Source organism: Trifolium pratense, linkage group LG4 (genome assembly GCF_020283565.1).
Source record: "Trifolium pratense cultivar HEN17-A07 linkage group LG4, ARS_RC_1.1, whole genome shotgun sequence".
In the NCBI taxonomy this organism is placed as follows: Eukaryota; Viridiplantae; Streptophyta; class Magnoliopsida; order Fabales; family Fabaceae; genus Trifolium; species Trifolium pratense.
Window position 1 is genome coordinate 53,738,181 of NC_060062.1, and position 72,089 is coordinate 53,810,269.

The window sequence follows — 72,089 nt, forward strand, 5'->3', positions numbered from 1 at the left end:
AATAATTTTAAAAGTCGGTGTGTTATAGGACAGTTCATATATCAATTCAAAATTTTATATTGAATAAAATTAAAAATTGGTGTAAGATCTGAACTATCTGATCTTAATCAAATAATTCTAAATCACTGTTTGCATATACTGTATATAGAATTCAATTTCCTCAACTTATTTGGATCTTGCAACAAACCACATGTTCTGTTTTGACTTTTGAGACTGTGTTTAATTATTTATATATTGCATATAAAAGTTGGATAAATTATATAATTGTTTAGTTACCTAATTGGTAGAGATATTATATGCATTTTGTATTTAGGGTCGAAATTCGAATCCGAAATTTTCACTTATTAATCTCAAGAAATGGTGAATTTTTAACTATTAAACTACTTGACCAAAAATGACAAAAAACAGTGCATTTTTAGAATCATCGGATGGATATAATAGAAGTGATTTGATTTGCACAACGTCTGAAAATTAAAGTTAGAATCTTAAATTTAGAATCTCAACGAAAAAGAACCCTTCATATTTGATGTATGACGCATCTCAAATATTATTACTTCCAATTTAAATGATATAAAAATTGCGTCTAAAAATACTGCGCCTAAAAAAATACACGTAAGTTTTGTCTTTTTTTATTATATGTGTTGTAGATGATATATTAGCAATGTCTAGTTTAAGTTACAATATTAATTTGTTAGATTGAACATATTAATTAATATATCTATGAGTTTCAAGTAGTAATAATTTATTTTTTTATTGAGTAAAGAAAAAGTAATTTTTTTTTTTAAAAAAATTTAGACCAATCTAATCGAATTGTCATGCATTGAATATTGGTATCATCTTTTATATTATAAGCTTGTATACACAAGCAAACCCTAAACCCTAATTTGTTTTCTCTGTTTTCCCTCCATTTTATATTGCAATTTTTATTAAAAAATGATAAAATTTTGTCTTGACTAAAATTCGAACCCACAACCCTTCAATGCAAGACAATACTTCTAGAAAAGGATTAAAAATATTGATCATCGATGATGACGGTGAAGATACGACTAAAACTTCGAATGTGGTCTATAAGGAAGTTTTCCATAATATAACATAATTTTCTTTGTATGAATATTTATCAAAAATTATTGTTGAACTATCGTTTAATGTTATTCAACTTTTTTCATATACCTTATATTATTGGAATTATCATATCTTATTTAATCATTATATATCTTACAGCTAATCAGATCCGTGCACCGCACGAGTCGATGTTCTAGTTTATATTATAAGCTTGTATACACAAGCAAACCCTAAACCCTAATTTGTTTTCTCTGTTTTCCCTCCATTTTATCTTGCAATATTTCCAACCACTATGGCAAGTATACCAATTATGATTAAAATTATGTGCAATAATTGATAAGCACCATCAATTTTAAAAGTATATCATATCAAAATTATTGTTGACTATATTATTCATCACGAAATATTTTTATGTCTTTCCTGATCAATGATTTTTTTTTTCTACTGGATCTTAAATTTAGAGAATAATTATCATGTGAGATTTGGAAATTTATTATTACGTGTGATTTGGAAAGTTATTATCAAACTCAATTCTGCTAAATCAATTTTTTTTTTGCAATACAACCAAACACAACCATAATCATGTTACTAATCACATTCATTATTTTGATTTTAACATTGCAGATTTAATATTAACCGATGATCAATTGATACAATATGCACTAGCAGATATTGAGATGATGTTACGTAGTTGTGGGAAGAGTTTAAAAGATTATCTTCCAATGCTTAGAGCAGACACATCATTAGTTCCTGATATACAAAATAGTTTAATACACAACGAATTGAATTATAACAAGCAATCATTAGCTGAGGAACATGTTAGATTGATGTCAACTATGACTTCAGAGCAACGTAAAGTATATGACACAATCATGACAAGAGTTAACGAAAACAAACCTGGTGTGTTTTTTCTTTATGGTTTTGGCGGTACATGGAAGACATTTATCTGGAGGGTCATGTCAACCGCATTACGCTCAAAAGGTGATATAGTTTTAACAGGTGCCTCAAGTGGGATCGCTGCATTGTTTATACCTGGCGGTAGAACAACAGATTCAAGGTTTTGTATTCCTCTAAATGTTGACGAGTTTTCAATATGTACCATAGTTCCTAAAAACCCTTTGGCGCTATTAATACAAAACGCAAAACTCATTATATGGGATGAAGCACCAATGATGCACAAACATTGTTTCGAAGTTGTTGATCGAACTTTAAAAGATATTTTCAACTCCGTTGAAGAAAAAAATAAACACATTCCCTTCGGTGGAAAAGTTGTTGTTTTTGGCGGAGATTTTAGACAAATTCTACCAGTAATACCCAAAGGTATAAGGTCAGAAGTTGTTCATGCTACTATTAATTCTTCGGCTCTTTGGAATTTTTGTGAAGTTTTAACATTGAGTAAAAACATGAGGCTTCTCGGTGGTGCTTCGAGTACAGACGTTGAACAAAGAAAATTGTTTTCTGAATGGGTTTTGAGTGTTGGCGATGGAGAAATTGGAGATGACAACGACAATGATTTAGAACTTGACATTCCATCAGATTTATTCATTCCAAATTCAGGTGATCCTCTTACTTCTAGCGTTGAAAGCACCTATCCCCAACTTTTACAAAACATGAACGATATAACGTATTTCCAGAATAGAGCTATACTAGCTCCTAAAAATTCAATAGTCGACACAATAAATGATTATATGTTGGAGAAAAAACATATTTGAGTTATGAAACTCCACTCACACAAAATGTAGATGGTCAAACAGTGGATGATGTTCATACTCCCGAATTTTTGAACACGATTTCTACGTCGGGACTTCCAAATCACAAGTTGAGACTTAAAGTTAGAGTTCCAGTTATGCTATTAAGGAATTTGAATAAAAAATTAGGATTATGCAATGGAACAAGACTTATTATTACGAGATTGAGAAAATGTGCTCTTGAAGAAAAAATTATTCCAGGAAGTAATATTGGTGATCAGGTTTTCATACCTAGATTTTCTCTGACACCATCTGACGTGAGAATTCCTTTTAAATTTCAACGAAGACAATTCCCTATAATGATTTCTTTTGCGATGACTATTAATAAGAGTCGGGGACAATCTTTAAAGCATGTTGGGATATATCTTCCGTCGCCAGTGTTTTCACATGGTCAGTTGTATGTTGTAATTTCAAAAGTTACTTCTAGAAAATGATTAAAAATATTGATCATCGATGACGACGGTGAAGATACAACTAAGACTTCGAATGTGGTCTATAAGGAAGTCTTCCGTAATATAACATAATTTTCCTTGTATAATACTTATCCAAATTATTGTTGAACTATCGTTTAATGTTACTCAACTTTTTTCATATACCTTACATTATTGGAATTATCATATCTTACTTAATCATTATATATCTTACAGCTAACCAGACCTGTGCAGCATAGAGCTGTCAAAATGGGTTAGTCCGAATGGGCCTGTCCGCCAAGCCCGATTTTTTCCTGGGCTTTGAAAATCCTAGCCCGAATTGTTTCCAGGCTTTTTAGCCCGGCCCAACAAAGCCCGATTAAAATATGGGCTAGCCCGAATGGGTCGCGGGCGACCTGCAAGCCCGAAAAAATTAAAATTAAAAAAATAAAATAAAATATAAATATAAATAATTTGTTTTGGATGATTTGAAATTAGTTTGTAATATAAATTATAAAACACCGTCCGCTACTTAAGTAGCAGATGAGTAAAAATAGGGTACCCAAGAAACTCATAGGTAGTAGATGAGTAAAAATAGGGTACCCAAGAAACTCTTAGGTAGCGGATGAGTAAAAATAGGATGCGCGAGAAACTCGTACATAGCGGATGAATAAAAATAGGGCGCGCGAGAAACTCGTACGTAACAAATGAGTAAAAATAGGGAGCGCGAGAAAGTCGTAGGTAGCGGATGAGTGAAAATATGACGCACGAGAAACTCGTAAGTAGCGGATGCGTAAAAATAGGGCGCGAGAAACTCGTAGGTAGCGGATGAGTAAAAAATAGGACGCGCGAGAATTATTAATGTTATTTACATAGTTGAGTTTGAGCACTAGAAGTAAAAAAAAAAAAATTAAAAAAACTGGCCGGCCCGAAAGCCCGACTACCCGTACCGTGAAGGAAAATTGCATTTAAAACAGAGTAAAACGCAGCGGAAATTTAAGAATTTTCCTTCGGTGGATCCTTGCGAATGGACATGATCAGGGTTTCGATTATTACCTTTGAAGAACAATTCCTCGATTCTGAATTGATCACAAGAACCGCACGATCGCAGCACCTCTAGCCGGTCCACACGAACAGTTTCCGTTCACCTCTTAGTGCTAGCTTCAAGACGACGGTAGAGGGAGATTTAGTGCGGTTAGGGTTTAGAGAATTCTAGGATTACTCTAAAACTCAGATTATGTGTGTAACACTTGACTGAATTACATAAGGCTCTATTTATAGAGCTTATTATGTTGTCTTCAGGCCAAAGTGGTTATTGGACTTCATAAGCCCAATAACCTACTGTAACTAATCGCACCCCACTAATAAGTCATACTTATTTCTCCCGTCATTAACTGTCCTTATGTGTGTGACCCTGTAGGTTCCTATGACGTTGGCAATAATATTAATCTCAATATTATAAACAGTGAGCGGTATCTAGCAACACATCACTGCTACCCAAGTCACAAGAATGTCACGTGATCTGACAAACCTTTCGTGATAAAACTCGTGTGTATAATTACCCTTTTACCCTTATGTCTATATTGAACACAAGGCATAGTACGTCACCCTTGTTAAGTTCAATATTGGGCCCATAGACATATCTCCCGTTATGTAGGAGGGGTAAATTCCATCTAGGTCACTCATGTCCCTCAGCATGATTCGTGGAATACCCATCAACCAACCTTATAGTCATCCTGTTACGGATAACTTTGAATGGCGACAAAGTACTACACTCCTACACCTAGGGAACATAGTGGTTTCAGGTCGAAGGGTGGAATACACCACTTATCACTATGAGAATATCTTATGACATTTCATAACATACTATGTAGTATTCTCATGGTGGGTCAATCCGATATAAATATTACTCTTAATATTTATATCTATGTGAAGACTTGATAACTCTTTATCTATGATCCGTGAGATGTGATCATCAGTCTACCAACATAATAGTCTCTACGTTTTGATGTTATCCCAATTCACATTAAAGCTCGACTACGGATGTTTTAAGAATAGTGTTCTCATGTGTAATGGATTCTCACGATTAAGTCACACTTAACGTTCCATTCAATGAACTTACTATTCTAGGGACTCTATTATTTAACACATAAACATAATAAAGAAAAGCCTTTATTTAATAAGTAAATTATCCAATACAAGTATCATGCAATTATAAATAATTGGCCTCTAGGGCTTACACCAACAATCTCCCACTAGCACTAGAGCCAATCAGGCATACTCCTAATACCTATGCCCCTAGTGTGGCCCTCATGCTTCGGCTGAGCAAGAGGCTTTGTAAGTGGATCAGCAGCATTGTCAAGTGTTGGTACTCTGCATATTTTCACATCTCCTCTATCAATTATCTCTCGAATAAGATGATAGCGCCTGAGTATGTGTTTGGACTTTTGGTGAGATCTAGGCTCCTTAGCTTGTGCGATTGCACCATTGTTGTCACAAAATAATTCAATGGGATCCACAATGCTAGGGAATATGCCAAGTTCAGTAATGAACTTCTTTATCCAAACAGCTTCCTTTGCTGCATTTGATGCAGCGATGTACTCAGCTTCGGTTGTAGAATCAGCAACTGTATCTTGCTTTGAACTCTTCCAGCTCACAGCGCCACCATTTATGCAAAACACATAGCCTGATTGCGACCTAAAGTCATCCCTATCTGTTTGGAAGCTAGCATCAGTGTAACCAATTACATTTAGCTCTTCTTGGCCTCCATATATTAGGAATGAGTCTTTAGTCCTCCTTAAGTATTTAAGGATGTTCTTGACAGCCACCCAGTGAGCCTCACCAGGATCAGACTGATAACGGCTTGTTGCGCTTAAGGCATATGAAACATCTGGTCGAGTACATATCATGGCATACATGATAGATCCTATAGCCGATGCATAAGGGATCTTGCTCATGCGGTCCCTCTCTTCCTTAGATGAAGGAGACTGTGTCTTTGAAAGACACAGGCCATGTTGCATAGGAATGAATCCTTTCTTGGAATCATGCATATTAAAGCGTCTTAACACTTTATCTATGTATGTACTCTGGCTTAGGCCAAGCAGTTTTTGTGATCTATCTCTATAGATTCTTATTCCTAATATATAGGCTGCTTCACCCAGATCTTTCATAGAAAAGCAATTCCCTAACCAAGTTTTAATTTGTTGCAAGGTAGGGATGTCGTTTCCTATTAGTAATATGTCATCTACATATAATACTAGGAATGCGACTATGCTCCCACTAACCTTCTTGTAAACACAAGGCTCATCTTTATTTTGAATGAATCCGTACTGTTTTACAGTTTCATCAAAACGAAGATTCCAACTTCTGGAAGCTTGCTTCAATCCGTAGATTGATCGCTGTAATTTGCATATCCTTTTGGCTTCTCCTGGAATGCAAAAGCCTTCAGGTTGTGTCATATACACATCCTCAAGGAGACTCCCATTGAGGAAGGCAGTTTTTACATCCATCTGCCAGATTTCATAATCATAGTATGCAGCGATGGCAAGTAAGATCCGAATGGATTTGATCATCGCAACTGGTGAAAAAGTTTCATCATAGTCTACCCCATGAATTTGTTTGAAACCTTTAGCAACCAATCGCGCTTTGTAGGTCTGTACCTTTCCATCCATGTCAGTCTTCTTCTTGAAGACCCACTTGCATCCTATGGGTTTAATCCCATCAGGAGCTTCCACCAAGTTCCAAACTTGATTTGTGTACATGGAATCCATTTCAGATTTCATGGCTTCAAGCCACTTCTCAGATTCAGGACCAGTAATGGCCTCTTGGTAAGTCACAGGCTCATCTTGATCCATGAGTAATACATCACCTTGTTCCGATATGAAATATCCATATCTTTCAGGTTCTTGACGTATCCTGTTGGACCTACGTGGTTCTTGTGTTACATGAGCAGGGTTCTCTGTCACAACATCTTGTGCATCCTGCTCTTGTTCCTCCATTGGTGTGTCACTACTTTGTGGATCGTGAATTTCTTCAAGATCTACTTTCCTCCCACTGATTCCTTTGGAAATAAAATCCTTTTCTAGGAATACTCCTGTTCGAGCGACAAACACTTTGCCCTCAGAAGGATTGTAGAAGTGATATCCTTTTGTCTCTTTTGGATATCCCACAAAGAAGCACTTGTCAGATTTAGGTTCAAGTTTAGTAGAAATTTGACGTTTTACATAAACTTCGCAACCCCAAATCTTTAAGTAAGACATATGTGGTTTCTTGCCACTCCATATCTCATATGGTGTCTTTTCAACCGTTTTAGAAGGAACACGGTTAAGTGTATAAGCTGCTGTTAATAGAGCATGTCCCCAAAAGGAGTTTGGAAGATCAGCGTGACTCATCATAGACCGCACCATGTCCAACAAGGTTCGGTTTCTTCTCTCAGACACACCATTCCATTGCGGTGTTCCAGGAGGAGTGAGTTGGGATAAGATCCCACACTCTTTTAGATAGTCATCAAATTCTAGGCTTAAATACTCACCTCCTCGATCTGATCGAAGGATTTTGATTTTCTTTCCTAGTTGGTTTTGTACTTCATTTTTAAATTCTTTGAACTTTTCAAAGGATTCCGACTTATGCTTCATTAGGTATACATACCCATATCTGCTGTAGTCATCAGTGAATGTGATGAAGTACTGAAAACCTCCTCTAGCATGTGTGTTCAATGGTCCACATACATCAGTATGTATGAGAGCCAAGTGATCATTTGCCCTTTCACCTTTACCAGTGAATGGGGTCTTTGTCATTTTTCCCAATAAGCAAGATCTGCATGTTTCAAAAGATTCATAATCAAATGAATCCAAGAGCCCATCTTTATGGAGCTTGGAAATGCGTTTCTCATTTATATGGCCCAAACGACAGTGCCAAAGGTATGTAGGATTTAACTCATTAGGTTTAATCCTTTTCGTATCAATGTTATAAATTGGCATTTCAAGATCAAGAATATATAATCCATTACTCATTTGAGCTGTGGCATAAAAGATATCATTTAAATAAATGGAGCAACAATTGTTCTTTATTATAAATGAAAAGCCAAGTTTATCCAAACAAGAAACAGAAATAATATTCCTGCTAATGGCAGGTACATAAAAGCAGTTCTCTAACTGTATTATTAAACCAGAAGGTAAAGTCAAATTAAAAACTCCTACAGCTAATGCGGCAACTCTTGCTCCATTTCCCACTCGTAGGTCGACTTCACCTTTAGCCAATCCTCTACTCCTTTGCAGCCCCTGCACATTAGTACAAATGTGAGAACCACATCCGGTATCTAATACCCATGTAGAAGAAGTAGATAAATTAATTTCAATAACAAAGATACCTGCTGAATTGGAGCTCTCTACTCCATTCTTTTTATCTTCCAGGTATTTTGGGCAGTTCCTCTTCCAATGTCCAGTCTTGTTACAGTGGAAGCACCTACCCTCCTTTGCAACTCCCCCAGTGGGCTTCAAAGCTTTAGGGGTAGGTTTGGGTTTGGCAACTTCCTTGCCCTTCCCTTTACCTCCCTTCCCTTTGTTGCCCTTCCCTTTGTTTCCATTGCCAATCATAAGAACATGGTTGGATTTCCCTTTTGTTTTCATGTTCTGCTCAGCCTGCCTCAACATGCCCAGCAGTTGTGGCAAAGTCTTTTCCATGTCCGACATGGTGAAGTTCAGAACAAACTGATTAAAACTCTCCGGCAACGATTGCAGGATCAGATCAGTTGCAAGCTCATTTCCAAGTGGAAATCCCAATTTTTCTAAGTTCCCCACGTACCCAATCATCTTGAGCACATGTGGACTTACTAGAGATCCCTCAGATAGCTTAGCTGAAAACAGGGCTTTGGAAACCTCAAACCTTTCAATCCTGGCTTGCTCTTGGTAGAGCGTCTTCAAGTGTTCGATCATATCGAACGCATTCATGTCCTCATGTTGCTTCTGAAGCTCAGAGGTCATGGTAGCCAGCATTAGGCACTTTGCATCCATGGCATCATCAAGACGCTTCTGATAAGCATCCCTTTGAGCCTTAGGGGCATTAGCCGCAGGTTCATCCTCAGGGTTAGGTTGGGGTTCCTCAATAGCATACAGCTTTTTCTCGTGCATGAGGACTATCCTCAAGTTACGATGCCAATCAAGAAAATTTGTCCCAGACAATTTCTCTTTGTCAAGAATGCTTCGCAAAATGTTGTTCGAAGTATTGGTGTTTGACATGGTGATCTACAATTGTAAAAGTGAAAATATAAGTATTTGAACAATTTTAATACACATTTAATTAGGCCTTTAATTAAACATGTGCTCCCACTATTTTACTCAAAACAAATGACCCTCGGCATTTGATTCGGAAAATCCCGTTGGAAGATTTTCTAGTGAGAATGAGATCCATATTTCACTTCGTTTTAAGTCAGCGTTGGGCTGATTACACAAAACTTAGTTATTTAGGTAGGAAACTCCTTTCCAATTGTATCTCATACAACTCTCATATCCTTTCTATTGGGCGAATAACACTTATTCTAATCCATCACATGGAATAACCCAATACTTGCTTCTAAAGTTATATAATCTTATTATATTCTCTTTAGTTAAGTTAGACCCATTAAATAGCGATCGGATAAATAAATTACCTCACCGCAACTTATCAATATTGACAATGCACTTCGCGTTGGCAAAACCTACATTTGTCGATATTGATCTTGAAGGGCGCTATTCGTTGGAAAGCAATAAAACTTAATATTAATTCCTTTGAGGGCTTTTATAATTAATTTGATCTCACCTTACCACGGCTTACATACAATGACGTCACTCCATACATAACATGCATCAACATACATAATATAATAAAATGATATGGTTATGGCCCCTAGCGTGATTGTTCCCTCAAGCCAATGAGAGAACCTATGCTATATTTAACAAAAACCTATACTTCTCCAAGATAGATCTTCATTGCTGTCCTTCCTGTCCTATTTGCTAATCTTATATTACATCACTACAAGAAACTCGTGTTCATACGAGGGAGTGAGATGAGAAAAGAAATTACATCAAGAAAATATAAGAAAGGCACGACACGCAGGCCGTATTTAAATCCCAAATAAAACGAAAAGAAGAACTAAGGCCATAACCATTCATCATGCAACTTTAATAATAATAAACACACAATTTTATTATTATTACATTAGTCCAATTAATAAAACACCATGATTGATCACCTTACGCAGAGTTAGCCGGGGGTTCAATTAATAAGCTTGTATACACAAGCAAACCCTAAACCCTAATTTGTTTTCTCTGTTTTCCCTCCATTTTATCTTGCAATATTTCCAACCACTATGGCAAGTATACCAATTATGATTAAAATTATGTGCAATAATTGATAAGCACCATCAATTTTAAAAGTATATCATATCAAAATTATTGTTGACTATATTATTCATCACGAAATATTTTTATGTCTTTCCTGATCAATGATTTTTTTTTTCTACTGGATCTTAAATTTAGAGAATAATTATCATGTGAGATTTGGAAATTTATTATTACGTGTGATTTGGAAAGTTATTATCAAACTCAATTCTGCTAAATCAATTTTTTTTTTGCAATACAACCAAACACAACCATAATCATGTTACTAATCACATTCATTATTTTGATTTTAACATTGCAGATTTAATATTAACCGATGATCAATTGATACAATATGCACTAGCAGATATTGAGATGATGTTACGTAGTTGTGGGAAGAGTTTAAAAGATTATCTTCCAATGCTTAGAGCAGACACATCATTAGTTCCTGATATACAAAATAGTTTAATACACAACGAATTGAATTATAACAAGCAATCATTAGCTGAGGAACATGTTAGATTGATGTCAACTATGACTTCAGAGCAACGTAAAGTATATGACACAATCATGACAAGAGTTAACGAAAACAAACCTGGTGTGTTTTTTCTTTATGGTTTTGGCGGTACATGGAAGACATTTATCTGGAGGGTCATGTCAACCGCATTACGCTCAAAAGGTGATATAGTTTTAACAGGTGCCTCAAGTGGGATCGCTGCATTGTTTATACCTGGCGGTAGAACAACAGATTCAAGGTTTTGTATTCCTCTAAATGTTGACGAGTTTTCAATATGTACCATAGTTCCTAAAAACCCTTTGGCGCTATTAATACAAAACGCAAAACTCATTATATGGGATGAAGCACCAATGATGCACAAACATTGTTTCGAAGTTGTTGATCGAACTTTAAAAGATATTTTCAACTCCGTTGAAGAAAAAAATAAACACATTCCCTTCGGTGGAAAAGTTGTTGTTTTTGGCGGAGATTTTAGACAAATTCTACCAGTAATACCCAAAGGTATAAGGTCAGAAGTTGTTCATGCTACTATTAATTCTTCGGCTCTTTGGAATTTTTGTGAAGTTTTAACATTGAGTAAAAACATGAGGCTTCTCGGTGGTGCTTCGAGTACAGACGTTGAACAAAGAAAATTGTTTTCTGAATGGGTTTTGAGTGTTGGCGATGGAGAAATTGGAGATGACAACGACAATGATTTAGAACTTGACATTCCATCAGATTTATTCATTCCAAATTCAGGTGATCCTCTTACTTCTAGCGTTGAAAGCACCTATCCCCAACTTTTACAAAACATGAACGATATAACGTATTTCCAGAATAGAGCTATACTAGCTCCTAAAAATTCAATAGTCGACACAATAAATGATTATATGTTGGAGAAAAAACATATTTGAGTTATGAAACTCCACTCACACAAAATGTAGATGGTCAAACAGTGGATGATGTTCATACTCCCGAATTTTTGAACACGATTTCTACGTCGGGACTTCCAAATCACAAGTTGAGACTTAAAGTTAGAGTTCCAGTTATGCTATTAAGGAATTTGAATAAAAAATTAGGATTATGCAATGGAACAAGACTTATTATTACGAGATTGAGAAAATGTGCTCTTGAAGAAAAAATTATTCCAGGAAGTAATATTGGTGATCAGGTTTTCATACCTAGATTTTCTCTGACACCATCTGACGTGAGAATTCCTTTTAAATTTCAACGAAGACAATTCCCTATAATGATTTCTTTTGCGATGACTATTAATAAGAGTCGGGGACAATCTTTAAAGCATGTTGGGATATATCTTCCGTCGCCAGTGTTTTCACATGGTCAGTTGTATGTTGTAATTTCAAAAGTTACTTCTAGAAAATGATTAAAAATATTGATCATCGATGACGACGGTGAAGATACAACTAAGACTTCGAATGTGGTCTATAAGGAAGTCTTCCGTAATATAACATAATTTTCCTTGTATAATACTTATCCAAATTATTGTTGAACTATCGTTTAATGTTACTCAACTTTTTTCATATACCTTACATTATTGGAATTATCATATCTTACTTAATCATTATATATCTTACAGCTAACCAGACCTGTGCAGCATAGAGCTGTCAAAATGGGTTAGTCCGAATGGGCCTGTCCGCCAAGCCCGATTTTTTCCTGGGCTTTGAAAATCCTAGCCCGAATTGTTTCCAGGCTTTTTAGCCCGGCCCAACAAAGCCCGATTAAAATATGGGCTAGCCCGAATGGGTCGCGGGCGACCTGCAAGCCCGAAAAAATTAAAATTAAAAAAATAAAATAAAATATAAATATAAATAATTTGTTTTGGATGATTTGAAATTAGTTTGTAATATAAATTATAAAACACCGTCCGCTACTTAAGTAGCAGATGAGTAAAAATAGGGTACCCAAGAAACTCATAGGTAGTAGATGAGTAAAAATAGGGTACCCAAGAAACTCTTAGGTAGCGGATGAGTAAAAATAGGATGCGCGAGAAACTCGTACATAGCGGATGAATAAAAATAGGGCGCGCGAGAAACTCGTACGTAACAAATGAGTAAAAATAGGGAGCGCGAGAAAGTCGTAGGTAGCGGATGAGTGAAAATATGACGCACGAGAAACTCGTAAGTAGCGGATGCGTAAAAATAGGGCGCGAGAAACTCGTAGGTAGCGGATGAGTAAAAAATAGGACGCGCGAGAATTATTAATGCTATTTACATAGTTGAGTTTGAGCACTAGAAGTAAAAAAAAAAAAATTAAAAAAACTGGCCGGCCCGAAAGCCCGACTACCCGTACCGTGAAGGAAAATTGCATTTAAAACAGAGTAAAACGCAGCGGAAATTTAAGAATTTTCCTTCGGTGGATCCTTGCGAATGGACATGATCAGGGTTTCGATTATTACCTTTGAAGAACAATTCCTCGATTCTGAATTGATCACAAGAACCGCACGATCGCAGCACCTCTAGCCGGTCCACACGAACAGTTTCCGTTCACCTCTTAGTGCTAGCTTCAAGACGACGGTAGAGGGAGATTTAGTGCGGTTAGGGTTTAGAGAATTCTAGGATTACTCTAAAACTCAGATTATGTGTGTAACACTTGACTGAATTACATAAGGCTCTATTTATAGAGCTTATTATGTTGTCTTCAGGCCAAAGTGGTTATTGGACTTCATAAGCCCAATAACCTACTGTAACTAATCGCACCCCACTAATAAGTCATACTTATTTCTCCCGTCATTAACTGTCCTTATGTGTGTGACCCTGTAGGTTCCTATGACGTTGGCAATAATATTAATCTCAATATTATAAACAGTGAGCGGTATCTAGCAACACATCACTGCTACCCAAGTCACAAGAATGTCACGTGATCTGACAAACCTTTCGTGATAAAACTCGTGTGTATAATTACCCTTTTACCCTTATGTCTATATTGAACACAAGGCATAGTACGTCACCCTTGTTAAGTTCAATATTGGGCCCATAGACATATCTCCCGTTATGTAGGAGGGGTAAATTCCATCTAGGTCACTCATGTCCCTCAGCATGATTCGTGGAATACCCATCAACCAACCTTATAGTCATCCTGTTACGGATAACTTTGAATGGCGACAAAGTACTACACTCCTACACCTAGGGAACATAGTGGTTTCAGGTCGAAGGGTGGAATACACCACTTATCACTATGAGAATATCTTATGACATTTCATAACATACTATGTAGTATTCTCATGGTGGGTCAATCCGATATAAATATTACTCTTAATATTTATATCTATGTGAAGACTTGATAACTCTTTATCTATGATCCGTGAGATGTGATCATCAGTCTACCAACATAATAGTCTCTACGTTTTGATGTTATCCCAATTCACATTAAAGCTCGACTACGGATGTTTTAAGAATAGTGTTCTCATGTGTAATGGATTCTCACGATTAAGTCACACTTAACGTTCCATTCAATGAACTTACTATTCTAGGGACTCTATTATTTAACACATAAACATAATAAAGAAAAGCCTTTATTTAATAAGTAAATTATCCAATACAAGTATCATGCAATTATAAATAATTGGCCTCTAGGGCTTACACCAACATACCGGGCCGGGCTCGGGCACTAACCGTATTTTATCCGGGCTTTTTAACTCGGCCCGATGAAGCTCGAAGCCCGACCGGGTCGGCCCGAAATTGGTCGGGCCGCCCGTTTTGACAGCTCTAGTGCAGCAGGCGTAGGACGAAATTTGTCTATGACAGCACATGGCATTTAGCATGGTCAAGTTGATTTTTGGCCATTAGATCAACTAAAGAATACATTTCTATCATAGTCTACCAACACCTAACACCTGATCTAACCACCCATCTTCCTCCTTGTCCGCCAACCACCACCAGCAAGCTCTTCATGAAAGATGTATTCAATCAAGACCCAAAGTGTTTCAGTTCCTCCACTCTGACACTCTCAATCAACTCTTTCAAATAGCAATAACCCTATGAACCTTGTAATGATAATCTGAATCTTATAATTTTCTTAATTGTGTATTCATAAATAAATTTAATCTTGTAATTTTGAATCCTTCAAGCTCTCCTAGCAATTTCCCAATTCCTTTAGTTTTAATCATTTCTTTTGGTGGTTGTTATTTGGAACAGGGAATTTTATTTTTATTTCATATTTGATTATTGTTCTGGACTGAGCTTACAAGCCCGGACATCAAAACACCACGAGCAATTGTAACCGAGCAAGCCTTAATGCGAGGACATATGACATTTGCTCGATACACTAACGGTCACATACCTACGCGGCTTGTAACGGACAATTCACCGGAATGATGAGCATTAACTGTTCATCAAGGCTTTCTAGCCGTTTTTCGGCAGCCACTTGATAGCCATTAATGCCATCAAGGGCCTTGGCCCAGCGCTGAGGGCTATATATACATAACCTATCGCCATTCACAAGGTACGTATTTTTCTAGCATCGAAAACCTCTGCTTCACTCTCACTAACTTGAGCGTCGGAGTACCTGCAGGTACACAACCCCCTCCACTTCAACAGGGGCTTTCAAGAACTAAACGCCGACGCGATCGCATGTTCTAATCAGGTACGATCAATTATTAATCAATTTATGCTAAAATTTTGGGAATATTAACTTAAGTGAACATGAATAGGATGATTAACTTTGGGGAAGATAAGTTGGAGTTTGAACATGAATAGTGTGATGTGAAACTTGGGTTTGCGGGTAGTGGTTGAGTAAGGGAGATGGGTTAAAAAAATTCTACTGTTGAGGGAATATAATAAAACTGTGTTCTATATTTGATCTAACGATCAAAAATCAACTTGACCATGGTGAACAAATTGTTTACTTGACCATACTAAATCCCACCCAGCACATGATCAAGTTCTTTTTATATTTTATTGGAAAATGCTGGGCATCGTTTAAGGTGCAGTCAACTCAAAAGTCTAAATAGTATTATTTCCAATTCAAATTTTTCTTCTTTTGGTTTCTTTAATCGGTGCCCCGGGAACACCAGTTAGCATGACCCTAATTTTAATTAAAAAGACATAACTCATTTATTTATTTATTTATAGGTAAAGAAGAAAAAGTGTGACGAAAATTATATTTTAGGTTTTTCTAACTCTCTCTAAGGAGGCGCCGTCTTCCCTACTCACTCTCTCCACCGCACGTGTGTATTTTTCTAATTAAGGTAATTGGAAATTCTTTTTCATATGCTTTCTATGTAAGTTAACCTAACCTTTTTTAATTTACTTTAACTAAATAAACACTATGATTGATTTCTAATATTTTAATTTAATCAACTTGTGATATTTTTGTGATTTATTGTTTCTATTACTGAATTCTTGAAAGTTATTAGGGTACATAACAAAACAAACCGTCTTATTCATTCAAATAGTTTCATCTTTGATTGGGATGGAGAAACCTTGATGTCTTTGATTGTTTGTTATAAATTTTAGGCTCCTCAACTATAATTTTATTTCTCTAAAATTAGTCCTTCTATTTAAAAATCATTACCTGAAAATAATAATTTAACATGTTTTAAACAATGTGCCATACAATATTGAATGATCAAAAGTTACAAAATTACAAAAAAAAAAAAAACTCATGACAAATTTGTATACTGTATCATTATCATTTAAATATATGAATCACAATTTAAATATCAAAATCTAATGTAAAGATCAAAACTTAGTAATTTTGTGAGCCAAAACTATAATTAAGCCTAAATTTTATTTAAGGTTGATCTTTTTTCCTTCCAATTGTGATTCTTTATTTATTTAATTAACAATTTTTTTTTTATCCTTTACGAGCTCAAGACTCTAAGTTCATTATTTCACCATATATGAATTCCTAACGTATTTATATTAGTACATATGTTAGTAAATTTGTTTAAATTAATTAGTTAATTATTCTAAATCAGGTAATTAAGATGCAAGGAGGAAGAAAAATGGCCAAACTACATCTTCCGGAACATTTAATCTATGACATATTGTCCAGATTACCTACAAAGTCTATAATTCGATTTATGTGTGTGAGCCAAACATGGAACTCTTTGATACAAGATCCTTATTTTACTCGGCTCCGCCGCCAAAACATAGACAACCTCATATTCCTTGTTGTTTGTCATAAATTTGACTGGTCTGAGCGAATAAATAAATTTCAACCCGGTATCTTCGTAGGTAATATACCAACTCATGAAGACCAAGGGTCACTTGAACTAAACAATTCTACACACATTCTCACTATGCCCAAAATTCCCAGCTTTGATGTCCATTATGTGAATGGTTTGATTTGTTCATATTCTAGATTGTACTTGTACGATCCTGACAATGTCATACATATACACATATGTAACCCAACAACTCGACAAGTTGTCGCCCTTCCCCGCGACAACAATTTAGATTTTTATCCAAAGTTTCTTCTCCGCACAAATTTTGGATACGACCATTTGGGAGATAATTATAAGGTTCTTAATGTCATTTTCACCGAGACTGATTTATTTCAAGAATTGAGGATTTTAACAGTTGGTGATAATGTATGGAGGAATGTTGGTCATGCCATACCCTTTGATTTAATGTCAAATATAGTAAAACGTATTGGTACTTGTGTCAATGGTGCTATACATTGGTTAGATTTTAGCCGAAATGTCATATTGGTGTTTGATTTGGGGATTGAGCAATTTAGAGAAATTCCTATCTTTGAATTTCATATGATACCTTCAACCCGCATTATTTTGTTTAGTGGACATTTATGCTTAGTAAATCATTATTTAAGTGGTGAGGTACATATGTCAATTTTAAAGGACTATGAAAATCATGTGTGGATTAAGCATGAAAGGATCATTATTAGTAAAGAAGATTCATTTTGGATATATCGAAGACTACTTCCTTTGTGCAAAACAGACACACAAGAGATCATATTGTTGTCGAGAAATATGCCCAGCAAACAATTACAACAAGTTTGTTATTATGAGACAAAGACAAGAAGCGCTAGGAGAATTTTTGCAGTCAAAGGATGTTCTTCGTGTCCTTCTGACGAATTTTATTATTGGAGTATACATAATTCAGAATCGTTGTTTGTGTATAAAGAAAACTTCAAACAGTTATAATATTATTCATATTTTTTTTTTCACCCTCTGGTTCCTAGGGGAAGGGGGCCTTAGTAGTCCAGAGTTCGGGACGAGTTGTAACATCAAGTGGTTTCAGTCCCCTCCCAAATGCAATTGCGGGGGTCATATGCTTTTTTATTGAATGATAGTCCTACTTCGAACAATGGTTTATTTAAAGATAGGAAAATAATAACCAATATGTATATCACGACAGCCGCAATTGTCCCGAAAAATCATGGAGATGATCTCCATGATTTTGGTAAGTTTGCTTTCGATTTGCATTTGCCGTCGAATTTTGTTTTGTTGTCAATTGTTGATTCTTTTGTGTTAATATTGGTATTGCTTTTAATTAATTTGATTTTTTTGGTTATTAGGCATTTAGGCCATCAAAGAAAGGCGTTGAAAGGAAGATATAGAGGATTTGACGAAGACATCTGCCATAGTTACATGATGAAATATGACATAGAAGAAAAGGATGTTTTTGTATTGTATGAGTAATTGTAGTCAAGACTTTGATAGTTTTTACTTAAGTTAAGGCATTAGTCAGTACCAATTTTAGAACATACCTGATTTCAACAAATTTTAGAATCAGTGGCAAAAAAAATTCATTGCCAAAGTCCCAAAGTTCAAAGCACATTCTTGTTTGGAAACAATATCTTGCTTTTGAGATGAAATGTCATGCTTTTCATTGATTATCTTGATCTGATATATACAAGTATAATGTTGAAAACAATATCTACTCATTCTAAATATAATATAATTGCCCTAGTATTAAACTATTTACAATTAAACAGATGGTAAGAATCATAAATTGGAGATATGTATGAGTTCCCTTCTTCAATTACAACATCAAAACCAAAATTGAATTGTGCTCACATGTGAATATTGGTATACCAGTTGCTTTATCAGTGTTAAACCCTCTTCCCAAATCCCACCAACCAAACCACCATAGTATTTGAGATACACAGAACAGTAGTATTGTCTTTCACTACAAATTCTTCCAGTAACTAACTAATTATCAACACAGCTGAGCAATTGAAGCACTTTCATAGCTTTCTCCAGAAGGCTGTTCCTGTCCTTCAATCTTGGTCGGAGAAGAGAAAGCTTTGTCACAAAAGAGGAATAGAAAGAGCCAAAGAGGGTCATGAACGATGAACAAGTGAATGGAATGAAAAACAAGGTCATGTGAATTGTTTAAAATTAAAATCTAATCTAAACCATTAATTTAATTTGATGGTTGAGATTTAACCCTCTCACCCTCTCATTTTAAAATCCCTCCTATTTGAAAGTTCCCCAATAAAGTATATGTATCAATTGATATAGTTGCAGATTGTTTTTTGTACACTAGTTGCTTGCAGATGGTCTCCACTTCTTTTTTTTTTTATTGTGGAACTAAGCATAGAGTATAAACTAACATATCATCTAGATATCTTGTTGTACAAGCTACTCTAACTGGTCTTAGTCTCCTGCGCGAATCCTGAACATCTTTATGTTGTAATACAGGTAGTAACATGTTAAACTAAGCATAGAGTATTATAACTACACTAGTTTAAACTAACAGATCATCTAGATAGCTTGTTGCACAAGTTACTCAGTTCATACGTTTAATTATGGAACCAGGTTAATTTTGGACTCAAGCCATACATACGGTTTTTAATAGGGCGTGTTACTTGTTAGAAGGCTGAATACGACGCAACAAGCAAAGCTGCAACAGAAGTGATTTCGGGTCTGCTAGATGGAAAAAACTAAATGCGTCATTTTCGTCAAATGTTTATACGGTGGGTGTTGGTATTTACATTAGGGATGATCAAGACTAATTTGTGTTTGCCAAAACTGAATGGATTACCTCTCTATTTGAAAACCAGTAACCTATAACCCTCAAATCAAAATGTTTGTTTGTTTACTCATCAATTGTGGTACTAAAGCATCAACACAGAAAATGACTTCCTCACAAAACTCAAATTAAATTCTTAACGACCATGTTCATCCGCAATACAAATCAGAAGCGCAATTAAAATTCGACGCAACGGTGCTTCTTAATTAATGATATAATTTGGACAAACAAACCAGTATCAACAGTGTATTAGATAATCATCACACGATATCAAACTAGTACATGTAGTATAGACAACCAAACCAAACCAACACAGAATCAAACTAGTAGTAATTACTTAGCACACCTAACTAGTAATCATCACTCTGATAATCCTGATACACACAAATAAACTAGTAATCATTTCTGAAACTAGTCCTCATAATCACCAAACTGCTCATCCTGACTCTGACTTGAAATTGTGCATAAACTTAGCTCTAACAAATCCCTTCAATCCCTATATGAAATTGTGCATAAACTTAGATCACTTCACTCCCTATATGAAATTGTGCATAAACTTAGCTCTAACAAAGTGGTATCTACATATATAGTTCCAACAGAACTGACATTATTATATAGTACTTCAAATGGATCTCCGACAAATTAGTGGTTTGTCCAACCAGTTGTTGATCGGTGTAAGAGCTGAGAAACCTCGAGCTCGACAACCATGATCGAATTCGAATAGTGTAAAACATGCAGCCTTGACTGCTGATCGATAACAGCTTGAACCACTTTGATGAGTTCATTGAATTACATACGTACGCGTACATAACACTACTCCTTGCAATATTGAAACTTAGCATTCAGTGAAGATACTTGTAAATTCTGAAGAAGGAAATTTACTCACTAGACTAATTGGAAGTTTGTATGCCTAATCATTAATTCATGCTGCAAGATTTACAAAATAATTAAACTTCCTTACCTATGGACAACCAAAACCAGTATCAACAATAAAATAATTACACAGACAATTAAACAATAAAATCATCAGCACCAGCACAATTAAAATTCAACCAAATTTTTACAATATAAACAGTGCTTCTTAGTTTGGACAAAACAAACAAACCAGTATCAACAATGTATGAAATATATGTTCATAGAAAGCTAATGTATATTTACAACCAAACCAACACACAATCAAACTCTAGTAATCATCACTCAAAAGTAGTAATTCTGACAATCATAATCATCGATCAAACTGTTAATCCTAACTTTAAGTCATGGAAGCTTCAACCTTAGTCAGATAACTAGGATCATACTCAGCACGATAAAATTGTACGAGTTTTAAGAACTTCACTTCTTTCTGCAATCACAATATATATACATTTTAAAATTAGAAATTCATGATTATCGATGTATGTTTTTAAAATGAAATTAAATGCAGCAATGTTAAAGACCTCTGTGTCTTCAGTTTGCAGCGGGAAGTGGAGCCCTATCGAAGAATTTTGCAAACGCTCAGGATTCTTGGTCCATTCATTCTTTGCTTCCAGTATCTTTGATTTCACCGTGTCCATCTGCATGCAGTAAATGAAAATATTCATTGTTAGCATTCAACATATATAGTTATTTATTTGTACATAGCATTCAATAATCCTATTTTAATCATTTTCATATACTACTGCAAGGAATTCAAACCATTGTTCTTCACAACATAAATTATAGATAAACACATAGAGTTCAATGTTTCAACCTATCTATGTCAGTCTTACATATCCAGCTTCTTATTAAGTATGTCAAAAATCAGACTTGTTATAGAGGATATGAATTAGGAAACAAACCTCAAATTTGGAATAACATTCCTCACCATTCTCACCAGTACTGTTACAGTCAGGACAAAAAAGATTAACTATATCATTCACACCTTCTACCTTCATCGTTTGTGCATATTCACACCATAATATCCATTGGAGTAGACAACTTGTATGAAAAGAATGAAATACACGTTGACTCGATTTATTCCTTGCTCTCGAATTGCAACATACTATTTTCCCAAAACTTGTGCCTGGATCTTCCAAAAGAGAAGCAACATCTCTGCCATCAAGAAAATTTTTATTGCACATCCCACAATATGAGTTTGCAATCCCACGCCCATACCGCATGATAACGACTCTAATTAGGTCGTCATCCTTAACTTCAACACTAGTAAGGTCGTTATCATCCTTCCCTATCCACTCACACCAAATTTTCTCAATCTCTTCATTAGAAGAATACCTCCCAAAAATCTGTGATTTTCCGATCTTCAAAGTATCCCCATGAGCAGGTATAAGAAAACAGCTACTATATGCTTTCACACGAGGATTCACAATCTCAGGGTCATACTCAAACTTTTCGATAGCAAGGTCATCGTCGTCGTCAATGGCTTTCAAACAATCTTTAAAAGTTTTGAAGCCTTGAGAGTCATTTTTAAACGCTTCTTGTTTTTCACGGTAAGACATATCTTCTTCTTTGATTGAAGAATCAAACAACAGAACACCGTCATTGAAAGGCCATCTGTTAATGTTTCTTTTCAGGAGGGTAAGCTTAGCTAAATTCAAATTTTTCTTGTGAGCATCACTCTTAAGATGACCTACCAGAGATTCTACATCTACATTTAATTCTTTACATAACATACAATGGTAAAATCGATAGTGATTTGGATGATTGCGTAACTCAACATAGTAGTGCCGACGAATCCTCAAACATTTGATCAAGGTTTCCGGTGAATCGATATCCATATCCATCCAAAGCTTTAAGAATGACTTGAAGAGTGAAAAAAAAAGAATGAAGAATAAAAGGTTTCTGGTGAAAGAAAAAAAAAGAAATAGTGTGACTTGAAGAATGAAATAAGCTTTGCAGTGGCAGAGAGATATGTAAAAGAAAAACTATAGAGTTGAGAGAGAGAGAGAGAGAGAGAGAGAGAGAGAGAGAGAGAGAGAGAGATGGTAAAAGAAAAATCAATACAGTTTTATTTTATAACTCTTCCAAGATCAAGATGATCAAGAAATTGAACCTGATATACATGGATAGAGTTAGTTAGTTAGTTTGTTAATTAGGTAGTTAGTTTCTTAACTCTTCCAAGATCAAGATGATCAAGAAATTGAACCTGATATACATGGATAGAGTTAGTTAGTTTGTTTGTTAATTAGGTAGTTAGTTTCTTAACTCTTCCAAGATCAAGATGATCAAGAAATTGAACCTGATATACATGGATAGAGCAAAATTCCAAAACATGTTAGAATTTGAGAGGACATAGGCGACCACAAATTTGTGAGGGCATTGGTTTGGCTTCTACAAATTTTCCTCTCATTCTTTATATATATATATATTGATTTCTCACATCTATCTTCTTTACATACATCATTCCATTTTACATGAGTTTTATTGTGTGTCCCCCCTTAAAATCACAAGTTAACATTCTAAAACGAAGATGCATTCTGCATGTGTTTGGTCTTTCAAAAACGAAGTTTCTGCGGTCACACATGGGATGCGTTACATTCAAAATCAAACCAGTACCAGACAGTTGACACCATATTCCCATTACAACCTGTATTCTTGTACGACACAAAGAACAAACATGCCGAAGGAGAGGCTATGTATTTCTGTTAAACAAGGGCTTTGTTCTTCTGTAGTGGAACACAGTTAACAGAATTACCATAAATATTTGTAATTCCAACATATTATTTTTCCATATATATATATATATACAGTACAACAATAACAATTAGATTTGAACTTACAATCTTGTAATTTCAAGAGAACACCCTAGCAGGAAAATATAATAAAATAACATATCTATGTGTTACATACAATGATTTTACAACATGATCTATATATACACTATGAACTAAAATGAAAAATTATAACACAATCAGAATCATCATAAATTGGAGAACTTGAACTTCATCTTTGAATGAAGAGAACAGCACCAACTAATCCCAACCATATTGTCAAACCAACCCAGAAAGCTCGATTTTTTCCTAGTCCAGCAGGTGGTCTCCACACAAAAGAGTCCAAAAGGTTATCTTTAGATGATGGAAAAGGACTGGTTATCGATCCAGTCTTTCGATCCTTGTTTTTGTCGGTCCATGTACTCGCATAACTACATATGAATAAATTTGTAGTTATAATCAAACCAACAGAAAAATCTATACCAAGTTATAATGATCCTCAATACCAATGTCAATGACCGTTTTAAAGAGATATATCTGATTCTCAAGGAAAAAACTGAATTGCTTGCAAATAACTTCACCAACTACAATTGATAGCGGCAGTGTAAGTAAATGAAGCTCATTTTATCATAAAATTAGTACGCTCAATATTTTTTTAAGAAGTTTGCATAACCTTAAAAGACGCTATGACACATTGACAATAACAGTATGACACACAAGTTAGCAAAAAACTAATCATGCTTGTATCCAAAACCACATAAGCTCCAATGAAGATACCAGGAATTGAGTAGGTATAAAAACCAATGGGATAGAAGAAACCATATTTGATAATAGCAATCTTGATTTCTTTCGGAGCAACAAATTCAGTACTGCATGCTTTGCTTTATCTGTTTTACTTCAGTTTCTACAGATAGAAGGCAGATATTAGGAGTTAAGACCATAGGTTGTTGAGCTAACATAAGATAGTACTCCCTCCGTTCCAAAATGTAAGTCACTTTGTGCAAATTACACAAATTAAGAAATGTAATTAATGTTGTATGGAAAAGAGAAATTATGAGTTAGTTTACAAAATTGTCCTTCATTAATGATATAAGAAAGATAAATTGAAGAATAGAAAGAAGAGAGAGTAATAAATAGTTAAGGGTATAATAGGAAAACTAGCATTAAATGCTTCATTGGTAATGCAAAGTGACTTATAATTTGGTACAATTTTTTTTTCCAAAGTGACTTACAATTTGGAACGGAGGGAGTACTATTCATCTTTGCTCGTGTTATTTGCCGAGTTATTATTTATAAAAAATAGTACCATTGATATAGTTTGTTAGATATCGGAGAGTTGGGGGCAAATGTTAGTATATTAGTTATGTTAGTATGTTTTCCTTCACCAGGGTTTGAACACTGGTCATTCAACTCCTTTAACCCTTAGCTCAAACCTGTTGAGCTACCCAACCTCTCTACAAGATGTTTATATGTGAAGAGAATAAGGAAGTTGGAAAATAGAAATCAATTGTGCTTATAATAAGAAGAGGACACTCCCCTTAAGAACCTAGTCACCCACAATTTTGCTGAGGTAAAAATTATTATCCTAATGGACTTTGCTACAAAAGTGCATGCTACGAAGCTGCATGCCAGCACACAATAGCAAACCCACTCAAGACTGCATCACTGTGTGATTAGGATCAGACCACGATCTGCAAATCACGCTGGGATTACCAACGTTCATTGTTCATTCAACATTTTTTTGTAAATCCGAGGTGGGTTTTTGGGAGCCAAGATCAGCAACAGGCGGAAAAGCTATAACCCTGCCACTGCTCAACTACCACTTAAGCACACAGAACTAATAGCCTAAAAAAGCACACAGAACTCTTCCCTGTTTTACAAACTATACTAACAATCTTCCAATGAGTTTGTATAGCTATACAAAAATTTGATATCCATATAGTACAGATTGAGGGTATCTCTCATCTGTGAGTTTGAACTTCATCTAACGTAAGTATTTCAAAATTAAAAGTTTCTGCATAGTTTGTAGTAGTTCTATGGACCATTATCACTCGTGTTAAACTCAGAAATACTGAAATACCATAAACATAATCAAATTATACTTTATGTTAATGTTGGATGGAACATCATTAGGCAAATTATTACGCCTGGTTGTAACTTGTAACTACTATTTAATTATTATGTTGTCACGTGTTACTATCTGTGTATATATATAGATATATAGGTTGGAACTGCCACAATATTTTGGACTCTGGAACAAATGGTGAATTTTGGATTGACTTACAAACAATTTATTTGAGCTTATCTAATGACATATGCATGAAAAAAGTTATGAAAGTAACGTATCGAAACGGTTTAATGTCCAAAAGCTCTTCTTTGAAATCTCTTAAGATAGCTAATGGAAACGGTTTAACCACATCTTCTCTTTGTTTATAGAAATATCTTATACATAAGTACTTAACTACGCTATTTATCCAAATGATCCCAAAATCTCTTATAATATCTCTCATGTATCTCTAGAAGACTGGTTTTCTGTCTATTTAATGAGAAATGGCCTCAAAGAGCTTTACAGTTTCCCCTAATCAGCTGTCTTGATTTTTTTTCATGGTATCTTAGCATTTGATACCTCAAGACCAATTCACTAGTAGTAGTAGTAGTATGTGACCATTTCAAAAGTCAACCCAATTTTTTGATGGACGCAACATCACCCCTTAGTTTAACATGCCTTAGATGATTTCAATAAGAGTGTAACACTCATCCTATGAACTTGCAATTTACTAGACTTGGAATGCTTATATCTCTCTACTGGTTCAAGTCATGATAAACCAATCATTAGTAACCCATTTAACCTTTGAACTGGACTTGTTCAAGAGAAAGGTTGGGTTTCTATTACTATAAATTTGAATTGAAGGGTTTTAATCCTATTCCATTTTATTTTTCCTCAGCCACCAATGAGCACTTTTCTAAAGGATCAGAAAAGCTATTATTCACATGACATATTAAATTAAATTGTGATTATGGCATACAAATTAATTGTCCCTCCCACACCTTAAGCTTTGTTTGCGAGTTGCATTATGGAGGGCTGCGTATTTATTTTGATATATATTTTATATTTTAAGAAAATTGAAAGAACATCATAAATGATCATATACTACTTCAATCACACTCAATTCATTTTTAAGGATCTCAGACGCTGCTTCCATAATGAATTATTAATCATCTAAGAACTCATGATCTTACCGGCAAGAAAGCAAGGAACAAACATGAAAAACAGCATTATCAAATGCAAAAGGAAAATCTAGAAACTAATCAACAAAAAGAATTGAACAGTCAAATGACCTGTCATAACTGGAACCAATCAAGGGTATAGTCACCATCTCCTCTTGGGTTATCTTGAGCTTTGGCGCTTCCAAAATGTAACGAAGCTCTGCAGCTTGACGCCGGATGCTAATACTAGAGTGTGACTTTTCTAATTCCTTGTATAGATCAATGCAATCATCATGGCGACCATAGGCTTCGTAAGCCATAGCCAGCCATATTTGTATCTGAAATTTACTATTTTATTAATAAAAATACTCATTTTACTTACTCTTTAATCATTTAAGACATAAATCAAAACAAAACAAAGAAAGAACATGTGAAGATTCTCAATTAGTTAGTTAAGAAATAAGAATCAACTAACCTCGCCACCAAATAATGTCGATCTTGGTATGATAGTGAGTGCACCTTCAAGAAACTCGATAGAACGTCCATACATGCCCCGTCCATAAGCTTTCTGACCCAAATCAAACATCAACTGAGCCGTGGCCCTCCTCTCTGCCTGCTCCTTAGCCACCTGATTCGTCAAAACAACAAACAATACATCAACACATGCCGATTTTCTTATGTTAATATTTTAAGTAACTTGTTAGGTTAAAACCGTTTTTATTTCTCTGTCAAACTAACATTTTAAACTTTAAAGTAGCTCTCTCCATTTTATGGATAGTTGCAATGAATAATGATAACTTTGTTTAATTAATGTATGTAAAACAATAAGGAAATGAACACAATTTTCACCACATAATTATATTTCTCCATTTCTGATATATTTTCTAAGTAAAACCACAGGAATGTCTTTCTCTTATTTTTCATAAACTATAAGAATCAGAAACATTGCTTTAAAAGGAATCCTACATTGGAATGCATTAACTAGAAGTTGACTAATTTGTCTTTCCTTTATGGATCACAAAACCTGTTGATTTTTATATTGTTGTTATTAGGAATATGTTAAATTATTATAGTAATAAAAGGGAAAATTCCAAAACACAATATTAAATTAGGGGTTAAGTGCTTATTATGGTGTAAAATGCATTTGATGATTTACCAAATTATTCTTATTACTACTCATTACACCGGTTGTTCAATAATCCTAACTAAAAAGTGATTTGTTTCTTGTATTAAGGACTAGAGGGAGTGTTCATTAGTGTATTCGTGATTTATCAAAGTAATGATGAATTGTGTAATCAAAACGAATGGAAGATCCGGATTCAAACACAGGACAATTTCGGCATTTTGCTGGTTGAACTAGGATATTCAGCCTAACGATTTTGATTTTGCTAGTTGAACTAGGACTTAAAAGATTTTTTTACAAAAATATTAATTAATACTATCACATTAAAAAACAACAACAGAGTAGAGTAATTAACAAAAAAAAACTGAAAAGAAGACAACAGAATCATTAAGATATGATTAGTTTAATTAATTAATTAATTAAATAAATTCAAACCTTTTCGAGCTCTTTCCTAACTCTCATCCTCTTATCTTCCTCACTCTCTTCAACTCCATCATCAACACGACTCTGCAAATACTCTTCAGCTTTCTTCTCAAGCTCTCTCCTCTCTTCAAAATCCTTCACTCTCCTCCTTATTCTCATCTCAAAATCATTCCCATTCCCATCCACTTCCTCATCACTCGACTCCGCGTCAAAATCAACACCGTTCTGCTCAGAGTTTGACTTCCCACGCGCCACCACCATACGTCCACGCGCCACCACCTCATATCCATAACTACAGCTGCAGCATGAAGTAGTAGTAGTAGTAGAAGAAGAAGAGTCTCGCTTGAGCGGTAAAGTGAGAATCGGTTTCCTTTGCGGTGAAGAAATGTGGAGTAATAAAGCTAGGTTACCTAAGTTTACGGCCATGGTGGAAAAAGAAAAGAAATGGTTGAAGATATTTTGTGTGGGTGTAACTTGTAAGGATGAAGGTGGCTATGGAATCTTGTCCGTTTTACGGACAGAGATGGTAACGTGGAGCTGTGTAGGCCAGTGCCGTGTGGAACTTTCTCTCAATTAAAACGCTGTCGTTTAATGTAATCTATATCGATTTTGATGGAATTGAATTTTATGCCGTAAAAATTCTCTTTTTTTAATCAGGATCGTTCCATCTAAAATTAACAGTTGAGATTATTTTGTATTGTTTTGTTTAGTTAATAGATGTAATATGAGCCGTCCGATTTAAAATAAATGATTGGGGTATTACTAAGAGTGTGTTTGGTTGTTTTGGAGGGAGGGGAGGTGAGGTAATATTTTAAATTTTATGTGTTTGGTTCAATATTTATGAGGGAGAGGAGGGGAGGGGAGCAAAATCACTCCTAAACCCACTTTTTGCTTCCCCCCAAATTGGAGGGATTTGGAGGGGGAGTGGAGGTAAGCTATTTAATACTTAATTAAAATGTCATAATTATCCTTATTTATTCATTTTAATTCCAAAATTATCCTTATGATCATCATCAATCACAATATGAATTTGACAATTTTTTTATTTTTTATAATCTCTTCGCCAATCCTAATCATCCTTATTTTTTTTTGTTTTCCAAATCCTAATTTTAAATCTATTACGTTGCTATTTTGTATTTCAATTTGTTATTATTTTAGAACAAGTTATGTATTTTGTTATTATGTTTTAACTTTATTCTTTTACAATACAATACAATTCTTTTGTTTTTCTTTTTTCTTTACAAGTTATCATTATTTTTTACACCGAAACTTTTGTTACATATAATTCTTATTATTTTTTTAATAATGCACACATTAATACACACAATAATGTACCTATATTTTTTAACAGTACAATTTATTATAAGGATATATTTGTAAATTAATTATAAAATCCCTTCCCTCCCCTCGTGAACCAAACACAACTTTAGTTAAAATGTCTTCCCTCCCCTCCTCTTTCACCATTTTGAACCAAACACATAATAAATAAAATTCATTACCTCCCTTCACCTCCCCTCTATTAAAAACCCTCCCCTCCCCTCCCCTCTATTTGAACCAAACAGACCCTAAGTGTAATAGTGTCATTCTGTTACAGCGGATAATCATGATCCGATTTTGATCTGTAAGAGCATCCAAGGCTAGTGTGGAACCAATTCAAGCCCGGACAGCCTGGGCACGAGCCCGAGCTTGACCCAATAGCGACGGTTAGAACGTCGCTATACATGAGGCAATGGCAACAGGGAATGTCGCTACCTCTTTTCCCTTGCTGCAGCGTCAGTTTGTGGTCCGTGAGGGGTATTACGAGAAATAAGTTTGAGAGAGGGGTATTACAAGAAATAAGAGAGACCTAGGGGTATATTTTGGGAAAAAAGTCTGAGTTGGGTCTAATTTTGTATACCAAGAAAGAAGAGACTCTCCATTCCAGAGTGAGAAAAAGGGGTTTTGTTCACAAGCGGCGGTTCTCACCTTAATTTCTTGTTTTTCCTTTCTTGAGATCGAAACCAAACGCATCACATGTCATAATCACAAAAACCCTCTTTTCCTTTTTCCATGGATTCGTATCAGCAACAACCTCACGGTGGTTACATGAGGCCACCACAACCACCACCACCACCTCCTCCGCCACACACGGCTGATCCTCATCAACACCAACCTCAACACCATCAGTATCATCAGATTCCGCCACCGCCTCCTCCACAAGGCCCCTGGTTTACACCTCAATTTCAGTACCAAACTCCCTCACCTCCGCAGCAGTGGCCACCACCTGCGGCACCTCCTCCGGCAAACTCTTATTCATATCATCCCAACCAGTTTCCTCATCCTCCACCTCCTCCTCAACATCATACTCGCCCTCCTCCTCCTCATCCACCTCAGTTCAAGCCTCACTCTCACATTCCCCAGCCTTATCCTCAGGTGAAATATCTTTCTTACCCTTGCTTCTTCCTAATTAGGGTTTGTTTTGGTTTACACTTTTTCATTTTTGATTCTTGTGATCTAATTCATTGTTTGAATTATTTTATAGGAATGGAACAACAACCCTGGTTGGCCTCAAAATCAAGTGTATCCAGGTTGGTTTTAATATGCTTTTGTAATGAACCTAGTTTTTAATACCAAAGTTAGGAGGATTTGGAAGTTATAATCAACTTTTAGAGGGAAGCATTTTAAGAGCAAATGGAAAAAGAAAACAATGAAATTGCATGCATTATTGTTTTGAGGTGTTGGAAATCATGTGTGTATGAGAAAGACGAGGTAGGAAATCATGATCAAACTAATATGCCATTTTCAACTTAAACTTGTAACTTTGTTTTGCTATGAGGGCAATAGCAGCCGCCACCGCCATTCAGTTTCTACTAGCTGATGTAGTGGCAATAGTAGAAAGAAAGAGAATTTCAGGGGTTTTAAATTGATAAATCTGAAGAATCTGAATGTGTGTCAGATAGGACCTATTTTTAAGATAGAACAACTGAAGAGTCAATAATGAGTATTACTCCTGTAATACGTGAATCTATTACTCCTGTAATACGTGAATCTTTCAATGTGTAAACTATGCTCTGCTTCCATTCCATTTGTTATTTGTATACAGCGTGCCTGTTTTTTCATGTATAATTGACTTATTTTAACAGCTATGTGGCGTCTGATATTTTCCCACAACGCTATATGCTATTTCACATAGCGCATTTTTCTGTTCCCCTATTTTCTGAAATCTATTATTGGGAACACTTGTTTCTAACATGTATTATTAATAATTGGCTTAGCATATTGTCATTGAATGATTGGAGTGATATAACTGTGCAGCGTATTGTTTTGGTTTGCCACATGTGTCTCTTTATACTTTTAAAATTCTATTTGGTCACTTGGAAACTTGGCCCCCCCTCCCCACCAAATGTTTTATATGATTTCTTAATGTAGTGAGTATTGTTTTTTGTTTGCCATAATGACACGATGGTAGCCCATAATAATGAAGAGGATTGGGCTGCCAAGGCCAGAGCGTGGGCTGATGCTAAGACAGCAATGGAAAATCAGCATCCACAACCACATTATTCGCCTGCTGGAAGATTGCCAGAGCAAACCCATTATCATGATCCGTATCAGCAATCTGTAGACCCACGTTATTCTGATGCTCAAAACCAGTCCCATCCACCATCAGGCTATCAACAATTTTCCTTTGTAGATGCATCTATGCAGCAAAATTCAGGACATTCCCAGGAGGCTCCATCTGTCAACTTAGAGGCAGCTTATACTTCAGATGGACATTCATACAGTGCCAGGGACGGGACCAGCGTCGGAGATCCAACTGCTTCGTTTGAACAAGCAAATGTGCCTACAAATCCATCAGTTCATCCGCAGGAGGTACCTTCTAGTTATAGTTCTGTTGCAGGTAATTATTTATTTAATATATTGAAATTGCAAGTGAAGCTCTGTGGAAATCAATCATAGAAAATATTCTAAAATTTTCTGTATTGTAGTATTTGTGATGTGACTCCATTGAAGTTTGGTTCTAATTTCTAAAAGAGATCATGGTAGTTGGATTAGTTTAATTTTGCCATCAGAATTGCATGCTGAATTGCCAGAACTGTGCTGGAATAGTAGTAGGAATCTTGATTTTGTTGTGTTTCCAACAATAAAGATCTTAATAGTGGGGTGTGATGAATCGTGTTAGTGTTGGGTCGATGTGGCTGGAATGTCATTGTTTGGGAGGTCTTCAAAGTTGACTTAAAAAAAATATTACTTCAAATGCTGTCACTTGGCTTGAGGTTCACATGGATATAGAGTTATAGACACAATAGAAAAACGATTGGGAGTTTGGGACAACTGCTTTGGAGAGAGAAACCAATGGGTTGGCCGATAAAATTTAAGGTTCTAATAATTAATGTTGAACACAATAAAAATATTAGAAACCCCCAATTATACATGTACATATAAAGTAAACAAATTATGACTCTGTTTGGCAATACCATATTTTGAGCTTCTAGCTTATAAGCTCATATAACCTAAAAGACTTGTTTGGTTACATTTTTTTTATTGAACTTATAGCTTATTTTTACTAGCTTATAACTTATTTCAATGAGCTAATTGAATTAGCTTACAACTTATCGTTTTTCTCTCTCAATTTTACCTCTGTCATCTTACTTGAAAAAAATGAAATATTAATTAAACATATTTATTTTATGTCATTTCGTATTTATTAACTAGTTCAACCACTAATTTTACCAAACACTACAAATTCAATCAGGTAAGCTAGCTTATAAGCTATTCACTATAAACTAGCTCAAGCTTCCACTATTTTTTATCAAACATAGCCTATTTTATTTCTTTACATAAGTGTACAATTTTATTATGTTTAAAATATATGTTATTTTTAATAATTGATTATTATTCTTATGGCTCATGAATTGTTTTGATTCAGGACTGACAAAATAGATCTTCCAATTTTCTATTTGATTTATGGTTTGATAACACCACCAGAGAGATCTCTTCACGTTACTTCACATTATTTGTGCTTACTATCGTTTTAAAGATATGCATATGCTATCAGACTAACACTGGCTTTTGCAAAATCATGGTGGCTTTCTGTGATTTCGGCAAATCCACTGTGTACCAAACACGGACTTAAAATTCTTTTTGGCTGTTCATAAATATCGTTGTCGATCTTGAAAGTTTCTTTTCTAACTTTGTACCGTAGGTATTTGGCGGAAAAAACCCTTTACCTCCTTACCCGACAGAGAACAACCACATTATCTCCATTAAATAAAAAAGTGATCGTGGATCATAGAAATCACGTGTATTGCACACACTCCTAATAGCTTAAGCTTTTGTGGTAGCTCCGTAGCCGATTCTTGACGTGATATCAGAACGTCTATGATCATGTGATCTAGAGATTGATCCTTGCTGCTCCCATTCTTTCTGTAAAATAATTTCAGTACATTGTCCACACTTTTGCATGAAGAGGCCTGTTAGAGATATATTATATAACCATTTAATGTGTATTCACCTAATAGCTTAAAAGCTTCTGGAATAGTTGGTTCATGACAAGAAATATTTTCATGTAATGCGCTCACTTCAGCATGAAGGTTTCTGCTTTTCAACATCTGTATAAGAGCGTTTTCCTTTTCAAAATCATTCTTGTTTCGTATGGGGTCATGGCCATACTTGAAATGTTGTCATCCACTAGCCGACAACACTTCGTTGTTGAGATTGAGAAAATTCCTTTAGTTGTAATTTGCTATAAAAGTCAAGGTCTACCTGAATTCTCTGTCAATCAAATTTGCCATTAAAGTATCTGTATCCGGAACTCTGGATTCTGGAAGTGAGATTGAAAAACTAAAACGCATTCATATCTTACTCATGTTGGTCTGGGTCTGTTGACACACCTTTGTAACACAAAACAAGCAGATCTGAAGTTGTTTTGACAGAGTCTACTTTTTTTGTTTAGCAATATTGAGAACCATATTTAAAACCGCATGATTCCTGTCAATAAAATTGTTTCTAATTGTATCTATGTGCTAGTTGAGCTGAGACACGAGTGGCTCAAATTTAAGGATGGTTGCGTGTTTTTTGCTACCTTTCAAGTGCTTTAAAATAACAAGGCAATATCCCTAATAATTGAAGTCCTAATGAATGGTCATGCTATATAATAATATAGTAAAATTCTTTATTCACTTCAATGTGCACTGGTACTAAGCTAGTTTTCAAACAAATTGTTTATAAGGGTGTGCCACACTATTTGTTTATGTCAACCATCTTATTGTTTCCTGTACATTGCTTATTGTAATATGATATAGAGATTGTGTGAGCCAATATATTTCTTAGCACCACACGGCCTTACTGCAAAAATTAATTCATCTTTATGCATTTGCTGAAGACTTGGCTAGGGAAGAATCCCGTGTCTGACCATCCTGCTGCTTTAATTTGTATCTTACAAGTAGTAGACATGTGTTAAATATTTTCTTTCTAAAGATGAATTATAAAACTACTAGTTGTCTGTTGTCAGAATTATAAGTGAGTAAGTGAGAGAAGGTTTATAAAGATAACTAAGCTAATTGAACATAAGCATGCCGTTGGAGAGCATAATTCTAGGACTTGGAGGCTATATTTTGAACTTCAGTGATTCCTGTTGTCACTCATTTATTTTTCCATGCTTATTATGAATATTGACTTACAGGTAAAGAGGCTGCTGATCAGGTTCAACAATCATATGCAATGTTTCCTTTGCCAAGTTCCTCATCTCAAGAACAATACCATGCGCAACCATCAATGCATGCACCATCCTTTGCATCTCACAGCCATTCTGACTCGTCTATCACTGTTGCTGATCAACCTTTAGATTTTGCACCGAGGTTTAGTCGTGATGGTGACCTGCAAATGCAATCAACTTATAATCATCATGATTCCGGTTCTTCAATGAATAACTGGGGTGCTCCAGTGGCACCTGGTGTTGGTTATCCACCAATACCTCCAAGTCTTCCCTCAGGGCCACAGGTTATAAATTTTGGCACATTGTTTTTTCTAGTCAACTAATATGATTCTTTGAACACACCTGACACTTGGTTAATCTAACAGCACAATCCTTCTATTACAACTCCTGGTCATGTAGCAGCACCGTATGGAAGGTTTCCTGGACCTGGTCACCCTCCAACAATTCCACCAAATGGTGCACCCTATTCCCTTGGTACAGTAGCTACGATTCATCCTACTGCAGCTTTCTCTGCTGATGCATATGGCGTTTCTGGTGTTCCTGAACGTCCTAAGAAGGTATTTACTTTCTGAAGGTTAGTGCTTTGATAGATATGATTCATCCAACCTCATTTTGAAATTATTTTTCAGGCACCAGTCCCTAACTGGCTTAGAGAGGAAATAAAGAAAACAGTCATTGCCGCTCCTTCAGCAGATCATCCAAAAGGTGAACAAACACTTGTGCGTGATGGCATTGATAAATCATATGTGAAGGCTGATGATGAGACAGACAGTAAAAGTATTGATTCGTCTAGATCAGCTGAGGATGAAGAGGACGAAGAGGTTTGCTTGTTTACTATTTCTTCCCATAAAATTAAACTCTCTCTCTCTCTCTCTACACACACACACATATACATGCTTCATTTGTTATTGAATGTCCTTCATGCACTTCCAGATTTGATATGACATATAATGTATGATCAGGTTGAAGTTGATAGAACTGCAGCAATCAATCAAGAAATAAGAAAAATTCTTACTGATGTTCTTTTGAAGGTAAGCATTGTTTGAAACATGAACTGTTGTCTTATTTAACATCTTTTTTTTTTTTTGTGGAAAAAAAATGTTAAATAAGACGCAACAATTCATGATTTACATCTGTATACTGCTGTGGCAGAAAAAGATATATTACAGTTCTAATTTTATAGCCTCTTCCTTAGGTTACTGATGAATTATTTGATGAAATTGCAACCAAAGTTCTTAGTGAAGACGATCTTCCTGCTGAAGGTAATTTTCCGATCCTTCTAATTTTCTCTATCTTCCTTACGCACAAATGATTAAATGCCAGCTATGCAGCATTAGGTATTGGAAGCTCTAACAGTTATTTTTTTCCCCAGTGGGTCATAATGTTAACACTTCAAACCATAAGGCATCAACCTCTCCACCCTATGCTCCGGTTGCTAAGGCAACTGCTAAAGTTTTAGTTCCAGTTAAAGCAAAGGAAATAGAGAATGATGGTGCCGGTGAAAAATCTAATTCAAGCTCTCCTGGAGATGTTTTAGGTCTTGGAAATTATGGTTCTGATGCCGATGATGAAATTGAGAGTTCCACTGTGCCTGCTCCTGCAAAAGATGATGCGTATATGGAGAATAATATAGGTAAAACCAACTCATTGCTATCCAGAAATAGCAATGGTGATGCAATTGATCAATTACATGATGCTAAGATGACCGAAGAATCTGATCATTCAGATTCTTCCAAGATAGTTTATAAAGATGCTAGGGATAATGGGCTTGATGCAATTGAAAGAAGCCACACAAGATTTAATGGTTATAGCTCGAAAGACATGTCAGGGGTGGCAAGATCTGAATTGCCCGGAAAGAATGGTGTGGAGAAAGCCACAGATGATCATCTAGGAAATGAAAGCAGAAGAAAATCAGAAAAAAATGACCGACATGACAAGAGTTCTTCCGAGAAGGATTTTAAGGAGGCAAAAAGTAGTCACAAGTCCAGGACAGATGAAAAAGGTGACGAGAGCAAACGAAGAAAGGATGAAAGAAATCAGAAAAAGGAACAAACAGATTACATCAGTGAGTCAAATGAAAGATCGAAAGAGCACAATGTAAGGCATGGGGAGAAGTCAAAGGAATCAGAATCAAGGAAAAGGTCCTCCCATGTTGATGTCAAGGATGATAGGAAGGGAGGAGAAAAATCTCACAGAGGTCGTACAACTGAAGATACTAGCCGGAAAAAGGAGCATTCAAAGGATAAGGGGGAGCATAAATCTAGGCGAAGAGAAGCTGGTGACCATGACAGGCACAAAAGAAGGCGTTCTTCGTCAGTAAGCAGTAGAGGTAGACCCAGCAAGGATCATAGTCATGCCGATGATTCAAGTGGTGAAGGCTCAGATGGCTCGAAAAGGTTCAGAACAGATTCCATTTTCCCTTCATTTTTCATGGTTGTCATATAGTGCCTAATTTCATTTTTGTACTGCAGGAAGTCGCGTTCAAGAAAACGTGACTTGTCACCATCTCCGGTCAGGTCTAAAAGAAGGTATTATTTATAAACAGACTCCTTACCTTTTTTTCAGGTTTACAATATGAATGTTTTGAGTATTTCATAGCATCTGCAGATGCTGAGATAAGCTGTTTGTGTTTATGGGCTATAGTTTGATAGTGTATCATTTTATATTTTCTTGATTATTAATAGCTTTTTGGTAAAGTAAATATCTTTTATTAGTCAAATTGCCATTCTTTACTTTTTTTCTTGTGTGTCTGTGTTTAAGCTTCTAAGTTACTCGCCCGCGTTTCTGCAATTTTCATTATTGATTTCAGCCCTCAGTCAGTCTTTTTGCAACTTGAAGGTCAGGGTCTTGATTGCCTCCCTCATTTCTTTTGACTGAAGCACTATCTTGCTATCTCAAGACCAGAAATATATATGTATTCCTGCATTTTTTTCGACTTCTTCAGCCCTCTAACATCTTTTATGCGTTTAATTGTTTATCATTTACTTGTTTGGGTGATCAGAAATATTTAGTTGAATATCAATATTTTTGCTATTTTATGATAGTTATCTAAATATGTATATTAGGTATTTTCAGACACATATATATGATCAGTTTAACCCTGCTGGGAAAGCTTCATTATATACCTCTTTATTGTAGTGCAACCTGAGAGATTACAGTTTCAAACGTAGCAAGTTTGAATGAAGATTATTGATATTCAAATTTTTCCTGTATTTACCTTCATTCTGTGAAAACATATGTCGCATATGATTTTTGGCAGTTGGAGGATCCAGATGCTGATCTTTTTTATACCACAGACTAAATTCATTTGGGCCTTTCTGTAGTTGGACTTGAAGTCCTATTATTGTATTGCTTTTTAAATGGAATGCTTTTCTTGTTATACAAGTTGTTATGTTCGTAATAATTCAACATGTTCATGCATCATATACTCTGCTGTGTGCAATCTCTCGATTACTCAGCGGCCATGATATTAGAGAAAGGCAAGAAACTTAAAAATTTTGTGCACAAATATGTGGCATTTGTTTATTTTGGTTTGTCAGGGTTTCTGTACCATGATTGTAATCAGGATAGAGAATAACAATGTTGGTACTTTTGTAGTTCTTATGAGGTCTTAAGATCTGATGAAACTTTGATAGAATCTTCTTACCATGTTCATTAGAAGCAGATTAGATTTGTCATGGTAATAGGCTGCTTCCACTTGGAGTGTTGTTGACACTATACCAGGTTGAGCTGTTTTTTTTATAAACTTTGTTTACTTTAAACTCACCAAGTCAGTACGGTGGTTTCATTTTTAGACAAGTTTCGCGGTCTCCTCATAGCAAGCGTACTCAGCGCAGGCATTCTCCCTATTCTTCTCTTGATAATTCCAGGTTTGTTGCCATTAAGTTACTCATGTTTAAGGTTTATATTTTTGAGACAAACTTCCATCATCATAGCATATAAGCTTCTCAGGTGAATTTGTCCGGTTTCCCATTTACATTAAGTGGTGCCCTGTTTATTTACTGTGTTTCCTTTTTATGCAGGGGAAGAAGGTCAAGATCCAGATCACCTGGTCGGCGGCGTAGGTGAATGGCGAGGACAGCTGTTGATGTTCTACCAGGTTCTTACAAGAGAACATAGATTTAGAAGATGGGATAAGATTGCGATGTGTGGTCTTTGAAAAGAACTATCATTGAGGATCTATTAAGTGATGACTAGTAGGTTCAACATAAAGATACAGTTGCTTTTCTGATCTGTTACTGTTCTTTGGGAAGAACTGGTACAAAACTGGTAGAGTTGGATGTGTATGTATTATGTCTTAATTTGTTGTAAAGAAACTTGAAAAATCTAAGCTTAATCTTTGATGGAATTATGTATTTAAATTCCATCAATATTATAGTTCCTAGTGACAAATTCAATATCATAATCCAAATTTTGCCTATTGTATTAGCGGAACGATTCCAATAACTTATTTCATTAAATTGGTTTGCTGCCCATTTCTCATACTTTCCCCCTCTTTCTGCTGCTTGACTGATACTCAATCCAATTCGCAAATAGTGAATAGATGAGTTGAGTAGTGGATCATGGCTCTCTCTCTCTCTCTCTGAGGGTAAGGGGGAATACAAGGGGAACGGTGATTTGGGTACACATTAATGTTAAAGTGGCATGCTCATTTTTCAAATTGCAGGGTATGACGAAGCTTATGATTTTCGTCTGAGCACATTCCGAGGACGAGGATTTGAGTAGCAACGACTTCTTTTACATATTTTTATATTTGTGTGAAACTGGACTGGCCTTGGATTTGTGTGCCAACTTGTTTTGATATAAAAAGCTGAATTATCTTCATTTGGATTTCTATGTATATAATCCCATCAATAGATGCCATACGAACATGATCCAAATTTTGCTGAAATGTGTTCTTAAATCATTTTCTTCTCCGTGTTTTCCCCTTCCTTCAGGCCTCGGATTGGATAGCAGTATTGGTACTGTCACACTGTTCATAAGTATGCAGTGAATTATGCAGTACGCAATGTTGTTGAGGGAATCCATAACTATTTTTCAGCACAAATAAGGAATTAAGGATTGAAAATTTGGTGGATATTCATGCTTGTCACACATCCATGTATATTTTTTTTTTGAAGAAATCCTTGTCTACAAAATCAAGTAGTTAATGATCAAATTGTTAAGAACAATTTTGATCAAATTTTACTTATCTTATGTTCTGAGTTAACACAAAAATAATAATAAAAATTCAGCATGGCTCCTTTGTTTCTAGGTTGCAAATATGCATGGGTCCTTTGTTTATCCCCATTATTTATTTCCTCTATGTATGCATTGGGATTGACCACGTTAACTTAGATTTGACTCTTTGAAGCTTGTTTATACTTTTTTATTTGTACTTTTTTTTAAGGGTCATGTTAACATGTGCCCTAAGGGCACATGATAAGATACCTAAATATAGAAATTTAGCATTTAATGATACAAAATATTAAATGTTAAAAGAGTTGATTACACAATTTTTCAGAGTATATTTCCACATTTATCTCATTAAAATGTGTCTCAAGGGCACAAGTTAACATTTTGCTTTTTTTAATATAGTAGTAGTATTGCAGCTATACTATAAAGAAAATAGAGCCAGCTTTGACTTTTGACTACTAGCTTATAATGTCTTGTATCTGAAATTCAATTTTTTTCTCTATATATTCAATTCAACTCTTTCAAGTTTCAACTTCCGTGAAAACATTGGAGGAAGATGAAGCTAAAGTTAACGTGCTTGTGACGTCAAACCTCACATGTCTTAGTAGTGGCCTAGTGGCTTTGTTTGTTAATATTGCATTTCTTTCTTTCAGTTAAAGTATCACTTCTTTTCTGTTCTCATTTAATAACTCATCAAGAGTTGACAAAAACAAGAGGTAACACAATTTTCTCACTAATACAATTACAAACAAACCATGAAGGTTTGTTTCATTTCCCTTTTCTCTTATTTCCATTCTTCATTGTCTTTCAAAAAACCTTGTTTTCCATCATAACATGTTATCTTTCTTGCATTTGATTAACAGGTATTTCATGTGGAGCTTTGGTCGATTTGGCTATCTGGGTTTGTTTTGATACTACTCTCTCTATATGCAACACAAAGATTACCTTCACTCAACAATGATGACTACAGAATTTTCAAGCTCAAGAAAATTGATGTTTTGTATTCAAGAAATCTTAGCATTACCATATTCACATCTCCTAAGCCTTTTATGGACTCTATTGGGACCAGACAATCACATGCTGTTCGGTCTTGGCTGGCTCTGTCTCCATTTGTTAATGTTGTTTTGTATAGCCAACACCCTTCTGTTGCCTCCTTTGCAAATGCTTTTGATTCCGGCCGAGTTTTAGTTGATACTGACATCGATTTCAGGTAAGCAAACTGCCTTGATGTATGTTATTCATGAATTTGTAGTAGCGGTAGTGGTTGTGTTTATGCTGCGAACCTTGTTTTTGCGGTAAAATACAGACAAATGTGACCAATGCTACCGTAATTGCATTTTTTATACTGTCGCAGAGAATTCTAAAACCTTGATATTGCAGCTGCAATTGTGCTGCGGACCACAATTTAGAACTATGATAGAAATTGCTAGTCTAGTGGTGGTACGATTGCTCTTCTTTTTATATGTGATTGACAAATTTAGATTTTGAATGCACAAAATAGTACTAAATAAAAATTGGTTAAGATGGATCCTTTTATGTTATGCAAGACAAAGAACATCATAACATTCTATGTTTTTTTTGTTTATAACCAGCTTCCTTGGCAGTCCTTTTTTCCATTCCATGATTGCGAAATCACGTTCATTCCCATCAGAAATATTTGTTATCGTTGATCCTGAAACAGTTATTCTTTCTGGATTCATCTCCACCCTAAATCATGTCTATGAACTCGACCGCGATTGGCTTCTCTTTGCTTCACCTCAAAATGTATCTCACTTGGATAATACAAAAAATGTGAAGATTCAAGAGGTATGAAAAATCTTCCAAAGGTCTCAGAGAATGTACAAAATGCTAACATTTACACACTCAACAAACTCTATATTGAATTGTTCCATATTCTTCTGCTGCAGAAAGTACTACAACAGAATTTGCAGCGGAATTATTGTTATAATGCAGAAAGAATGCTCCTGGCATGGAATAACAAGGATATGCCTCTACATAATGGAGTTCTTCCTCCTTTCGTCTATGGTAAAGGTACTGTTGATACGGTTTAGGGTTAATGTTGTTATCTGGACAGTAGTATTTAAAAACAAGTCGTACACTGTAAATTCTAAGCTTGAAATAATAGAAATGAACTACAACCGCTCTGTGGCCGGAGACATAGGCACAATTAGGCGAACTTCGTTATTAAACATCATGTGTTCATTGTTTGCTCTTTTCATATGTTTATTCTTTTGAACCGGGGTTGCTGTTCTAACAGGTACACACAACAATTGGATAATTCACGAAGCTATTTCATCTGAGTTTAGGTTTGTGTTTGATGCTAGTTGGACCATCACAAGTTTTCGTATGAATAATGCTACATTTGAGAATTCATCTGCCTTAGATATTGAAAATAGAAATTGGGAATACATCGGAAACTCACATTTAGGAGCAAACTATGGCTCATTCTTCTATAGTGAAGCTAATTACTCAAACCTACCAAAACTTTTGATATGTAAAAACAAGTACATTATGGTTGACACCAAGAAAAACATCGTGTATCCAATTCGACACCGAGGTGGAGTGAACCTGTTGAAGGAAAATACAAAGCATTGTATTGATAATCAGAAATCAGTTACTGAAATGTTGGATTGTTCTGTCAAGGATCAGATGAAAATTCCAGAATCTTTGGAGCTTCCATTTTCCTTAGAATCACTTCTGTCTATCACTGCTGATAGAAATAAAACAATTGTTCTTACAGTTTCTGGTTATAGTTACAAGGATATGCTCATGAGTTGGGTTTGCAGATTAAGGAAATTGTCCATAGAAAATTTTATTGTATATGCACTCGATCAGGAAACGTATCAATTCTCCATCTTGCAGGTATATTCTGTCTTAATTTCTCTGCAAAAATAATATTTCTTAAAGTACTCGGTTAATTCACAGCTAGCGTGCACGCCAATCTGTCCGCTTTTCCCAATAAAAATAATGAAATATACAAAATATAAGCTCAAAATATTAATTACAAAATAAATACAGGCGATGTACTATTCTTATTTACATCATATGATACAGCTATCTTATCAATTCTTCTCACACTTTTTGCTATGGCAGGGAATTCCAGTTTTCAAAGGTCCAATAGCTCCAAGTAATATTAGTTTTGATAACTGCCACTTTGGAACAAAGTGCTTCCAAAGAGTTACAAAAGTGAAGTCAAGAATTGTTTTGAAGATACTCAAACTAGGTTACAATGTACTACTTAGTGATGTTGATACATATTGGTTCAGAAACCCTATTCCATTGCTTCACTCCTTTGGCCCGATGGTTCTTGTAGCACAGTCTGATGAATACCAAGAACAAGGTGCTTATTCCCCCATCTCTCTCCCATTATGAAATATATATTCTATCTTCATTTAGTTTGCATGTGTACAAAACTGCTCAATTGAACACTTATTTATAAGCTAGTATTTCTATAACCAAAGAGAGAAAGTGGTTTGCTGGTTTTAATAAGCTATATTGAAGAGTTTCTTAAAATAAGCCGAAAACAACATATGAACACGCAATAACTATTTGAAACACTTATGCAAGTGTTTACCAATTGTCATAGCAGTAAAAGCTCTTTCAAGCACACCCTTTGGCGATTTTTCTGTTCTTTTAGTCCCTCTTTTACAAAGATTTTATTTTCAATTGTTTCATTTGTGCAGGACCAATAAACTTACCAAGACGTTTGAACTCTGGCTTCTATTATGCTCATTCGGATTATCAAACAATTGCAGCCATAGAGAAAGTAGTGAAGCATGCAGAAACTTCAGGCTTATCTGAGCAACCAAGCTTCTATGACATATTATGCGGAGAAGGAGGAACCTACCGTGTCGGCAATAGCAAATGTGTGGAACCGGAAACAAACGTGACAGTACATTTCTTAGACAGAAACCTTTTTCCAAACGGTGCATACCAAAACCTGTGGCAAGAAAAAAATGTCAAAGCAGCATGTTTAAACAATGGATGTTATATTATTCACAACAATTGGATTAGTGGAAGGCTAAAGAAACTTACGCGCCAAGTTTCGTCAGGTTTATGGGAGTATGATCCTAGTACAAGAATGTGTCTGCAAAGCTAGCATAGTATCGAACCACAGGATCTGGATTTCCTGCAGCCAGAAAAGCACGCATTTTTACGCAGTAAATGATCTCGGGCGTTAATCTGAGATTAAACGGTTTAGATTACAGTATATCAAAATCAGTTTTAAACAACCTCAACCGTTAATTTGATATCCAACGGTTATGGTCATAAACTGCTTGGCGCAGTTACTGTACTATATCCTAATCTCAAACCATGGAGATAATAACAAGGAATAGTTTATTCCTTCTTATCCATTCTAGGAAGTTTTTGTTCGTATCTCGTAAGACTATAAGCAAAAGCCAATCCTTTCCCTTTGTCTTCACTTGTACCAACCCTTGAAAACATCACCAAACCATTTGAGAAAATATTAAATTAAAAATCAGCCGGCCGTAGTAAACTAAGAAGAAGTCTTTAAATGCTATTCACATTGTTAGCATTACATTCTCTACCTAACATCACATTGTGAAAGTATATGATGAAACAATTAGATTGCATAACTTTGAATTTTATGCTATGCTGAAGCGCGTGGCTCACTCGTTAGGACTCAAAGATCACACTGATAACAAAAGCTCCAGAATCAAGAAGAAAGGAAACAAAGGACACAAGGATCATCATCAATTCAGTTCAAAATCAAAGGATTTTGTTGTTAGAATAGCTCGCGGAGCTGGACAACAAGATGTTTATAACCACGCGGTTCCTGTTTACATGTTGATGACAAAGTATCCAGGTATGTGTGTAGCTAGTCCAGATGTTTTCAAATCTCCTCACCAATCTGTGTTATGGAAAGAAGACCTTTTGCTTCCTGGTCATAAGTATATCTTAATATCTTTCAAAGATGTCGATAAGCTCAAAAGAAAGCATCAAAAGAAAGATCAAACCAAAGAGACTAATGAGCTGGTGGAGAGAGAGAAACTTGATACAAAATCTAAGTCTCCTAGAGGAGACAAACACAAAGAGGTAGATGGTGTTGTAGAGGGTTTGAAAGTGAGAACAAAGATGAATGAACCTATGATGGTGGATGGAGAAGTTTTAGAGGACTCTTTTATGTATGCAAAGAAATTTTATAATCCTAAGGAGAAGCCAAACAAACCTTTAAGAAAAAGAGGATTGAGACCAAAGAAAACTTTTGTACCACCTTTTCCAAAGACAAGACAATTTAGAAGTTTGGGTTGGAAACCTAGTCTTCCAACTGTGAAGGAAGTCTCACAATGATTTTGTATATTGGTTTTTTGTTATACTTTTTTCCATAACTCTTTGTTTTGTGTCGGTGTCGTGTATATTGGTTTATTGTTATACTTTTTTCCATAACTCTTTGTTTTTTGTCAGTGTCGTGTTGGTGTCTGACACTGGACATGCCTTCAATCAGAAGTGTCAGAGCTACATAGACTATGTGTGTCACTTCTTTGTGGATTGAATAGATAGATAGTGTTACTTTACATCTTGTTAATAAAATCTACATTTTCCACCCCCCCGTTTTTTTTTTTTCCTGTAATACAGATCTTATTCATACACATGGAACTTTTGTATATATTAGAGAGAAGAAAAAGGGGTAGGTTAAGGTGAATTTGGCTCCTCCAAAGTGAATAGTTGGTAAAGTGAAATAATAGGTGGTTGATGTTTCAATCATCCATGATTTGTTATGTACATGCATATAATACAAAACATTGATTTTTCATCCATCGATGATATAATCTTATTTTTAAGGAGCTGAATCCGATTAAAGAATGTTTCAAATTGAATATAAAAATAAGTTCCATTGTTTAAGTTTCACAAACCAAATGTTCACTGCAAACGTAAGTTAATCCGGTTGATTAGAATTCAACTCAGATCCCATAGAGATTTGCGTACGAATTCCGCCACCAACGTGAATAGCTCTCGGGACCCAACTCACCTAAATTATTTTATATAAAATTAAAAAGACCCCAAAGGTTCACCATGTTAAATAAAATAATCTGAAGACGAAGCTTTTTTGTCTTCTAACCACTAAATACTCACTCCTGTAGTACCAAAGAATGTTTCAACCAGAGGATTTTAAGCACAGAAAAGAAAAACCAAAATGATTAAAATGAATTTATTAAGTACATACATTGAAACTTTTTCTCAATATTTTCTCTGAACTTTCATCCTTCAAAGTCTAAAGATTGCTATATTATTTCAACTTAGCTAGAGAAAAGTAACATGTCTACAATTTCTTCATTCTCAATTTCAATCATAGTCTTGACATAGAAACCAAACACCAAAAATTTCATCCCTTGCCAATGTTCTCCGAATTTCACCACAAATAACAATCTCAAGATGGGGCTAGTGAATTGAATTAAGTAACCACATACATATAACTTGTTTTTTATATCTTGGAAATGCACACTCAAAAAACATTAGACAAAAGCTTCGTCAAAATCCACGTGTAAATCACCGATAAGGTAGCGCCAACCGGAATAGTAACTGCCCATGAAGCGCAAATCTCCTTCACAGTTTCTGATCTAACACTGTTAAGTCCCCTCGCGAATCCAACTCCCATTACTGCACCAACTAGTGTATGTGTTGCTGATATCGGTAGCCCTAGCTTAGAAGCAAACAGAACCACTGAAGCAGCCGCAAACTCGGCTGCAAATCCTCTCGTTGGTGTAAGTTCTGTAATTTTCTTTCCAATTGTAGCTATCACTCTATAACCCCACATCATTAGCCCGGCAACAATTCCAAATCCACCCCATGCAAGAACATCAATCGGAATAACTATCTCGGCTCCTTTTGCAGCGCCTTGTAGAATAGCTAGAGCAGCGGCCAATGGACCTATCGCATTGGAGACATCGTTTCCACCGTGAGCAAATGACATGAAACACGCTGATAAAACTTGCATGTAGCCGAAAACTCCATAAACTATTTCAAGTTGAGCACCCTTAGGACCTGTAATATCAGAGAAGAAGCCTATGTTTTGATGGGCAGTGTCATCATCTTTTGGCTCAGATTGTGTAGTATTTGGCTTATCTAGAAGATGTCCGAGTTGTTTTCTGATAGTTCTATTAACCAGGAAAGCGCCGACGGTTCCACAGGCTAATGCCTGGCTTAGAGCTATAGGAAAGGTCTTGCTAAGAGGGAATGCAGAAAATGAAATTCCGGTTACACCGAGAAATACAGCAATTGGTGCTGATGCAGCTGCTGCTTGTCCTGGGTTATTTGCACTGTATACAAACTGTATGGTTGAAAAAGATTAGTAGTTGAATGAGAATGAATTTAACATATCTGTTTCGATTAACAGTTTAATTAAGCGTTCATAGCATATACATTTTTCATATACGTGTCTATGTATAAACGATTTAAATAATAAAAGATAAAATAAAGTCTTATTGTTTCATATAAGCTCCCGCGAAAAGCAGAGGTTGACGAAGATCCGAAAGTCCATTTTTTATTACCTCCCTGGGTTTATTAAGCTGTTTTCATAGGTAGCTTATAAAAATAAGCTAATATCAACTTATGTATACGCCGTAAGCTGTTTTTATAAACTCTCCCGAGCAGTATCTCAAGAGCTTATGTTAGTAGATAAGCTCACATAAGTCGATCCAAACAGGTCTCCACTTAATAGATAACCCTGAAGTAAGGATGAAGTACATGCCGATCGAGAAGAAACAAATGTTGCATTAAAGAGCTTACCCTTCGGATGCATTTGTAGACGAGAAATGAGACTGCTGCTCCCAATAGAGGCGAGAAAATCCATGAAGAAATCACTCTAGCCAATGAACCCCAGAAAACAGCACCAGCACCTCCATACACTAGGCCAAACCCTACCATTGCTCCTACTATACAATGTGTAGTAGATACCGGCCAACCATAATATGATGCAAACTGCATATCACAAAACATAAGTAGGTGATTAAGTTCATCGGATTCATATAATGAAAGCATAGTTTTTATTCATTTTTTTCTGTTGTTTGAACATAAGCATTCTCTAGAAATGGGGTCATAACAATATAATCAATTTTAGCCTTAGTTAATTTTATAGAATCAATTAATTCAAAATCAAATTTTATTACTGCATAACCAAACACACATATCAGTAATGATTTGCTCTTCTGCTGAAGTTTTCAAATGGGATCATAAGTCATAACAATACCAATATAGAGGCCAATTTTAATTCCCACTTTGAAAATTTTCAATCTGGCTTTGTAAGTATGAGCATGTTGAGATTACTGTTATACACAATTTAAATTGCGGTTGCATTATAGGTAAAAACAATTGCGGCCGTGTGGATTATTACTACGTACGAAAATTAGTTTTCATAATAACTCAGAAAACTCGATAACCAGTTACAGATAGTAAGTACTAAGCATGTTGTTTTAACTAAACAATGAGACAAGCCTTGTCTTTGCTGATGCACATTTGAGTTCAATGTTTCCAGTTTCCTCATACACTAAAAAAAGACAATTTTGGACGCAATTCTCAAAGAATTTTCTTAATTTATATGATGCTGTTTTTGTTTTATCCTTTTGGCCTTTACTTTCCAATGACAGCAACAAAGCAATGCATAAAAAAACAAAAATACAGATTAATTTCCATGTAGCCGCATAACATAAGCAATATCTTGATACTTAAAAAATGTACACTAAGGAACTTACCAATGTCATAGAAATGACACGTTTCTAATGGAAAAAAAGAGAATCATGTGTTTCGTTGTCTTTGAAATTTCAGCCAGGAAATCCTACATTCCTAACCAAGGTTTTACCTTTTTACTGCGGAAAATTGTTGTCAAGAGTCCTACATCGATTGTGAGATGGTATGAATAAATGTTTGTAAGTGAGGGCAATCCTCACCTTACAAGCCCGATTTTGTAAGGTTGAGTTAAACCCAACTCCCAATTCTAAAATGGTATCAGAGCCTCCTCCACGATCCACCAAGCTACCTGATATCAGGTTTCTGATTAGGCCACCCACCATTTATATCCGCGCACCAAGCCCAATAGTGCTGGGGTGAGGGGGTGTGTTCAGAATCCCACTCGGTTGTGAGATGGCATTGCAGTCGCAATGCAGTTGGTTGCATCTCTTCTGAGGGCAGCATATTATGGAAAATTGTGGATAAGTGCAGCCACACAGTCGCAATTGTTTTTACCTTTAATGCAACCGCAGTTGAAATTGTGAATAACAGTTGTCTCAACATGCTCATACTCACAAAACTAGATTGAAAATTTTCAAAGTGTGAACTAAAAATTGGCCTTTATATTATGCGGTAATAAAAGATTGTCAAGTGTGAAGTGATTCATGTTTGGATACATTCATCTAAAGGTGGATTAAATAATCAATTCGCAGCTAAAAACTATCTGTAGAGGTGGAAACTCTAAATTCTAACTTTAACTTAGAACGAATTTTGGAGATAATCAATTCTACTCTAGAATATCCAAATACAACAAAATCAATTTTTCCTCCTCCAAAAAATTGAACCAAGCGTACACTAAATTGTTACCAAACAATTAGTTTCAAGTGGTTAATATCTAAGTTGTTAAGAAGTCCCACATCGGTTGTGAGATATGTCTATAAAGTAGAGACAATCCTCACCTTACAAGCCGGTTTTGTAGGGTTGATGTTGAATATTGCCTTGAAATAATGTAAAAATCAGAAAATCATGTTTTGGTAGATTCTGCCTGCTCACGCCCAGGCGTGGGAGCTAGCGCCCAGGCGTGAAAAACTGGGCTGAACACTGCCTGCTCACGCCCAGGCGTGGGAGGCTGCGCCCAGGCGTAGTGCCTGCGGGCCTATATATTTGTTATGCGTTTTCTGACTTTTTTAAGGAGATTTTAGGGTTTCAAAGGCTAACAAAAAGGCTAGGGTTAAGAGAGATCATCTTGGGAAGACTCTAGGGTTAGGGAAACATTCTATCACCTTGGGAAACACTTTCATATTGAATTTCTTGGTCACGGGAAGAAATTCGGGCTTAGGGTAGATTTAGGAAAAACTCTAAATTTTGTAACTCTTGTGGTGAATTTCATTGTAATCAAGGAACAAGTTTGATAGTGGATCGGAGAGCTGCTCTCTCCCCCAGAGTAGGTCACATTGACTGAACTGGGTAAACAATTCTCTTGTGTTCCTTTTTCTTTATCGCTTTATCTTCTGATTTGTGATTATTATTGCCGATCTCATTATTTGATTGCTTAATCGTTATTTGCTCCACACATCAATTATTTTATTGGTGTGATTCAATCCGAATTCACAACAATTGGCACCCACCGTGGGGCAAGGATCAAAGGATTAAGGTATCATGGGTTCTAAGTGGGAAATTGAGAAGTTCACCGGGAGTAACGACTTCGGGTTGTGGAAGGTGAAGGTTAGGGCAATTTTATTAACTCAACAAAAGTGCGATGAAGCTTATGAGGAAGGCTATGAGAGTGCGGGAGCACTCATAGTCACAAGTTGGGAATCAATGGAGTTGAAGTCATGGATTTTGGATGCTCCGATCACATGTGTTTTGAGGAAGGAGTACTTTGAAGCCCTAGAGCTAGTTGAAGGTGGAGTTTGTTCATCTTGGAGACGGGAAAGCTTATAAGGTTCAAGGTATGGTTGAATTTCTTTCACACAATGCGAGGTATTGTTCTTGAACTTTGTTACTAGTTGTGATTCTCATGGTGTGGATAAGTTGTGAAACTTCGGTTGGTTGTTAGTGACATTGGTTGGTTTTAGTTGTACTAGTGAAATGAAGTTTACTAGGTGGTGGAACTAAACCGGGAAGTGTTGGAGACTAACAATGACTTGATGTGTGTTTCGGAGTAGTTGAAAAGTGTTACGTTACAAGGTGGAGGACATAGTGGATATACCGGTTTGAGGCTTTGGTGGAGGAAACTCGGTTTGAGGTGGAGGTACATCAAAGTGGTATGGCTATGGAGACCTTGTGTGGAAGCAACGGTGATCAAGCTTGGTAACTTGTTAGACTGCGGGAGGTAGTTAGACACAAGAAGAGTTTGAGGTTGCAGCTTGTGAAACCACCTAAAAATTCCAAGGTTGGTTGGAGGCAAGCAAATCTTCAAGAGTACGGAAAGATACAATCCGGGGTTTGAAGATGGTACGGTGTAGCTTGTGGGTTGTCCTAAAAATCCAAGGGCAATTGGAGGCAAGCATTTTTCGGGAGTACGGAGAGGTAGACTCCGGGGGCCGAATAGGGTGTGTAAACTTGGAGAGAGCAGCACGGTGGTTGATGAGAAGTCGGCATCACCAATGATTTAAAGGCAAGGTGGAGAATTGTTGAATATTGCCTTGAAATAATGTAAAAATCAGAAAATCATGTTTTGGTAGATTCTGTCTGCTCACGCCCAGACGTGGGAGCTAGCGCCCAGGCGTGAAAAACTGGGCTGAACACTGCCTGCTCACGCCCAGGCGTGGGAGGCTGCGCCCAGGCGTAGTGCCTGCGGACCTATATATTTGTTATGCGTTTTCTGACTTTTTTAAGGGGATTTTAGGGTTTCAAAGGCTAACAAAAAGGCTAGGGTTAAGAGAGATCATCTTGGGAAGACTCTAGGGTTAGGGAAACATTCTATCACCTTGGGAAACACTTTCATATTGAATTTCTTGGTCACGGGAAGAAATTCGGGCTTAGGTTAGATTTAGGAAAAACTCTAAATCTTGTAACTCTTGTGGTGAATTTCATTGTAATCAAGGAACAAGTTTGATAGTGGATCGGAGAGCTGCTCTCTCCCCCAGAGTAGGTCACATTGACTGAACTGGGTAAACAATTCTCTTGTGTTCCTTTTTCTTTATCGCTTTATCTTTTGATTTGTGATTATTATTGCCGATCTCATTATTTGATTGCTTAATCGTTATTTGCTCCACACATCAATTATTTTATTGGTGTGATTCAATCCGAATTCACAACAGTTGAGTTAGGCCCAATTCTAAGATGGTATCAAAGTCTCTCCACGATTCGCTGGGTCGCCTGCTATTAAGTTTATGATCGGATCATCCACCATTTATATCCGAGCCTCAAGCCCAATAGTGTTGGGCGCGAGGATGTGTGTTAAGTAGTCCCACATAGAGGCAATCCTCACCTTACAAGCCGGTTTTATAGGGTTGAGTTAGGCCCAATTCTAAGACAAGTGATTAGAGTCAATGGTTAATTGGCCTAGTTATGGACGAATCCTACCGGAAAAACCGAGTTAGAATATGTCTAGAACAATTATTGGCTATACTTTACTTACCTACCCACCAAACTCCAGATTACCACCCTTTTCCGGTGTTAAGGCGCACACATACACACACACACTAAATTGTAAAACTAAAAGTGTTTACCTGTAACCAAGTACCAGCAGCAGCAAGTGAAGAAAGCAACCCTGCAAAAAGCAAAGAATCCTTCCCTTGAAAAACATTAGCAACAAGTATCCCTTTCTGCATTGTACTTGTGACATGAGTTCCCATCAACAATGCCCCTGAAAATTCCAACACTGCAGCTGTCAAAACAGCTTGCCTAAGTGTCAATGCACCAGATCCAACTGAAGTTCCCATTGCATTTGCAACATCATTCGCACCAATATTCCAAGCCATATATAACCCAAACAAAAGTGTTGCATATGATAACACTTTTGTCTTCAATGTTAAGCCTTGTCCTAAAGATGTCATAAACAAAGGAAAAACAAGTGCAGCCATTGCTATACATATTGTTATAGCAGAAGCTGTTCTTGATGATATGTTAAATGCTTTTGCCATTCCTGATACTTCACCATTATTATTCTCTTTCTCTCCATTTTTTGTTGCATTATGGTGTTCAATTTCTTCTTTTGAACCTTCTTCTCCTTCTGCTTCTGCAAAAGATGATAAACTAGCAAAAGGGTGTGTGAGTTTACAGTTTCTCAAACTTTTTGTTATGTTTGTTGAAAAAGGAAGAGTCTTGACATGAAGAAACTCTCTAAGAAACAAAGGTGAAGTATTTTTGAAGAGAAAAACATGAGAATTTCTAAGGTAAAAAGAAGATATTGATTTTGTTGTTTGTTTGGTTAAAGAGAAACCACAAGAGTGATTCAAATTCATTTCGTAATGAAAGCAAGAAAAAATATAATGAAGTGTGTTTTTTTGTGTGATTATTCAGGAAGATTCTTTGCCATAGGAATGAAGAGGAAAGTGGAAGAGTGGTAATGGTGGTGAAGAAAGAGTGAAAGGAATGTGATGGAAAAAAGCATTTTGATATTTGCAATTTTGTTAAAGAGAAGAATAAGGTGAGAGTGGATTTGGATGCTTGCTTTGGTTGATAGAAGAAATGAGTGGTGAATGGAGCTTCTTGAGGTATTGTAATGTTTGTTAAATCTTTGTCAACCATAAAAATAGTGGGAAATTAGTATTTTTATGGTTGAAATTTTGGAAAATGAATAATTTTGATATAACATTATCTAGAGATAAAAGAATACGACATTTTGTGTCTATGTGTGTTACACGTGTATAGATTAGCATGATTTGTAGATTCCCTGTTTTTTTGTTTTGTGTGTGTTGTTTGCAATACAACATTTTTGAAAATTCTATTGGAATTGAATCTTAGGTAAAATTTGATTCATGTAATTTGTATAGCTGGAATATATGGTTAATTTGTTGGAATTAATTTAATAATTTAATCATATAACATGCTCTCAATAATAAAGATTAAAACTATAATCTTACTTTAGTGCGGAAGTCAAATAAACATAGGAGCATGTATCTTTAAACAGGATCTACAACATGTTGATTTATCAAGATTATTGAAATAGTAATAGGAATACCTGGATGATGAATCCATTAGATGAATTAACCGCAGAGTCTCTCGGTAGTAATCTTGAAACACAAAGAGAGACGGACGACGAGCATCCGTTGGCTTGTATGGTTCTTCCTCAACCGGTACCCTAATGTCTTAATTCTCTTCAGATGGGGAGAAGAGATTATTTGCTTATGTGCGGTATATTGGGGACCATAGCCTATATATAGTGTGATGGCCAATTAGGGTTCCCATTATTCAGAAATGGGCCATCATGACATTCACTCATATTTAGTCCATATCCAATTAATTAATTAATTAATTCTAAATAGAAATCTAATTAGCCTTTTACTTTATTTGATTACTTAATCAATTAAGGCTCCTAATTGATAAATAGCTAATATAATTATATAAAGATATTTGCCCACATAATATTATTGAAATATTATAAAATATTCCAACAATCTCCCACTTGGGCTACATATCGTAATAATTATATCATTATTCCTTAGGCGCGCATCCGAATGCTATTCATCTTTAGATTTCAACTTTACAATCTGATACATCTCATACACCAATAATGGGACCATCACGGCTGTCGTCACTGACTATAACGTGACTGAACCCCGACGACCACCACATCAATGTATTAGACGACATAGATCTGATATGGATGAGTGGCATGGAAATTTCATGCAATGTGATCTTTATATCATGCCTATTTCCAACTGGTCCAACTGAAAACTTTAGTGAGATCAAACTGAAGTTTGCAAATTCAATATTTGCACAAAAGATACAGAACCGGTTATAATAATAATAACCTCAAACTTTATTTCTGCAGAAAACCTTAACAAAATCTGTATCAGTATCAAAACCAAAGTTAGAACATAACAAATTAGAGACTCCCACTAATCCAAGACATCCTTAGTGACAAAAATAATATGAAAGACCTTAGGTGTCACGTCTTTGATTAGTGAGTTAGCTAGCATAAACTTTATCTCTATATGTTCTATCATCCAACAACAACTAAAAAGTCGACAAACTTTATAAAATAGTTGTTGAAACATTATCCGACTGACTTATGTCACAATATAACTTGAGTTGTCTTTCAAAAACTTTTACTTTATGCAACCAAGTGACATAAATACTTACAGTCAGTTCTTGAGTTAAAATGTCCATTATATATAGACATCCAAAAGGATCAGAGTCAAACATCCTGATGATCTTCAAATTGTTAGATTTCCGATATGTGAGCACAAATTATTGTTCTCTATAACAATCTTTATGGTTGCCTCATTTTAACAATTCAAATCTTGAATTGCTCAAGTACCTGCCAAATGATCTTATCGTATACACTATTTCCGGATGCGTATAAGTAAGATCATACATAAGTTTCTCAATGCTAAAGCATATGGGAAAATATTTTATTTTCTAAATTTCCAGATTTTCTTTTGGACAATGATTGAGACTAGACAGTCTCCCCTTTATGATTAAGGCAATTCCTTAGTTTATTGACTTTCATGTCGAATTTACTTTCAACTTTATTGATACGACTCTTTTGTTATACCCAAATGATACATTGAGAATATTTTTTAAGTATTAAAATGCCTAATACAAAAGAGATGTGCCCAAGATCTTTTGTCACTAAACTTTTGTTAGTGATTTCTTGATTTTACACAACAATCATATATTATTGTTGAATAAATAAAATAAATTCGACACATTAAATTTAAAATATAAACATACTCCCACTGAACCTGTATAATCCACAACTCTCCATAATATACATCTCAAAAACCAAATGAGACAATCACCTTATGAGACTTTTGTGGTATCAATAATGAGACAACTTTCTTAACAAATTAATGGATTTCTTTTGTTTGCACATTATCTACTTTGTGTCTATTGACATAAAGTTTCATCTGATTGCACTTTATTGTGTTTCTTAATGTTGCCATTAAGAAACACTATCTTGATATCCATCTTATTTAGCTCCAAAAAAAACTATAATAAGTAACAAGTGTTGTGACTGTCCTAATAGAGTTTTCAAAACAAAATGAATATGATGTCTCTTTTCAATCAATACTTTATGACACTTGATACTTTAATTCTTGAAGGTATTGAGTTTGATCTTCATGAATTAATCTCTTAACTTAACTGAGAGAAAGAACACTAATGTCCTTATGAGGATCCAAATTTACTATATAAATAGTAACTATATGAATTGATTTAGAACCAATTCTTCTTCACTCAATTTTGTTCTTTTACCATATCTCTCCCCCAAACTCAATATCTTCAAGAGACTTTGCAATTTTCGTCTCATAATGTTCATTAACATGGGACCAAAGTTTATATTTCTCAAAATTTTCACCAATTCTAGATTGTCACAAGTCATAACTGAATTGACTATAATAATATTTGTATGTAAAAGACAAATTGAATCTCTAGTTTAAAATAATAATAAAGAATTTATAACATTAATGCAAAACTTAATTCACATGATGATTCACCAAATTGTCTTTTAAATACAAATATAAGTTAGTAACAACAATCTAACAAATAGTTGAAAAACCATCAATCTTCACCGATTTATTTCCCCGCCAGATTGATGTGTCTTTCAACATCATTGAAATTTGTCGGTTTAGATCATAATTTCTTATTATTCTTTATTTGCCTTTATCCTCTGAGGTATTTACATAATGAGCACTATATTATTTTCTCTTTCTTCAATATTTTCTTCATGGCACACTTTATGAAATGATCTATTAAAGAATCATTTCTAACTTTAATAGTTATAAGACTAATTGTGCAAATAGAACATTATATGCTAAATTTTCGACAAAGTAACTTGATTGTCAAAATTATATCGCTTTAGCAAGATTAAATAGTTACCTAATGTGCTCTTGAGATTTTCTTTGCTTAATAATCCGAATGAAATATTATCTCTCCGATGAGAGCTTATTTTTCGCTTTAATGCTTTAGAAGCACTTTAATTTAAGCAAAGAGAACATGACAAAAATCATGTCATCTTAAATAACACCTCAAATATCTCTGGAACTCAAAACTTTATGATCATGATCTATGTCATTCGGAGTATACTCGCCTTTTATACTTGAGTCTCACTTTAAAGTTACCGAATAGTGAGAGAATTTGAGTTTCTCCATGTTGACATAAGTTTAGATCCAAGAACACAATGTTCTTCCTTTATGTCTAAGCGCTAGAATTTTAAGAATTAAAATTCTAACATAATTTTGCAGATACATAAACTATATTAGTTTATAGAGAACCAAAAAATTACTCACCAAAATACCTAATGCACCATTGATGTCAAGCCCTTAAAAAATAACATCAATTGCTAGTGGTATTTTGTGACAATGATCAAACACTGACGGTCAATATTGACAAACAATAAATCCTTATAATCGTCACATGTTTATAATTATAAGTGTGAATGTAATCCACTAAATACTTGTATGGATCTACACTAACACGACTTTATTAGGCACGTCAATAAATTAATATAGAGGCGTGCACTTCTTTATTTGTAAATTATAAGACAAACAAGATACCAAGCGCACCATCAATTCCCAATCTTTGATTGTAAGAATTAACTGCAAGCGGTACTCTCAACGTAATGATCAAATGTTGGTAATAAGTCCTGTAAGATAATGTGCGTCTTTGACACCAACCATTACCCACATGGATAAACTTAATAATTACTACACATTTACCATCACAGGTATGTATATTATTCGGCCAAACTGCATGTCTTCCTTTTGGCCGACTGTAACAGCTCGCATGAATAATCTCATACTAAATCTTTCATAATTTCAATTGAATATAATCTACGCACCGGAGGTTGCTTTAGGCAATTTTTTTTTGTTTCAACCAACTCAATCAAAATTACTAGACAATTTAATAAATTGAATATATATGTATGTAATTATTCGGCCGAACTGTGTCTACCTTTTGGTAGACCAAACTAGTTTGCATAAATAATTTTATACATCCTTATATGATTCTAACTGAATCAAATTTACGCAACAGAGGTTACTTTTGCAACTTGATGTTTCAACTAAGACAGTCAAAATCACCTGACAATTTATTAAATCAAATGGGAAAAGTCTTAAATTTAGAAGGCACTACCCACAAAATGTAGGCATTTTCCTTATGATGTCACTTGATAATCACAAGATTAAAAGACATCCCTTAGTGTGAGAAGAAACTCACAAACAACCTAAATTAGCATGAAATATATCCAAAGAGCATGATAAAAGAAAATTATTGTAGAAACTTATAACAATAAACTCAAACATCATAATCATGCTATAAATCAAATATTTAATTTAAAATTAAATTAAATCTTTATATATACAAAAAAAAAATATTCATGCCACAATTGATTCACATATACTCAATGATTCTTTAAATAAATGAATGAAATTCTATACTTGTATTTTTCAAAATAGATGGAAACCAAAACTTTATATTCTATAAATAAACAAATAATTATAGAATCTATATTTTCCCAAAATTTAAAGAATCAAACTTTAATTGCTTCACATACCAAATTTGATAAAAGTATTTTGAGAATCACTATTAATTACTATTTAACGGCAATTAATTTTCTACCAAAAAAATATATTAAACCAAATCTTCATATTTACAAAATCTTTCATATACCTTATTTCTCAAAATAAACTTTAAGTACATGAGGGATGTGAATTAATTTATATTTACTATAATAGTGTCGACACAAATTGATTTCGTGTAGCAAGACCAGAAAAAATTCAACTTTGCACTATAACGATGCACCTTACTATGAATCCACGGGATACAAAAGGAATAAACATTGGAAATTTGACTTAAATGAAAAAACACAATATTTCCATATCTTGATTGCCCAGAAATTCAATCCAAAATTTCAAATAGAAACCAAATTTGAAAGCACTTCAATAACAAAAGTGTAGAAGTCCGATAAATTAAAATACATGATTTTAATTTGTATATCTACCACTTAAAATTGTTGCTGGTTAACAAAAAAAAGGAAGAATAGAATTGGCCATATTCAATCGGTGGTCACATACATAAATATCCTTATTTCCTTACTTATGCTTTCAATTTCCCAAAATACAATTAAAATAAAATTCACGTATGAATCACAAAACCACACTGAATGAATTTCTTATATGGGCAGGATAATATAACCAACCACAGTGATGAGTGGTGACAATTCTATATGAACAAAAGTAAGATGCACAATTAATCCAATTAGTGCACTGTAAACACGTAGAAATATTTTATTTCAATAAAAAACCAAATGTCAATCCCACTGAAATAAAACGGCCGCCCCAAATCAGAAATTTGATCGCTTAAAATACAAAGCCACACGGAAACCTTTATTACCAAATTCAAATTAGGGTTCATATTATAGAAGCGAAATCCAATACCCGCTCTGATACCACTTGTTGGAATTAATTTAATAATTTAATCATATAACATGCTCTCAATAACAAAGATTAAAATCATAACCTTACTTTAGTGCGGAAGCCAAATAAACACAGGAGCATGCATCTTTAAACAAGATCTACGACATGTTGATTTATCAAGATTATAGTAATAGTAATAGTAATAGTAATAGGAATACCTGGATGATGAATCCATTAGATGAACTAACCGCAGAGTCTCTCGGTAGTAATCCTGAAACACAAAGAGAGACGGACGACGAGCATCCGTTGGCTTGTATGGTTCTTCCTCAACCGGTACCCTAATGCCTTAATTCTCTTAAGATGAGGAGAAAAGATTATTTACTTATGTGCGGTATATTGGGGACCATATCCTATATATAGTGTGATGGCCAATTAGAGTTACCATTATTCCGAAATGGGTCATCCTGACATTCACTCATATTGAGTACATATCCAATTAATTAATCAATTAATTATAAATAGAAATCTAATTAGCCTTTTATTTTATTTAATCACTTAATCAATTAAGGCTCCTAATTGATAAATAGCTAATATAATTATATAAAGATATTTGCCCACATAATATTATTGGAATATTATAAAAATATTCCAACATAATTTACATATATAGTGTAGTCATTAATAAGATTACTATCATGTTGCTGTTGTCGTCATATTTCTTCAAATGTTTATATAAGCATCTATTTCATAATACCCTCTTATTAAAAAAAGTGGATAGTTAAGAAAAAAAATCGTCTAACCTCTCTCTAAAACCTTATGTGATCCTCTCTCTCAATCCAAACCTTTCTTCACAATGTAGACGAGGTGTCAGCGGTGGTGCGATGAGGATGCAGTCAGTCCTCCGCACCACTTGTCAAGATCGGCGCCGGTAGTTTTGTGGTCTCTCTATTAGTCTTCTTCTTCTTCTTCTTCTTCTTCTTCTTCTTCTTCTTCTTCTTCTTCTTCTTCTTCTTCTTTTTCCCTCTTTGTGTTCGTGTTTTGTTTTCTTCTTCATAGATATCCGACTGTCCACCATCGCGTCAGTGACCATTGAAGATCTCTTCCCGCTCTCTTTTGGGGTCGCCGTCCCTGCAAGGGTCGGGATGGTTGGCTTTCATTCATACCGATTAACTCTCATCCCTCGTCGTGCACTTGGTTGGGTGGTTGATGAATGCTTTGCTTTTTTGATTCTTTTCTAGACCTGTTGGGATTTGCAGGTTCAAATTTTACACCACTGCACCGACAGTTTTGGGATGGTCTCGACATTGGTTTTCGGTTTTGGGACTGTTTTCACTTGTTCGAATTTTGTTTCAACCTTTCGTTTCTGTTTTGGGGTTGTTTTTTCCTGGTTGGGGTTGTTATCTCATCGTCACGTTTTCTTGATGGGTCGTTTTTTTGTTTTCTTATGCTTGGTTGTGGTTGCTTCGGCACTGCCGCTCTCGTGGTGGTGGTTTCTAGTCTTTGATGTTTTGGTTGTTTCCGCATGTGGTTGGTTCTCTAGATATTTGATTAGTTTCAAATCTGTTGAGTTTTGCAGGATTCTTTATCTCTGCTTGACCTCTACCGCGCCGGTGGTAATTGATTTTTCTTGGGTTGTGGTTTGTTTCTTAGGTGCTTGGTTGTGCCTGTTTCGTCACTTGCCGCCCTCGTGGTGGTGCCCATTTCAGTTTGCTGGAGGGTTTTGGAGTGTAGGCTATCTTCGAGCTAGGATATGTCTGATTAGCTTCTGGTTCTACCATTGTCCATCGATCTTTTGCCTTACAAAGCTGTTTTTCGGATTCTGATGGGCCAATCATTTTTGCTTCGAGATCGGGAGTTAGTGTCCAGTGACAAATATCTTGGTTGGGGTTGTTCTCTTTGGTGGCTTGGAACTTGATGGGTGCCTTTATGATTATGGGATTAGGAGATAGACCTCGATTAGGTGGGTTTTGTTTTGGCGTTTATTTTCGGTGTAGTTCCATTTTTACAGGTTTTTGTAAGGTCTACCTAAGTGGTGGAAAAAAATAAAGGTTTTTTTTTAACGGAAAAATATTATTAATAATAATCAGGTCTCCGCACAAGACGAACAGAGACTCGTAAAAGATGAGCTACAAATTAAAGGCGCCGTATATAAGCGGAACACCAATGAAATACCAAAACAAATACTACCTAAATATGTCTACTTCTAATCCCATTCTTAGAAAGACACTCTTCAGGTTCCAGACCACCAGAGAAGACATCAACCCGACCAAAAAAGATGTCAGTAGACACTAGCTCCCGATCTCGAATCAAAAGTGATCGGCCCATCAGGATCCAAAAAACAGCTCCTTTAGTTAAAAGTTGATGGGGCAACGGTAGAATGAGAATCTAGGTAGATAAGTCCCAGCTTGGAGACCGCCTCCAAACCGTCAACACCGACGTAGTAAAGGTCAACCAGATACAAAGAAACCTACAAATCTCAGCAGATTTGGGAACCATCAAAGATTCAAAAAGAATCCTGCAAATCTCAACAAATTTGAAAATAGTCAGAGAAACGAGTATCATAGGAAAACCAATCACACACGGTATCAACCACACACCGGCGGCAACAGATCCAAGCACCACCACAACACCAACTCATCACCTCTAACCACCACCACGTCACCAAATCTGGACCCAAAGCACCACAAACAAAACTGAACCCACAGAACCCAAGACTGGCCTGAAACTCCATAGCCCAACCGGATAGAGCTCCGACCAAACCAACACGCTGACTAGAAGCGGTGCCGCCATCACCCTCATAACCTTCAAATCGAGAAAACAAAAACGAAAACAGGAGGAGGAAGAAACGCAGATCTGAGAAACGAAAAAAAAATGGCCACATTCAGAAATAACAAAAAAACAGAAAAATACAAAAAAAGAAAAACGAACAAAACAGAGAGGAAGAACACAAACACAAGTCTTCCGCAAAACACGGAAACAAAATCGAAAACAGGAAAAAATGAACCTTGAAACAGAGAGCCACAAAGGAGGAAGAACATGCACAAACACAGATCCAGAAAACACGTAAACAAAATTGAAAACAGAAATGAAAAACACAGAGGTTCAAAACGCAGATCCGCCGCAAAAACACAGAGACATCGGAGAGCTGACATAAAGGAGATGCGGATGGCCTAGCACCACTCATCGCACCACCAAAAATGGTTCTACATCTTGAAACAAGGGTTTGGATGAAAGGGAATGGGTGGAGGCTGATAGCTTAGAGAGAAGGCAGAGAAACTAGATGTTTAGAGAGAGAAATAAAGGGGGATTGATAATAGAGTTATAGTAGGAAATATGAAATATAATAGAAATGTTTTTATTTTATGGCCGACTCGTGAAAGAAGACTTAAATTATTTTTAAGCTTTTTATTTGATAAAAACTCCACTCACCCACTTAATCACGCACCCGTTACTTCTCATATTCAATCCTACACTTTGTGACTCTAAGACTTCAAATTCATCTCTGTCCTCAACTATTTTCTTCATGGTTGCCTTCGTACAAGTTGCTCCTACAATGTTGACTATTTCCTTTGAACTCAAAATACTAAAGAGAACACCAAGTTGATTTTGTGAACCTCTAAGTTTTTTTTTTTTGAAGAAGCTAAAATGAGATATATATTAACTAAAAAATAGTCACCTCAGCACAAGGTGTGCCGAGATGGGCTGTCGGAGTTTACAAAGAGACAGAAAAGAAAAATATAAAGATCAAAATCATACAAGGCCCAAACATAACAAAGGACTAGACCACCAGCTATGGTAGTTTAAAGCCAAAGTAACATTCTTCAACTTCAACCACCTATAAGAAAAATAACTTGATCTTGTCCAATAACTGGAGAGAAGTGCTAGTTGAGCCTCTGAACAATCTGTGATTTCTTTCCGTCCATATAACCCATACGCTGACAAGCCAAATAAGCTGCAAAAAATCCACCAACTAATGATGTGAAATGAACGAAATGATCCCGGACAGTACTGGAGTCCGTCAAAGAAATGTCAATCCACGTGCAGACTAAAGCCCAAAGAGAACAAAAGAAACCGCGGGATATGAATAAATGATGAGCCGACTCTGCCTCCCCACAACCAGCTACGCACAACTGTGCTGGAGAAGATAAGATGCCTCGAGTGACCAGGTTGGACTTCGTAGGTAACCTGTCACGAAGTAGACGCCACACAAAGATGGATACCTTCAAAGGAACCTGAGGATGCCAAATAAGATGTTCTGCATCATCCACAGGAACCGAATCACGAGTAGTCAGGAGCTGGTAAACTCCTCGAACAGTGTAACCTGTGTCAGGATCTGGCTGCCACCACTACCTATCTGAGTACTGTGCCTGTAAAGAAATGTTAGAAAGTAAAAACTGACACTCCCTCAACATGTCCTCCTCCCACACCCTCAACTGCCTCCGCCAAACCCAAGCCGCCCCATCCATCCCCCACCCTAACGAGAACATCTCAGCCACCGTACGCAATTTGGTCTCTGATAAAGCAAACAGACGGCCAAATCGCTCACATAAAGGAGTCTCATCCACCCAAGGGTCAGTCCAAAAAAGGGTATCTAAACCGTCCCCCACCCTCCTAACAACATGCTCCCCGAACCAACCTCCCCTGACTCTCCAACACCATCCCTAATGCTCATTATCTCTCGCCACCACAAAGACCCTCGCCGCACTCCAACTCGCAATCTCCCTCGCTCCACCCCATAACGAGCTGCCAACACACGAAACCACAACCCCTCTCGATCCACTAACATCCTCCAACACCATTTACCTAACAGTGCCAAATTAAACTCCCGCAACTGTCGTACCCCCAAACCACCATACTCTTTCCGTAAACAAATAGTTTTCCAATTAACCCAAGGTGTTTTCCGAAAGTCCTCACACCCCCCCCCCCGCCCCCCCCCCCCCCCCCCAAATAAAAGTAATTAAAAGAGATTCAATAGAGGAAATGATACATGAAGGAGATTTGAAGAAGGATAGAGCATAGACAGGTAGAGATGTCAAGACAGACTTAATCAAAACCAGACGACCACCAAAAGAAAGAAAGCGACTCTTCCACCCAGATAATCTATTCTTTAAACGTTCCAAACCCGGTGTCCAGAAGCCCAAACGCCTCGAATCACCCCCAATAGGAAGACCCAGGTAAAGGAAAAGAATTTTTCCCACTTTACAACATAAAGCAGACGCAGCTTCGCCTAACCAGGATTCAGGAATATTCACCCAACAAGCATACTTTTGTTAAAATTGACCTTTAATCCTGACATAGTCTCAAACAACACCAGTAACGCTCGCAGAGCCCGTACATTAGCCCAACTCTTCGCCCCCATTAACAGAGTGTCATAAGCAAACTGCAAGTTCGACACCAAAATAGGATCCGACTCCCCTAAACTATATCCCACAAATAAATTACGCGCTACCATAGCCTCCATCGACACATTTAACCCCTCAGCAGCCAAGAGGAAAAGAAAAGGAGATAACAGATCTCCTCGTCTAAGGCCTCTCTCGAGAGGGAACTCATCTGTTGGGCTACCATTGACCAGAATAGATGTCGTAGCCGTACCCACACACTCCCTAATCCACTTCCTCCACAAAGCAAGAAACGACATACTCTCCATAACCTTGTCCAAATAACTCCAATCCACCGAATCATAGGCTTTCTCGAAATCCACCTTGAAAAACATAAGTTCCTTCTTTGACTTCTGAGCCTCATCTACAACCTCATTAGCTATAAGAATTCCATCCAGAATCTGCCTATCCTTAACGAACACCGTCTGAGACTCTGAGATCACACTTCCTATAACAAGACGTAACCGATTCGTGAGGACCTTCGCCAAAATTTTGTAAATGCTACCAACTAACGATATCGGCCGAAAATCATTCAGCCGTTGAGAACCTCTAAGATAATGGGTATGATTTCATTGAAAATCTAATGGAAATGGATTAGTTCATTTTCTTCTACAAGGAAAATTTATCAATTAAAGATATTTCTCAAATATAAATTAACAATACGTTGAAAAGGATTTTTGAAAAGTTTTTTTTTGCACTTTCAACTATAAAATTAATTATTACGAAATGTATATAATTTTTTTTAGCTTCATTTAAAAAATAAATAAAACTGTCATGCACTCAGTCGATCTACAAACCAAAGCAATATCATCCACGCATTGCAACAATTAATAAAACTCGAAATACAAAAATTGCAAATAGTAAATAAAAGATTAATATGCAAAAAAGAAAAACATGAAATTAAATTATAGTTCATCAATACTTGAATTTCAAATGAAGTAAGAATACGGGGAAATAGAATACTTCAATATTAGAAGATGTTATTTATTATTATTATTATTATTATTATTATTATTATTATTATTATTATTATCATCTAGGGCATTTTACCCAAGGTATGCTTGTTGTTATGTATCCAAATGTTAAATACATGACGCTGCACCCCAATTTGCTTACAAAACTCCTCAACAATATTCCCATCTTTCTTTTGGATCTTCCAACCCAATGTTATAGCAAAATCCATCATCATCTCCTTTTGTTTGGTAGTGAACTTCGTCCTGAACCTCTTCTTCGAATTCGACGAACCTTCTCCACAACCTTGGATATGCTCTAAAACATGATGAACATGAACATTTTCTTCATTACCCCCCCTCGAGATGTGGGCTCCATCAGATGAAGGTAGAGCTAAAGTAGTTCCAGTCCCCCTTGATGCTCCAGTCACATGATGATTATCATTTGATGTATGATAATACGCTTTGAAAGGAGTCGAAGGTGAAAGCTGACATGGGTTATTGAACAACAAAGGTGTCACATCTTCGGGCACAACAACTGTCTCTTTCCGATGAAAGTTTCTATGACAACTGCATGCCGCACATTTATAAAACTCTATGCTTCCTTCTTCACTTGTTGGTAAAAACTCACAGCAGCCATCAATAGCATAACCACCTATGCTAGAAGCATGATTCTTTAAACATTCCTTGAAATTTGACTTGATACTATTGTTTTGAACATACATAGGAGATTTCTCAACTTGGGTTGACGTTTTCATTCGTGATGAGTTAATTGTCACTGTGTCAGCTTTAGTACTCATCACTATCTCGTCATTTTTTTCTTCGATTTCCATTTGCCCTGTTAATAAGCAAAAACTTGAAAAGAAAACAAAAAATGGAATGGAAAACAACATAGTATACTTTTGGAAGAGTAAAAGTATGATGTGTTTTTGCTACTTTGTTTTTCCGATAATAAATTGTTTCTCCATCACTTGTCTATATATATATATATATATATATATATATATATATATATATATATATATATATATATATATATATATATATATATATATATATATATACACACACTTACTCGGTAACTTTATTATTATCTAGAAACTTCGATGTTAAGTATTAAGTAATTCTCACATAAGAACAAACATATTTTGAAAAATTACCCGTAAGAGACTTAACTTGTTCATAGTCAAACAATTAATTATCATTAAATACTAACAAATTTGAATGTAGTCTCTACTTATTTACTTGTTCTTTTTTAATTTAACTTGTTCTCTCTGTTCTTCTTAGTTGTTGTTTTAATGTTATTTACAAATTAATAAATTTTATTATTTTTGATGAAATTACTTTTTTATACAATACAATTAACTATTCCTTATCTCATTCTACTTGTTTATTTCTTTGCAATAAATAGTTAAATTTGTTATTTACAAATCGATAGTTAGTGTTTTGCAAACGAAAAATCAATAGGGACACAAATTTTCTACCAAAGCGACACTTAAACAACCACAAAGGGAGTACTAATTTTGTTTAGCTCCACAATTCTTTTTGATGAATTAAATTTGTTATTTTCCATCATAAAAGTTAGTACGCCTCTTTTTAATGCAGTTTTTCCGCTCTGTAGTTAATGATGATTTGACTTTAAATATTTTTTTTACAATTAATTTTTTATGACGTGGCATATTAACTTTGTAAGATTTTTTTTTTGTGTGAACAAGATGCTCTTATTAGAGACGGATTTCACATTGTCCCTCACTAATATAATGTTTTTAGTAGTATAAAAATAGAATATTGTGATATACTCCATTTGCACCTGATTATAAGACATTTTTAAAAAAAAAGTTTATCCCTATATATAAAAACTACTCTATAAATTTCTAGATACTTTTATTACTCTTTTCTCAAATATATTTTTTATATTAAGATCACCAACTATATCATAAAAAATATACTAGTATCACTAATTTACATTGAAATATGAAAAATTAACATTTTTTTTAAAAACTATTTGAAGAGGGATAAACCCAATTTTAAGGCATTTCATTGTTTTTCTCACAATCAAAATATGTCATTTAATATTGTAATACTCGGCAGACTAGGGCTTGGATTGATTTACTTTTTAATATACTTTTATGGTGCATTTTTTTCTTCTTGAAATGTTTCTCAATTAATACAACCGTGGATTGACGTCAACAAAAGAAATCCTCAATTTTATTTTTTGGTTCAAATAACACTTACAAATAGACTTATAATATGCTAGAAATTTAATATCAAAATAAGAAGGTAAAAAATAAATTTAATAGGTACAATATATTAAAATAATTTTTAATATTTAGAGAAAAAACATAGAGGCGTTTTTTTTACATGAACATAGACGTATTTTAAAATTACATTCATTCTTCGGCTTTTCCGCATACTTTTCTTGCATATTAAATCATATATGTTAGAGTTTTGTATTTAAAACATGATTGACTAATATCAATATATGTAGTAAATTGTATTAACTATAGTTTGAGTAAAACAAAAATTGCTTCTGACACACTTTTAATGTGGAGAAGTAGGGAAATCCGGGTTCGAACCTAATGCCTTCAATAATGTTTTTGATTGCTACCTGTTAAGAAGTCTCACATCGGGTGTGAGATGACATGAATGTGTGTTTATAAGCGAGGGCAATCCTCGCCTTACTAGTCGGTTTTTTAGGGTTTAGTTAGGCCCAACTCTCAATTCTAAAATGGTATCAGAGCCTCTCCATGATCCATTGGGCCACCTGTTATCAGGTTTCCGCTATCGGGCCACCCACCATTTATTTCCACACACTAATCCCAATAGTGTTGGGCGTGAGGGGGGTGTTGAGAAGTCTCACATCGGCTGTGAGATGGCCCGAATGTGTGTTTATAAGTGATGACAATCTTCACCTTAATTTTTTATGCTTGAGTTAGGTCGAACTCTCATTTTTAAGACTACTACCAACAGGGTTACACTTATGGGATTTCCTCTCACTAATTTTATTTTCTACAAATATTCTTTAGTATTAAATATGCTTTAGTCCCTACAAAATCATTAGCTTACAAGTTTAGTCCTTATTTAATTTTAATCCTCCATAATTTTACAATTTGTGAGAATACTTCCTATTTTGAAACTTTTTTTTAAAAGTTTAGTCCCTATTAACTTTTTTGATGATATCTTGATTTTACAAGAGAATTGAGATCCTAGTCATGGCCTAAGTATTAAATTTTGTGCACATTAATGGAGAGTATCATTACATACAAGTCATTTCTAACATGAAAGAGTGGTTCAAGTGGTGCATGATGCACAAATCATGAATAACATTATAACTGAAATTCTGGTATCACTAGAATGATGTTATCAAAGATGTCCCAACAACATCTTTATACTAAGACCTTCAGCAAACCCTTGGTTTACGTCTTATAACCTCGACACTACTCATGCAACTTCTGCCTATGAACTCCTAGACATGAGATCCCATCTCACTTCCACTCACTCAACACAACCTATGTTGTTTATACAATGTTGGGAATAATGTGGTAACAACTTACCGAGACAATACTTCACTCTTGCTTAAAAGCTTCAAGTGAATCACACACAGTTAACTCCGTACTTCAAAGCTTAGGAGTAACCTTACAATAATAAACTCAGTTCTTAACTTGTGTTATAGAATCCACAAGTAAGAATCACAATAAACAAATACAGACACAAAGACTCAATAAAGACTCAATATGTATTTTCTAATACTTTTCAATGAGATGCATAGTCTTGAACTTGGTCTTCACATATATAGTAAACTAGCACGCTCCTCTTGCTTCAGAAAAGATAGGACGCTCCTTGAGAATCATAAAAGGTGATCTGATTCATTTTTCAATCTTCATTAAGGATATATCAAGACTTTCCAAAAGTGTTTGAATGGCTTGGAAGATAGGATAAATCATACAGCTATTCCATTAAGTCTGACTTATCTCAAAAACACCTGATCAGATCAAATCTTCAATAAGCGCGCTCTTAAGTGGATTTTCATATATAGCAGATGCCCATATTAAATGCGCGAGATTTCCTTTAGCAAATAGGATGTTGTAACATGTTTTCCAACATCTCGTAAGCATATTTGTTTTAGCAAAATTAAGCCAATTCAAATATCCAACAATAACGAATACGAATTTTACAAAATTCGTCGTTGGATTGAAAGTTTATATCATATGGATTTTCCATAATTATTTTTTTAAAGAAATTGAAAATCATTTGATTTGTTATTGAGACCATCAAGATTAATCGGGTTCAATAAAAACCCATAAACCATTAATCTTAATGACTCTCAATCACATATTAAATGATTTTTAACTTCTTTTTATGGATGATCTGTATGGTATAAAATTTCAATCAAATGTTGAATTTTGTAAAATTCGTATTCGTTATAATGTTATTCATGACTTGTGCACCATGTACAACTTGAGACTCATCAGCTGCAACTCCATGTATGTGAACCCCATAAGAAAACTCCAGCTGCAACTCATGTGAAGCTATCAAAAGACGAAAGTGGAGTTGATGTAGATCAACGTCTCCACAAAAGCATGATAAGAAGTTTAGTATACCTCACAACAAGCAGGCCTAACATCACTTTTATTGCAGGAGTGTGTGCAAGATATGAAGCTAAACCTAAGGCTAGTCATCTGATTCAAGTAAAGAGAATTATCAAATATATAAATGGAACCTACAACTATGGAATTCTGTATTCCCATGATCACAACCCAATACTGGTAGGGTGTTGTGATGCAAATTGAGCTGAAACTACTGCAAATGATAGAAATAGTACATCACATGGATGCTTCTTGGCAACAACAATCTCATGGTTCAACAAGCAGAATGTGTCTCATCATCTATTGCAAAAATTGAATGCATTGCTGCAGGGAGCAGCTGCACTAAGTTGTTTTGGATGAAAGATATGTTGAAGGAGTACAATGTCGAACAAGATGTCATGACATTATTCTATGACAACCTGAGTGCCATCAATATCTCAAAGAATCCTGTTCAACACGGTAGAACCAAACACATTGACATTCATCTCCATTTCATCAAGCACCTTGAGCATATAACAACTGGAAAATAGTTTGCATACATCGTCACTAAAGCTTTGGATGCTGCTCAGTTTGAAAAGTTAAGGAGTGCTATTGGTGTTTGTATATGTGAAAGTCTTGTAAACTACCACAGACTAAGAAGATATGCAAATGAAAGAAAGAATGCATGTAAAGTACGAGAAAAAGACTTAAACAAATGGTATCATGGAAGAAAGGATGGCCTGACATTGTGTTCAACATTTGTCTCAAGCTTGATGGTATTTTCTACCCCTAATTTAAAGATTGCATACCTTCGTCAAATTATGGTAAAAAGGGGGAGTATAATAATATGTGTGATTAGTAGTATGCTCAAAATTTATGAGTGTTGCAACCACTTAGTCTTGATCACTCTGATTAAGTACTTGTGTTGCTGTATATGCTTCGTGGTTTACTAGTATGTGTTAGGTATGCGCGCTTTAAATGCTGAAGGCGATCTCATTCAATCAAGATTGAAGATTCTTGAAGATTGAAGACATACTAATTTGAAGATCAGATTGAAGATTATCTCATGCATATCTCGTAAGTTGTTTTAGCCAAAATTTGTCAAAGGGGAGATTGTATTTCCTTTTGGGTTGGTTGCATTAGCTAAAACAACATGTTTAGTACAAATGTGATGGTGCAACATGTGGGACAAGATGTTCTAGCTTGGGTGCAACATCTGGCCATAGGTTGAACTATTCCATAAGTTTATTTTATGCGTGTTTGTCTTGCGACTCTGTTACAACTCAAATACATGAAATTAAGATTGCATGTTATCAGAAGATTTGCTATCAAGCTTGTTTGTTAAATATGATTGGAAGATTTAAAACAAACTCCAATAAGATCATAACTAACTTTGAAAGATTAAAAACAAACCTTATCTTTTTGTAAAGTTAGTTTTAAAACAAATCTTATCTTTTGCAACTCAAATCTCAAGCATATCTCAAGAGTTGCATCATTATATAAAGAGACTTAACAGAACGTTTTCAAGTATGAGCAAGAATTGAAGATATCTAGGTTTAGAGTTATTTGTGAGTCATTAGTTAGAGTTATTTGTGTTGTTAAATGGTATTTCAACACGAGTTATTACTTGAATAAATCAC

General features: G+C 35.4%; 5 protein-coding genes and 3 pseudogenes across 8 annotated transcripts; 4 read left to right on the forward strand and 4 right to left on the reverse strand.

Moving 5' to 3' along the window:
- The first annotated feature begins 1,970 nt into the window (after nt 1-1,970).
- Nucleotides 1,971-3,334, forward strand: LOC123922914 (annotated as a pseudogene).
- A 7,847-nt stretch (nt 3,335-11,181) lies between these two features.
- Nucleotides 11,182-12,545, forward strand: LOC123922915 (annotated as a pseudogene).
- A 4,491-nt stretch (nt 12,546-17,036) lies between these two features.
- On the forward strand, nt 17,037-18,695 carry LOC123922916 (F-box protein At1g52495-like). Its single transcript, XM_045975575.1, has 2 exons — nt 17,037-17,716; nt 18,572-18,695. Exons 1-2 carry the CDS (start codon nt 17,037-17,039, stop codon nt 18,693-18,695), a joined length of 804 nt encoding a protein of 267 aa, XP_045831531.1.
- Nucleotides 18,696-21,072: 2,377 nt separating this feature from the next.
- On the reverse strand, nt 21,073-23,346 carry LOC123924483. 2 transcript variants are annotated; one of them, XM_045977390.1, is made up of 4 exons: nt 23,246-23,346; nt 21,849-23,059; nt 21,468-21,584; nt 21,073-21,373 (listed from the first exon to the last, which is right to left on the reverse strand). In XM_045977390.1, exons 2-4 carry the CDS (start codon nt 22,788-22,790, stop codon nt 21,284-21,286), a joined length of 1,149 nt encoding a protein of 382 aa, XP_045833346.1. In that variant the 5' UTR covers nt 22,791-23,059; nt 23,246-23,346; the 3' UTR covers nt 21,073-21,283. The 2 variants fall into 2 exon arrangements, with proteins under 2 accessions (XP_045833346.1, XP_045833345.1); XM_045977389.1 differs by having other exon boundaries at nt 21,849-23,152; nt 23,246-23,319.
- On the reverse strand, nt 23,229-29,013 carry LOC123924484. 3 transcript variants are annotated; one of them, XR_006814737.1, is made up of 5 exons: nt 28,483-28,998; nt 27,400-27,552; nt 27,057-27,262; nt 23,863-24,148; nt 23,229-23,358 (listed from the first exon to the last, which is right to left on the reverse strand). XR_006814737.1 is itself a non-coding variant. In XM_045977391.1 (4 exons), exons 1-4 carry the CDS (start codon nt 28,894-28,896, stop codon nt 23,950-23,952), a joined length of 972 nt encoding a protein of 323 aa, XP_045833347.1. In that variant the 5' UTR covers nt 28,897-29,013; the 3' UTR covers nt 23,813-23,949. The 3 variants fall into 3 exon arrangements, 1 of the variants encoding a protein (XP_045833347.1); XR_006814736.1 differs by lacking the exon at nt 23,229-23,358 and adding an exon at nt 23,500-23,600 and having other exon boundaries at nt 23,860-24,148; XM_045977391.1 differs by lacking the exon at nt 23,229-23,358 and having other exon boundaries at nt 23,813-24,148; nt 28,483-29,013.
- Nucleotides 29,014-30,340: 1,327 nt separating this feature from the next.
- Nucleotides 30,341-45,887, forward strand: LOC123922917 (annotated as a pseudogene).
- Nucleotides 45,888-46,480: 593 nt separating this feature from the next.
- LOC123924485 (inorganic phosphate transporter 2-1, chloroplastic) lies at nt 46,481-53,717 on the reverse strand. Its single transcript, XM_045977392.1, has 3 exons — nt 52,702-53,717; nt 48,089-48,280; nt 46,481-47,630 (listed from the first exon to the last, which is right to left on the reverse strand). The coding sequence occupies exons 1-3, from the start codon at nt 53,434-53,436 to the stop codon at nt 46,806-46,808; spliced, it is 1,752 nt and encodes a 583-aa protein (XP_045833348.1). The 5' UTR covers nt 53,437-53,717; the 3' UTR covers nt 46,481-46,805.
- A 12,253-nt stretch (nt 53,718-65,970) lies between these two features.
- On the reverse strand, nt 65,971-66,717 carry LOC123922918 (zinc-finger homeodomain protein 2-like). Its single transcript, XM_045975576.1, has one exon. The coding sequence runs from the start codon at nt 66,715-66,717 to the stop codon at nt 65,971-65,973; it is 747 nt and encodes a 248-aa protein (XP_045831532.1).
- Between the last annotated feature and the right edge of the window lie 5,372 nt (nt 66,718-72,089).

Coding starts and splice junctions, on each gene's coding strand:
- LOC123922918 (XM_045975576.1), bottom strand. CDS start 66,717: ATGGAAATCGAAGAAAAAAATGACGAGATAGTGATGAGTACTAAAGCT.
- LOC123924484 (XM_045977391.1), bottom strand. CDS start 28,896: ATGGCCGTAAACTTAGGTAACCTAGCTTTATTACTCCACATTTCTTCA. Junction 27,263..27,399: donor CGACATTATTTGGTGGCGAG/GTTAGTTGATTC, acceptor AGTAAATTTCAG/ATACAAATATGGCTGGCTAT. Junction 24,149..27,056: donor ATTGGTTCCAGTTATGACAG/GTCATTTGACTG, acceptor ATTCATATGTAG/TTATGCGAGTACATGGACCG.
- LOC123922916 (XM_045975575.1), top strand. CDS start 17,037: ATGGCCAAACTACATCTTCCGGAACATTTAATCTATGACATATTGTCC. Junction 17,717..18,571: donor GTCAATGGTGCTATACATTG/GTTAGATTTTAG, acceptor TTTGGTTATTAG/GCATTTAGGCCATCAAAGAA.
- LOC123924485 (XM_045977392.1), bottom strand. CDS start 53,436: ATGAATTTGAATCACTCTTGTGGTTTCTCTTTAACCAAACAAACAACA. Junction 48,281..52,701: donor CTGCTGGTACTTGGTTACAG/GTAAACACTTTT, acceptor TGTGATATGCAG/TTTGCATCATATTATGGTTG. Junction 47,631..48,088: donor TCTACAAATGCATCCGAAGG/GTAAGCTCTTTA, acceptor TCAACCATACAG/TTTGTATACAGTGCAAATAA.
- LOC123924483 (XM_045977390.1), bottom strand. CDS start 22,790: ATGGATATGGATATCGATTCACCGGAAACCTTGATCAAATGTTTGAGG. Junction 21,585..21,848: donor AATGTTATTCCAAATTTGAG/GTTTGTTTCCTA, acceptor TACTGCATGCAG/ATGGACACGGTGAAATCAAA. Junction 21,374..21,467: donor TGCAAACTGAAGACACAGAG/GTCTTTAACATT, acceptor TTGTGATTGCAG/AAAGAAGTGAAGTTCTTAAA.